Genomic DNA, 72,089 nt, shown 5'->3' on the forward strand with positions numbered 1-72,089 from the left:
ATACCCCACTGATAACACATATAATTAATGCTTCAAAAGGGCTAATTTCACAACGAGGGGGGAAAAGGAGGAAGTAAATTTAGATGGGAAAAGTCAGGTGAAAAAAAATGTGAATGAAAGCAATGGGTTTTTTTATTACCCACCACACATGGTTTGGTCAGAAGTAAACAAATCGCCCGGTGACAGACTAAATGATTCTGCCTGTTCTCTGATTTAGTTTCCCCTTAAAGAGACTGACAATTAGTAGTCCCTTAAATAGTTCCTGTCTCCAGACTGGCCCTTCTCCCCATTCCACTAGACGTTAAAGAAAAAAAACCTTTTTCCCTCTTCTGATTCTTCCTCCCAAGGTGGATTCCTGTTGCACGTGCAGTAAAGCCAAGCTTGCTTGAGCACAAAACCAAGGAGGAAAGCTTTACTGTTCTGCAGCGGCCAGTAGGGCTTACCTTCACAGTATACGTGCCTTGGTGATTTTGTTTATATTTGCTCTGAATTAAGCTGTCCCATCACTTTGCAGCTGCACACCCATTAAAAACTCCTGCCTATTATGTTATTATTTATTACCTGTTTTCAGCACATGGCGCTGCAGTACTCTCGTGTCATTTTGCAGGAGCTGAGGTGACTTTCTGCATTTCTGAAAGTTCGGCCAAAACCTGGTTTTTAGGTCAAGAAGAGATCCCACTCTTTATGCTGTGCTGTAGTCATAGCTGCCTTCTTGTGATACACCATGTCAGTAGAGTCCTACCTCTACTGCAGACTTGCTGAGGAATCATGCATCAGTCGCTTCATCATGCAGTGAATTTCCAAGTTCAAAAGCATCACTAGTGAGAGCAATGTATTACTACTGCAGCACCAAAAACATTGAGTTGTTATTTATGTCTCATCAAGCATCACCAGAAAGTGCTAGTCTGAAAATTGAGTTCTTCTCTTACGGCTACTATCTTTCCTCATCACAAAATTAGCCAAAAAGCAACATTTGTGGAGAGGCTTCAGGAAATTAAAACAACCTATACTTGACATAAATCAAAATATTTGAAGCATTTTGTTTCAGTGTTGACTCCTGTGTATAACCAGAGGCCATACATTAAGAACCAGAAACTCTAGACTTTCTGGAACATTTTGATGTTTTCCCAAACTCTAAGTTTAAAACAAAATTGTCCAAATGTCCACTATATTTTGATTGCATTGAAGTGGCATATTAAGATGGAAAAATGATTACGTGAGCACTTTTTATTCATCATCACCAGTAGGCCAGATTATAATTCTAGTTGTACTGGCAAAATTCCCACTGTCTTCATTGTGCTTGCCAAAATACTAATGTTTTGACTTTGGTAAGACACACTGTTGAAGATGCAGAAAACCACCAGAGCACATATTCCTCTTTCTTTGGTGTTTTTGGCTTTGAGCCAGGACATGGGAATAGAAGTTGATTTCAGTAGTTTAAATCCAATCTGGTTTAAATGTAGCATTTTTAAGAATCAGTTTTCAGAACAGAAAAATACAGACCCTAAGGACCAAAGACTCTCCTATAAGAAGAGCTTGTCCAATTCCAATCCCGAGTACCAGGGCCAGATTGTTCACATCAAGTTTACAGAGAAATTAGAAAGGAAAAAACCAAATCATATTGGATTATATTCAAACAAATATTCAAGTGAACCCTGAATACACTTTATATTCAGATAAAATGCTTGGCACCCTTTTGATAACAAAATGACTTCAGGCTGAAACTCTATATAGAATCATAGAATCATAGAATCATTGAGGTTGGAAAAGACCTCTAAGATCATCAAGTCCAACCGTCGACCCAACACCACCATGCCCACTAAACCATGTCCCTAAGTGCCTCATCTACTCGTCTTTTAAATACCTCCAGGGATGGGGACTCAACCACTTCCCTGGGCAGCCTGTTCCAATGTTTCACCACTCTTTCAGTAAAGAAATTTTTCCTCACGTCCAATCTAAACCTCCCCTGGTGCAACTTGAGGCCATTTCCTCTCGTCCTATCGCTTGTTACTTGGGAGAAGAGACCGACACCCACCTCGCTACAACCTCCTTTCAGGTAGTTGTGGAGAGCGATGAGGTCTCCCCTCAGCCTCCTTTTCTCCAGGCTAAACAACCCCAGTGCCCTCAGCCGCTCCTCATCAGACTTGTTCTCCAGACCCCTCACCAGCCTCGTTGCCCTTCTCTGGACACGCTCCAGCACCTCAACATCCTTCTTGTAGTGAGGGGCCCAAAACTGAACACAGTAGTCGAGGTGCGGCCTCACCAGTGCCGAGTACAGGGGCACGATCACTTCCCTACTCCTGCTGGCCACACTATTTCTGATACAGGCCAGGATGCCATTGGCCTTCTTGGCCGCCTGGGCACACTGCCGGCTCATGTTCAGCCGGCTATCGACCAGCACCCCCAGGTCCTTTTCTGCCAGGCAGCTTTCCAGCCACTCTTCCCCAAGCCTGTAGCGCTGCATGGGGTTGTTGTGGCCGAAGTGCAGGACCCGGCACTTGGCCTTGTTGAATCTCATACAGTTGGCCTCAGCCCATCGATCCAGCCTGTCCAGGTCCCTCTGCAGAGCCTTCCTACCCTCGAGCAGATCAACACTCCCGCCCAACTTGGTGTCGTCTGAAAACTTACTGAGGGTGCACTCCATCCCCTCGTCCAGATCATTGATAAAGGTATTGAACAAGACCAGCCCCAAAACTGAGCCCTGGGGAACACCGCCCGTGACCGGCCGCCAACTGGATGTAACTCCATTCACCACAACTCTCTGGGCCTGGCCGTCCAGCCAGTTTTTTACCCAGCACAGAGTACACCTGTCTAAGCCGTGAGCCGCCAACTTCTCTAGGAGAATGCTGTGGGAGACAGTGTCAAAGGCCTTGCTGAAGTGCAGGTAGACCACATCCACAGCCTTTCCCTCATCCACTAGGTGGGTCACCTGGCCATAGAAGGAGATCAGGTTGGTCAAGCAGGACCTGCCTCTCATGAATCCGTGCTGGCTGGGCCTGATCCCCTGGTTGTCCCACTCATGCCTTGTGAGCGCCCTCAAGATGAACCGCTCCATCATCTTCCCCGGCACCGAGGTCAGGCTGACAGGCCTGTAGTTCCCCGGATCCTCCTTCCGGCCCTTCTTGTGGATGGGCGTCACATTGGCAAGCCTCCAGTCTTCCGGGACCTCCCCCGTTAACCAGGACTGCTGATAAATGATGGAGAGTGGCTTGGTGAGCTCCTCCACCAGCTCCCTCAGCACTCTCGGGTGGATCCCATCTGGCCCCATAGACTTGTGAGCGTCCAGGTGGCGTAGCAGGTCGTTGACTGCTTCCTCTTGGATTATGGGGGGTTCATCCTGCTCGCTGTCCCTGTTTTCCAGCTCAGGGGGCCGAGTACCCTGAGGATAACTGCTCTGCCTGTTAAAGACTGAGGCAAAGAAGGCCTCAGCCTTTTCCTCATCCTTGGTGACAATGTTCCCCCCTGCATCCAATAAAGGATGGAGATTCTCCTTGGCTCTCTTCTTGTCATTAATATATTTGTAAAAACTTTTTTTGTTGTCTTTAACGACAGCGGCCAGATTGCGTTCTAGCTGGGCTTTTGCATTTCTCATTTCCTCTCTGCACGACCTAGCGAGATCCCTGTACTCTTCTTGAGTCGCCTGCCCCTTCTTCCACAAGCGGTAAACTCTCCTTTTTTTCCTGAGTCCCAGCAAAAGCTCCCCGTTCAGCCAGGCCGGTCGTCTTCCCTGCCCATTCTTCTTACGGCGTACGGGGACATCCTGCTCCTGCGCCTTTAAGACTTCCTTCTTGAAGATCGTCCAGCCTTCCTGGACCCCTTTGCCCTTCAGGACCGTCTCCCAAGGGACTCTCTCAACCAGCGTCCTGAACAGGCCAAAGTCCGCTCTCCGGAAGTCCATGGTTGCGGTTTTGCTGCCCCCCCTCCTTACTTCACCAAGAATGGAGAATTCTATCATTTCATGGTCGCTAAGCCCAAGACGGCCTCCGACCACCACATCTCCCACCAGTCCTTCTCTGTTAGTAAACAGCAGGTCAAGCGAGGCACCTCCCCTGGTAGGCTCACTTACCAGCTGTGTCAGGAAGTTGTCTTCCACACACTCCAGGAACCTCCTAGACTGCTTCCTCTCTGCCGTGTTGTATTTCCAGCAGACATCCGGGAAGTTGAAGTCCCCCACGAGAACAAGGGCTAGCCATTGAGAGACTTCTGCCAGCCGCTTGTAGAACGCTTCATCCGCCCCTTCATCCTGGTTGGGTGGTCTATAACAGACTCCCAGCAGGATATCTGCCTCGTTGGCCTTCCCCCTCATCCTTACCCATAAACACTCGACCATATCATCATCACAATCGTTGAGCTCTAGACAATCGAAACACTCCCTAACATACAGGGCCACCCCACCGCCTCTCCTTCCTCGCCTGTCCCTTCTGAAGAGGTTATAGCCATCCATTGCAGCACTCCAATCATGAGAGTCACCCCACCACGTTTCTGTGATGGCGACTAAGTCATATCTCTCCCGCTGCACAATGGCTTCTAGCTCCTCCTGTTTGCCGCCCATGCTGCGTGCATTGGTGTAGATGCACTTGAGCTGGGCTATCGATTTCGCCCCCGGCATCGGCACGCCACCCCTAGGCTCATCTCTAGTGAGCCTGGTTTTATCCCCTTCCCCCTTCCAACCTAGTTTAAAGCCCTCTCAATGAGCCCTGCCAATTCATGAGCCATGATCCTTTTCCCCCTGTGAGACAGCTGGACTCCATCTGCTGCCAGCAGGCCCGGTGCCATGTAAACCTCCCCATGATTAAAAAAACCAAAATTCTTCCAATGGCACCAGCCCCTGAGCCACGTGTTGATCAGGTGTGTTTTCCTGTTCCTTTCAGTATCCTTCCCTGCCACTGTAGGGATAGAGGAAAACTATATATATATATATATATATATATATATATATATATAGTTTGATATAGATATATATATAGAGAGATATATATATAGTGTCAATGAGTTTATTTTACAGGAGTTCCCTTTAACAAATAAGCATAAGTCTTAGGAGTGATTACTCTAAGAAGTAGGACAGCAAGTTCCACCTAACCCTATTTCTACAAGAACTCATATCGTGTCTACCGGGAAGTTGCCTCCCATTAGCAACTCATGCCATATTTTACTCAGTTTCTCCGACAGACATGTGCTATTGCGTTGGCCTTGTATTAGTTTGTGAAAACCACTGAGTTGAATCCCCTTGTTTCCAAGGGGACTTTATCCATGCTGTCAGCTGGCTAGCACAAACTAATGTCATGTAGGTAAACATAAAACAGCCTTAGTGTGGCACACTGCTGAATCTAATAAACTTCACTGAGAAACTGAATTATGTTTAGGCAATTTATAGGGACAGAAGAACAAGGGTGTATTTCATTTCACCCACTAGCATAAGCACATCTTGACAAGAAGTTTTGCGTTATCTATATGACACAAGACAAGAAAAATGGTCCAATTCAGCCTGAGATAAACTCTGTGTACAAGAGAAAGTCAGACCCGCTTTCGTTTCTTCTGAATTTTCATATCTAACCAAAATGCCAAAGTTAGAAAATTAGAGACCTTACATGGGTCTTTCATTAATGAGCAGATAGGCACTTCTAAAGGACAACATAAGGAACTCAGGTGCGTTGAAACACTCATAGGTGTAACTGCTTCTTTCTGGTCGTAACAAAAGAGAGCAAAGACAATCCCCCTCCTAACTGAGGAAACTCAGGGGGGTGATGCCCCAAGAATGCAATGAGATGAACTTGCATCCTTGTGTGAATAGCTCATAGCTCCTGCGATAACTAATACATCATAAAATCCCGTGTAAACAAACTCTTGAAATCATTGCTTCCACTGCTGTGTTATGAACATAGCAATTTTCAAGGAAAAATGTCCTCTAGTCAATGCTTTGAGTACTGTGTCTTCTGTTCCAGGTCTTTTGTCTTTCCCCAGTCCTTAACTGTGTGTTGGATATTCCACCTTTGTCCTGTGCAGGTCCGCATTACAAGTCTGTATGAAACTGGATTTTCTGCTGTGATTTCGAGGCATCTTTTAGTGCTCCTGTTGATTACGGCTGATCCCTACAAAAGGAAAGGAAATATGAGAGAAGCTGAGGGCTTATAAATTTAGTGCTCAGTCAGGAAGCAACTCTTTTGGCCTCTACAAATGTGTCTGAGAAACACTAGTAGGTCACAGACCTGAAAGAAAAATGTGTTTTCCTCAGGTTAATGACGCATGACAGCTTATGGAACTCTCCAAGGCATATTAAAATATATTTAGAGGTTTATTTTGTGTCTGTTTTGTTGGAGTTGGGGGAGAGGGGGAGTCGTGTTTGTTTTTTGTGGGGTGTTCGGGGGTTTTTTTACAGTTCAAAAAATCATTTTAGTAAATTTTAATACTGCATCCTGTTTTGAAAGAAGAGAGTTAATGACAGGTAAGAGAATATTGATCTCTTATCTTTAAGTCAATATTTCAGTACCAACTATTGTGAATGGGGTGGGCTGTGATTAAGTCAACTCAACACGCTGGAAATGGGCTCCAGAACAAACAGGATCTTAAACAACTCCTTCAGGCAGCCAGTTGCTTCACTATGATAATGCTCAATGCACATAAGGAACTGAAGGTTTACTTTTAAGGTGGGTCTAAATCTTCCAGAAACACACCTGCAACTTCTTCTAAGTTTTGTAGTTACAGACGAGACTAAAGATAAAGGAAATCCCATGTTAGCAGAAGTTCTGCAGACCACGTAGGTCTGTATTATTTGGTGCACATCACTGAAACCTTTGTCTTTCACCAATTCAACTCCTCTGTTCTCTACCACTCTCTCACAAGATTTGTCTCCTGCTTACTTTTTCACTGAGGGATACAGTAAGCAAGCCCACACAGTACACACAAAATTAATTAATTATTAATTACATAAAGCTAATAAGGTTTGAACTGCCTGAGAGGGGAGAAGCTGCATGGCTTCCTTTCCCACCTCTCCCTCCATCATTATCGCTGCTGCCTGTTTATGCTGCCCCAACAGAGGGGCAGTATCTGTCTTAGAATACCTGACTAAGCTAGTATTATCATATTCTGTATTCAGAGGCACTGAATACAGAATATGAAAGTATCACTTGGGATCTTAAGCATGTCAGCATCGGCTGTCATAAATCCTGCACAAATGGAGACAAGTGAACATGGCGTGAAGGCTCTAATCGACAGCTGTAACCTGAGCTCTGAAAGGATGAACCTAGCCTGATCTCCAACAAGGATTTTCATGCTCGGACACTGGTACAGAAGATGGTACCAGAGAGTGAGCAGGACAAGGCATGAGCCCGCTTTTTCCCTAAGACCAACAGGTCCCATGAGGAGGCTGAGAAGAGAGATGGTGGACAGTGCAGAGAGTTCACAATGTATAGTCAGACCATCAAAAGCAACAGAGCCACCTGGGCTTGCACATTCCCTGCCCATTAGCTGAACTGTGATAACTGAGCAAGTGAGTGTTTTTAGTTGGCCCAGCTAAAAATTAAAAGACTTAAACCGTTAAGTAAAAGGCTTAAACCAGCTGATTCCACCAAGACTGACAGACAGTTGGAGGACAAATAAGCGGCTATGGTTCAGACAACAAGTGAGAACTGGTTAAATTCTGGCAACTCAGTCAGCTTCAGTTGTGTGACCATCTCCTTGTGTTTAACATCACACACCCCTGAAGACTCAATCAGCTTCACCGTAGCTCTTACAGTGGCACCTGCAAGTCTTGAAATTGAGGCAACGTTATTCAGAAGCAAACTGCTTTGCAAGGAAAGTGTCTAAGGATTCATTATAATGGGAAATTATTATTATTGAAATATGGGGATATAGAAATCCACCTACCTGCTTAAAATCCCAGTGCAAATTCAGGCCTTTATTCACAGCTGTGTCACATTGCTCTAAAACTGGCAGGTCCCCATCCCCAGGGTCTGTTAGGCATCTATCAACTGTATTCCGTCGGGCACGTAAACCTCCTACATACATTTCTCCAGTGCTGTGATATAAGATGTGCTGAAAGGGAAGGTGACACCACTGTCAGTGAACTAAGATACCAGGGAAATCTCATCAGCAAATGATAGCAAACTGTTCCAAAACTGATACTGAGAGGTATCAGCTGTATAGCACCAGCATTCACTGATCTCTCAGTAATTAAACCAGGATGAATTTAACCCTATACCACACCTTTCTGCTTTCCAGTGAAAAAAAGCAAGATGCTTACAATTGAATGGTAACCCTTAGCTTCCCTCCTACTGAGAGGACAGGCAGTGAGGTGTGAGGAAGAGCTCCACCTCTCTCCCATTCTTCCCACTGATCTATTAATCAACAAGGTCAATCAGTATCAACTTGAGGTCTCACAATTTTTTGGCAAGGCTAAACCAAAAGCCTTGGTTTAATGCACTTAGATCTCCACGGGAACCTGCTCTGCTGCCAGTTGCACTGGGGAGCAGAATTTAATGAAATAAAGGTTAATATTCCCCTTTAGATAGCACAGAGATAATAGTTTTGAAGCGCCTATTTCATGGCCCTGTGGAGGCTTGAAAGGAACAGTTAGCAACAGCTCATATGTGAAGATCTGACCAGTTGCTTGCGTTACCTGTGGTGAGTATGCATGACAGGGATACATAATTGGTGTGTTTCCAGGGACAGGGCCTTGATCAATACAGATGTCTTCTTTCAATGTGTTTTTCATCTGCAGAATAAAACAGGAAATTTACTGTGAGGAGCAGCAATCCTGTTTTCAACTCCTCGCCGCTAATTTTAGAAACTGTCCTGAGAGCAAGGCTAGTTTACTCAGAGCTCTGCATTGAATCCTGAAGTGGAAGATACAATATGGGTTTAGAAAAGAAATCTCAGATTACCTTTGTAGAAATGATTCATCACAGCAAAAATCAAAAGCAAATCTAAGGTCCTTCAAAGACTCATCAACATCATGCCATGTAGCACCATGTAAGAAGTCACCAGGCAACTCCAAACAGGTGAGTATCACTGCCCAGTTCTAGCAAGCTATGCAAGCTTGGGTCTAGAAAATGCCTACCTATATTAAGAAGCCACTGCAGCCTGGATGATTAGTTTTCTCTTTCGCAAACAGTGGCCTGACTTCCAATGCATTACATGCTATCTTGATTCATGTCTGCATGCTTTCCAAATTATCCTGCTAATCTCTGCAGAAAAAATCCATATAGTCCATTGAAAAATTCAGGCCCTTACAAGAAGACACTGATCCGTTCTTGTTGATCAATAGATGAGTTTTGCATGCAGTAAAAAAATGCATGTTAAGCACTTTCCCAAACTACTGTTGTGCTGCCATCAGTACATACACAATAACCACAGTTTAGAAATTCTAGATTGATGACTAGTATGAAAAAGCCTTTAGAAAGCTTCAGTGTCTAGAAAGACATGTAAAAGTCTTTTTAAAGTTTCTAGGAAAACATATCATAATCAGCAAAACAGTGTTCACAACAATTCTTCATAACAGTAGAGCTAATTAGTTGTTCCATATTTCAAATAAACAGACTCAATACTTACTGTTCCATAGCCAACAATGTTGGGAAGAACTATTAAATTGGGGTAAATGTTTTTTATGTACCAGTCAAAGCCTTTACAGTTCAGTTTTTTCCTTAGCTCTTTTCTGGAAGAAACATCTCCAAAGTCTATTCCAGGATTCTGCAAGAACAACATATTTCAGAACATTATGGTGGTCTGAGAAACTAGGGAAAATACAGACTTATTTCTCCATATTGTCTATTCATAACATAAAAAATACCTTTAAAAGTTCATTAAAAAAAAAAAACCTCTGTATTTTTTAAACTTCAGAATTTCAGAACATGTTTGCCTAGAGGCACCAATGAATTACTGAAAAACTAACTTTATGTTATGACTTCATAAATATAAAGAATATCAAAGTTACATATGGCTAGGGAGTAGTTTTCATACTGACAAACAAAATCTAGCTCAAAGTGAAAAATAGGACAGAACTTGTTAACAACCTTAGCTTGATCAATGATCTGTTGACTGTGACACTCATCTCATATGGGAGCAATCAAGATTCAAACTATTGTTTCCAAGACTATGTAACTTCTTATGCAAAGTGGAACGGCTCCAGCAGGAAAGTTTGACGGGAATCAGTCCAACAGGAGCTTACACCCTGTCTTTAAGCAGTTCTGTAAAATGTAGTCTGTGACCTGAATAAGTTAGGTTAGGAATTTCAAATAGGCTTGTACATCCCAGAGAAAAGGGGTCTTTAAAGGTGAAGAAGTTTTATGCAAGTTTCGTTCATTGCTAAAACTGATACTTGCGTTCCTACCAATGGATTAGTTTTTGATGAGTAGCATTTTCAGATGAAAAATTCCAAATATTTACAGTAAAAGTTAATTAATGGGGAAGGAAAGAGGATTCTTCTGAAGTTTTAATTCATGTTATATCACTATATATTTTAATTTGTTTCCTTAATATCTATTCAAGAAAACACAAGGAGGTGGGAGGCTATTCTTTCTTTGTTAAAGATTCATAAATCCACTCAAGTGCAGGCTGGAAAAATTCATACAGGTTTTTTTTTATTAACTGAAATTATCAATACTCAAAAGACCTGGTCTTGACACTTCCAGTATCTTCAACAGTTTCTGCTGGAGAAAAGTTAAAACCATATTCAGAAGTCCTGAAGTCAATCAAAAGGGAATAAAAACCCTGTAATTTAAAGGATTTAGATTATTATTATCAAAGTTCTTAATTTTCTGGTATTACCATTTTTCATCCTTCCAAGGATGCTATAAGTCTTTCCCCTTTTTCTTCCAGGAAAACAAAAGCAGAACTTTGGGCTACAGAGGGGAGAGCTCACTTAATAAAAGTTGTTGCGTATGTGATGAAGAGCAATTGAATTCTCTATTTAAAGTTCAATTTTGCTCATTTAAAAGATATTCAGGGACACCCAGATCACTAGACACATGCTCTTTCATGCAAAACTATGAATATTCCAGGTAAAATATGCCCTACTTTCCCTAAAAAAGTTAAAATACATGTTAAACAATTTCATTTTATATTCTTTAAGCTAGGCATCAGCTCTTGGTCTAAGCCTAAGAGAAACATATCTATGATCATGGCTCTTGGATGCCATCCATATCAATAATTATTAACATATCAATATTATTTTTTTTTTTCACAGTGATTCTTATAACCACACTATGCCTCTTTTTGTGTGACCACATGCTCTTATTTGACCACTTTTAGACTTTGGATTCCAATTTGAAACACAGAGAAACACTGCCACCTCAATTGGAAGATTCCATGCAAAGTAGACCATGTACTTGTATTCATCCATCCACACTTCAGCTACCCGCAAGGCATTGCGTTTCACCATGATGCTCAAGTCTGGCAAGTAAGGCTTGTGAGGTCTTTCCAAATGAGCAATTCTTGAACAGGGCAGCACTTCTACTTTACCTCCACACTGCCAGGCCTAGGTCAAGAAGAAAGAATTTGAGGTGAAGTTGCCTATTTATTCAAACTCTGCACTTTTTGTTAAAGTGCTCCCATTTCTGCTCCCCCCCACTCCTTCACCAGATGAACTGGCAGGCCTTCAACATTCAAAGCTCTATTTCCTGGCTTGAGTGAATGAAAGGAATTTTTCAATACCTTTCATTTCTACTGTGTGTAGCCCTATCACAGATTCAGGAGAGTAAAGGCATGTTCTTTCTTCTTTTTCTTTGCCATCACCATTAACAAAACTACTCACCAGTTTCCTGTGACAAGGCACTCAGATCAATTGGCATAGATGCTCTAAGACAAACTGGTACATACCTCCAACTGATCTCCCTAGGAGCTAGACTGCTAAATACTGTGGTGGTTATGGGCCTGAATCGTTCAGAAGCAGTGACATTGCCCGGGACGTGCCAAGAGCAAAACTGGTCCTGCAAAATCCTACACACTAGGGAGAATTCAAGAGAAAGAAAAAATCCAGTGGATTCCTGGAAAATATCTACATGGAATTCAGAGGGATACCTAAGCAGGCCACAACCAATGCTTCAAAAGTACCGAAGGTCCAGGACAAACACACCCATCCTGACTACACATAAACCAATATAAGTGTGGAAGCTTTTCAAAAGGCAAGCAGCTATGCAGAACTGAACTCAAGCTGGCAAGTCCACATGGCACTGCACAATGCAGATTTATTGTGCTAGTTTAGGTATCACCACACAATGCTCCACTGAAGGAAGTGCTATAGACTTCCTTCACATCTTCACATTACATTTTCCAGGGCTGGCAGCTGGCTAAGGAAAAATGTAAGAGACTGCTTGCTTGCTAACCAAGCATATTTAACACAAGAAACTCTCAGGGTGCAAATAAACAGAGATCTTTAATACTATTTTTACAGTCAATTTTCAGAGCAGCTTTGTGTCTTAACTGAACTGATTCTCCATTGTTTTCACCTCCAGCATTTGTGTAAATGACTACAGGCATACATTGCCTCCACTGTGAATGGTGCAGGGCAATAAAGTGTAAATGTATTTTCAAGCAACAGAACTGAAATATTAATTCACTGAAATTAATACACAACCTGCCTCATATGACGTGAGGTGATGACATGTGACATTTCAATCTCACAGACAGAATCTGAAGCATGGGGTCTTTGGCCATGTCCACCACGAGTAATGGAGAAATGTGTTGACATCTCCAATATAGTATCAACCCAAGTTAGTACATCCACGTGACTCAGTGTGGTGCCTCACACACAGGGGCTTTGTTTAACATAGGATTTAGCATGTTTGGAAGACTGTTGCTATATTTCCTCTTGATGGTCTCTTCTACAAATCAAAAAAACTCATTTAGGCCTATCTCTGCTATAATGTCACACATTGCAGGAACTCTGTTTGTTCTCTTTCCTTTCCTTCAGAGTCTTCAATTGCTCCACATCTTTCCTCATGTATGGTCCCAGAACTCAAAACACAACTCCAGAAGAGAACTTAGCAGTAGAAGAGAAGGATCATCAATGCCATCCTTTCCCATCCAGATGCATGGCCATGTTGATCTATACAAAGTCTGTTACTCCCAGTTCTTTTCTAGCTGGATGTTCCCCAACCTGCACCTCTGTTTCTCCTTCCTCATGTTTCTCCTAATTACTGCTGTTTTTCTTCTTTGCACAAAGCATGCTACCCTGTTATAGAAAAAAAAAAACTAGACTTGTTTGACATGGTTTGTTCAGGCAAATGTATATTGTCTGTATTATCTTTTATGTGGTTAGTAATAGATACCAGAATAAAAAAGAAAAAGTTGTAAGAACATGAGAAAATGCCCATGCTGGACCAACAGTCCATCTAGCCTAATATTCTGTATCCCGCAGTGACTGCAAACTTATTCCTGGGGAAGATTAAGAACAAGACAAGTACATATGTTACCTCTCACAGCCCCCAATTATTTTCAGGTCAGGGGACTTTCTGCATATTCCCGTGATTCACTTTTGTTTATTAACTCTGAGTAGGTTTTTCTTACATAACTGTTCAGTCTCCCCATGAATGGCTGCAAGTTTTTAAGACCCACAATGCTCTTTGGAAGGAGCTCTGCTCCTGGTCTGTTGGTCTGGTCTGCTACTGGAAGAATGCAGTACCTCCTCCTCATGTTTATTTTGAAACGCGTTACTAACTTCTTTCAAAGTCCCCTAGTTTTCATATTTACAGAGAAAGAGAATAATCAAACCCTTTTTTCCTAGACATTTAAGTCTTGCTAACAGGTTTATAATTCTCACGTCCTACCATCTTTTCTCTTCTTTATAGAGATAAGCGCTGTATTCATTTTTTTTCTTCTCAGGTCTTCTTGAATATCTCCAACTACCATTACTTTTAAAAAATACTCATCAATAGAATTTTTAGTGTTTTCACATGTTCCCTAATAACTGAGGACACTCCAGATAAAACTATTCTGGAAAAAAAAAAAAGCCTCCATTCTTGATTTGAAGACATCCAAAGTTGAAGAACACATTACTTTCTAGGGCAGACAGCCCTGTTTCTGGTTTTGTTTTGTTTTGTTTTGTTTCCTAATACATAACTTCATTTAACTTGATCTTATCTTATTCTTCTGCCGAGCCAAGAGACGTATACCTTAAATTTGTGCAGAGAACCACATCTTGCGAGATTCAGTATTTCCTCACTGAACTAGGATTTTGTGTCAGGAGTCAAAATCCTTAAGAAATATCAACAAAAGCCTCCTGATGAGCCTGAAACACTTTTGGAAATCTATCACTTCCCTTTGGTACCCCAAATAAAACAGAATTGTTCTGAAATATTAACCCATGCTTTGGACAACAACCAGTGGCCTGAGTGCTTTCAAAAAAATCACATACTAATTTTCACTGTCTTTCAGAAAAATATGAAAAAATAGGCTTACCCTCAGGCCAAGTTCCACATTTTCTCCTCCATATATGTGCATTCCACCATCCAGTACACCAATCTCACCCAGAAATTTCCTATCTGCAGCAAGAATCCCCATTATAGATGGGCTCCTGGAGAACCAAACAAGCAAAATTAGAAAGAAGCAACAACGATGGAAATAAAGTAAAGTCAATTAGCCATCAATCACCTCTTGAACTTCCAGTTATATTCAAGAGAGAGTAACAGATTTAATTCAGAACAACACATGGATCAACATTAAAGAATCCAGAATACAGCAAATAAACTTGATCAATGGTCTAAAAAGTATGTTCTAATATTTTTTAAAGAATTATATCTATTTTGAGAGGAGATGTAACAATAATTTTCACATATTTAAAACCAGAAGAAAGAAATCAGATTAAACTGCAGCAAGGAAGAATTAGGTTGGACATTATGAAATATTACCTAACATTAAGGAAACTTAAACACTAAAGCCTGTTGCCAAGGGGGATTGTGGAATCACTGTCAGTTGAGGTTTTGAAAGAGAGATGAGATGATTGCCTGGCAGGACCAATTCCACTGTAGATGAATCCATCCTAGAGGCAGGGGAAAGGGGACTGAAAGAGGATTTGGTGCTGTGCTGAGTTTGGCTGGGGTAGAGTTAATTTTCTTCATAGTAGCTCGTATGGGGCTATGTTTTGGATTTGCGCTGGAAACAGTGTTGATAACACAGGGATGTTTGCGTTACTGCTGAGCAGTGCTTACACACAGTCAAGGCCTTTTCTGCTTCTCACCCCACCCCACCAGCGAGTAGGCTGGGGGTGCACAAGAAGCTGGGAGGGGACACAGCCAGGAGAGCTGACCCAAATTGACCAAAGGAATGTTCCATACCATATGACGTCATGCTCAGCATATAAAGCTGGGGGAAGAAGAAAGAAGAGGCGGACATTCGGAGTGATGGCGTTTGTCTTCGCAAGTAACCGTTACGCGTGATGGAGCCCTGCTTTCCTGGAGATGGCTGAACACCTGCCTGCCGATGGGAAGCAGTGAATGAATTCTTTGTTTTGCTTTGCTTGCGTGCACGGCTTTTGCTTTCCCTATTAAACTGTCTTTATCTCAACCCACGAGTTTTCTCACTTTTACCCTTCTGATTCTCTCCCCCATTCCACTGCGGGGGGAGTGAGCGAGCGGCTGTGTGGTGCTTAGTTGCCAGCTGATGTTAAACCACAACAGGTGCTCTTTTGATATCCCCATTCTCTATGATCAAACCCGCTTCTATTTTCTCTGGTCTAAGAATTGTGGACACCCCCCCTGAAATATTCTTTAAGCTACATTTGGCTTGCTTTCATTCCATTCTCCTGCTTGAACTTTTAATGCTCACTGTATAATGTTTTTAATACATACAGGTGCCAGTTTCACCCATAGTTCCTTATCTAGGTATCTGTGCAGCCTTATCTCCAATGCTTGGCTACCAGCTGTAGTAGTATACGAATGAAGAAATCTGCCATCTCATCTGACAAACACAGTACATTATTTTCAAATATTTTCACGGTGCCTTTCCTCCTCAAGGTCTACATAGTAAATTTTAAAGCCCTTTATATAAATAACTATAGTGGATTAACCTTGGCTGGCTGCCACCAGGTGCCCATGAAGCCACTCTCTCATTCCCCTTCTGAGCAACACAGAGGAAGATGAAAAAGCTCATGGGTCAAGATAAGGATAGGGACGTCATTCACCAGTTACCATCACCAGCAAAATAGACTCAACTTGGGGAAAACTAATTTAATTTATTGCCAATTTAAAATAAAGGAGGATAGTGAGAGAGACAAAACCAAAACTAAACCACCTTCCCTCCATCCCCCCTTCTTTCCAGGTTCAACTTCGCTCCTGACTCTTCTACCTCCTCCCCCTACCCTGAGCAGGGCATGGGGATGGAAAATGGGGGTTCTAGTCAGTTCATAACACTTCATCTCTGCCACTCTTTCTTCCTCACACTTTTCCGCTGCTCCAGCGTGGGGTCCTCCCATGGGATACAGTCCTTCATGATCTGCTCCAACATGGGTCCTTCCCATGGGCTACAGTTCTTCAAGAACTGCTCCAGAATGGGTCCTTTTCCACGGAGTACAGTTCTTCAGAAGAAGACTGCTCCAGCATGGGTCCCACACAGGCTGCAGTTCTTGCCAGTAAACATGCTCCTGCCTGAGCATTTCTCCACGAGCTACGGCTCCTGCCAGGAGCCTGCTCCAGCGTGGGCTCTCCACAGGTTGTATCTTCCTTCAGGGCATATCCACCTCCTCTGGTGTGGGGTCCTCCATGGGCTGTCATGCGGATATCTGCTCCAGCATGGTCTTCCATGGGCTGCTGTGTGTATATCTGCTCTGGCATGGTCCTCCACAGGCTGCTGTGTGGATATCTGGCCAGCATGGTCCTCCACACACTGCAGGGGGGCAACCTGCTTCACCATGGTCTTCTCCATGGGCTGCAGGGGAATCTCTGCTCCGGTGCCTGGAGCACCTCCTCCACCTCCTTCTTCACCATGGTCTTCTCCATGGGCTGCAGGGGAATCTCTGCTCCGGTGCCTGGAGCACCTCCTCCACCTCCTTCTTCACTGAACTCAGTGTCTGTAGGGCTGTTTCTCTTAGATTTCTTCCTCATTCCTCTCACTCACAGCTGCTGCGCAGCATTTTTTACCCTATCTTAAAGAGATTATTGCTGAGGTATCACCAGCGTTGCTGATTGGCTCAGCTTTAGCCAGCACCATGTCCATTTTGGAGCCAGCTGGAACTGGCTGTGTCCAACATGGGGGCAGCCCCTCACCTCTTCTCACAGAAGACATCCCTGCAGCCTCCCCCACTACCAAAACCTTGCCATGTAAACCCAATAAAATAAGATAGGACTAGAAAAAACTGATTACTATATCTTATCTCTTGTTAGGTTTTTTTTGTTTGATAGAGCGTTATTAATTGCTAAGGACAGGCAACAACATCTGACATCCTTGTAGAACAAGGAAACAAATGGGTTTATATATTCAGCATGAGATGGCTGCTGGTATCATAGTACCAGCAACCATCTTGTGTTGAATATATAAACTAATCCGAGCAGTTAAAGAAGGCATCAGGAACAGAAGCAAATATATTGGATCCTAAGCCTAGCAGTAAGGGGTCACTTTAGGTATAACAGCTGTGTGTATCATGTTCATGTCTTTTTCTTGCTTTTGTGTGATACACAAGTGATAAGGGCTGAAAAAGGCTGCCCAAGATTACTGTAATCATATGTCACTTTGACATCTCCAAAGAAAGAACTGCACAACTTGAATCCATGTGAGTCCTCACAGCTCAGACATGCAATTGTCCAGCAAAGTTGTGAGATTCACTCCATATTGTTGGGCAAGCATGGAGAGGGGCCACAATTCACGTTGTACAGTCAATAAATATTGCTACCACACTCCTAGCTAAGGAACACAAGACAGAAAAATCAATGACTCGGGGGTCGCCTGAAAATCTGACAGCAGGATCAGCACAGGGCAGATTCTGTAATACAACCCTGCAACTGGTGTACTGAGATTTTCAGGGCTGCTAAAGAACCCACACTTCCAAACCAACTATCTAGATACAATGTGCTTCATAGATATCTCTCCCACCACCTATGAAACATCTTCTTCCCTCTGCTAGCTCTATGTTGGATATCATGTATCTTGGTTCACTCTCAAATGCTATTCATACTTACCGGACTGGAGCTGTTTCATCTTTCAGAGCATACCATTCAGCTGGTAAAGGTTCATAAAGGCACCAGAGTGCCCAGTCAAATCCATCTGCAGCCACTGAATACTGAAGAAGCTCCAAGTCATCAAAACGAATATTGTCAAATACCGGTGATATTATAACAGTGCGATCTTCTTTTAGTCGAGACAAAATAGGTTCAGCCCTACCAAAATCAACAAACAGAGTCTATTCAGCTTGAAAAAGTGGAAATCTAGTGAACAGTACTGAACTTTACCACCTGTTTCTAAAACTGGGTTAGCTACTTTATGTAAATCATTGACTTTGGCCTCTACAAAAAGTTACATGCCAGTCTTGGAGTGCTAGTAACACAAATTGCTAATGCCATGGCACAATTCTCCCTTCCACTAGGCTGCTTCTGCATTTTGACTCTCACTAATCAAACTAATTGTAAGTTCCACGCTTAACTTGCTGGGTTTATTGCTACCTGGGTCTGCTTCCTACAGGCTCTAGAGAGTCTTCACTATCTGCATAAAGTGACAAGAAGGGAAAAGGAAAGGAAGGAAGCCCTGAGGGGTGCTGTAAGCCCTGAGGTCGATCATTCACCATCTTTCCTCTGTGCCTTGATGGCATGGCTCCTGTATGAGGGAAAGGGTGTGACTGATCAACGACCCCTATGATGAAAGAAGGCTCAGAGAAGATAGGCAAGGATGATGCCTTACTTCTTGGTGAAGTAAGGAGGGGGGGCAGCAAAACCGCAACCATGGACTTCCGGAGAGCGGACTTTGGCCTGTTCAGGACGCTGGTTGAGAGAGTCCCGTGGGAGACGGTCCTGAAGGGCAAAGGGGTCCAGGAAGGCTGGACGATCTTCAAGAAGGAAGTCTTAAAGGTGCAGGAGCAGGATGTCCCCGTACGCCGTAAGAAGAACGGGTGGGGAAGACGACCGGCCTGGCTGAACGGGGAGCTCTTGCTGGGACTCAGGAAAAAAAGGAGAGTTCACCACTTGTGGAAGAAGGGGCAGGCAACTCAAGAAGAGTACAGGGATCTCGTTAGGTCGTGCAGAGAGGAAATGAGAAAGGCAAAAGCCCAGCTAGAACGCAATCTGGCCGCTGTCGTTAAAGACAACAAAAAAAGTTTTTACAAATATATTAATGACAAGAAGAGAGCCAAGGAGAATCTCCATCCTTTATTGGATGCGGGGGGCAACATTGTCACCGAGGATGAGGAAAAGGCTGAGGTACTCAATGCCTTCTTTGCCTCAGTCTTTAACAGGCAGACCAGTTATCCTCAGGGTACTCGGCCCCCCGAGCTGGAAGACGGGGACGGCGAGCAGGATGAACCCCCCATAATCCAAGAGGAAGCAGTCAACAACCTGCTACGCCACCTGGACGCTCACAAGTCTATGGGGCCGGATGGGATCCACCCGAGAGTGCTGAGGGAGCTGGCGGAGGAGCTCACCAAGCCACTCTCCATCATTTATCAGCAGTCCTGGTTAACGGGGGAGGTCCCGGACGACTGGAGGCTTGCCAATGTGACGCCCATCTACAAGAAGGGCCGGAAGGAGGATCCGGGGAACTACAGGCCTGTCAGCCTGACCTCGGTGCCGGGGAAGATGATGGAGCAGTTCATCTTGAGGGCGCTCACAAGGCATGAGTGGGACAACCAGGGGATCAGGCCCAGCCAGCACGGGTTCATGAGAGGCAGGTCCTGCTTGACCAACCTGATCTCCTTCTATGGCCAGGTGACCCGCCTAGTGGATGAGGGAAAGGCTGTGGATGTGGTCTACCTGCACTTCAGTAAGGCCTTTGACACTGTCTCCCACAGCATTCTCCTCGAGAAGCTGGCGGCTCACGGCTTAGACAGGTGTACTCTGTGCTGGGTAAAAAACTCGCTGGACGGCCGGGCCCAGAGAGTTGTGGTGAATGGAGTTACATCCAGTTGGCGGCCGGTCACGAGCGGTGTTCCCCAGGGATCAGTTTTGGGGCCGGTCTTGTTCAATACCTTTATCAATGATCTGGATGAGGGGATGGAGTGCACCCTCAGTAAGTTTGCAGATGACACCAAGTTGGGCGGGAGTGTTGATCTGCTCGAGGGTAGGAAGGCTCTGCAGAGGGACCTGGACAGGCTGGATCGATGGGCCAAGGCCAACTGTATGAGGTTCAACAAGGCCAAGTGCCGGGTCCTGCACTTCGGCCACAACAACCCCATGCAGCGGTACAGGCTTGGGGAAGAGTGGCTGGAAAGCTGCCTGGCAGAAAAGGACCTGGGGGTGCTGGTCGACAGCCGGCTGAACATGAGCCGGCAGTGTGCCCAGGTGGCCAAGAAGGCCAATGGCATCCTGGCCTGTATCAGAAATAGTGTGGCCAGCAGGAGTAGGGAAGTGATCGTGCCCCTGTACTCGGCACTGGTGAGGCCGCACCTCGACTACTGCGTTCAGTTTTGGGCCCCTCACTACAAGAAGGACATTGAGGTGCTGGAGTGTGTCCAGAGAAGGGCAACGAGGCTGGTGAGGGGTCTGGAGAACAAGTCTGATGAGGAGCGGCTGAGGGCACTGGGGTTGTTTAGCCTGGAGAAAAGGAGGCTGAGGGGAGACCTCATCGCTCTCTACAACTACCTGAAAGGAGGTTGTAGCGAGGTGGGTGTCGGTCTCTTCTCCCAAGTAACTAGCAATAGGACGAGAGGAAACGGCCTCAAGTTGCGCCAGGGGAGGTTTAGATTGGCCGTGAGGAAAAATTTCTTTACTGAAAGAGTGGTTAAACATTGGAACAGGCTGCCCAGGGAGGTGGTTGAGTCCCCATCCCTGGAGGTATTTAAAAGACGTGTAGATGAGGTGCTTAGGGACATGGTTTAGTGGGCATGGTGGTGTTGGGTTGACGGTTGGACTCAATGATCTTAGAGGTCTCTTCCAACCTTAATGATTCTATGATTCTATGATGCGCTCATAAAGCTCAGAGAAGAACGTAGGGAGTGACCACAGCTATCGTAAAGGAAGCTGAACTTATTCCAACACCAAGGGGACCGGAGAGTGGCCTTTGTTGCAGATAAACAGCAGTATCAGTTGAGTGGGTCAACTGGTTATGTACATGGCCTTCCTAAAATAAGGAATAGAAAGTATTATCTACCTGAGCCAGCCAGACCAACATGGGGGAAGTGTATATGTGGCTCAGCCCAACATAGAGTATAAAAATTGAACACCCAGAAAAATGAACTTCGAAGAGAGCAACATGCTTGAGTTGGCTTCAACCCATGTATTCCTTCCCAGCAACTAGGGATGCCCAGCATCTTGACGGTAAGCATACAGAGAGCAGTAATGTGAATCCAGTTTGTATTGTGATTCAACTGTATATTGCAATTGCTATATTGTGCTTGTGCTGTGATTTCAGTATAATGCTGTATCACTTTTCTAAACCAAAATCCCATGTATCTTCAAATAAGTAAATTTAGTATTAAAACATTAAACCCTCCTCATATGGAATAGCTAAAAGAACCTGGTCAGAGAGTACTGGACTCTGACAGAGGGAGTCTTTTTGCTAGACCCCAATTGTTGTTAGGCCTAAGACAACTGACCTTATCTCTCCCTACATACCCTTGACAGCCCAACCTATCCCAATGAGTCCTGAAAGCCATGACTAAAGGACTTCAGCATTACCTTTAAGACTGTAACAGCTAGGGAGTGTCAGTTACTGTGTTATTGAGAGAGAAAGAGAGATCTGGACCACACAGAGCCATTTTGGCCTGAGAGGGACTGGGAGAAGAACCTTGCTCCCAGAATGTGAGACAACATGGACAATAGTCAGCCAGCGAATCCAACAACCCAGAGGGGAGAGAATGTAAAGAGATTTCACACAAAACAGTACCATAGACAACACTACCTAACAGAATGTAAACATCCACCATCAGCCACTTGGTTTGTCTCTCTTTGCAAAAAGAGTCCTACAGAACTAGGATGCACTGTTAAACTAACAGGCAACAGCAAATAAACATTAGCCAAAGTTGGAATAAGAATCAAATCAGTTTAAAGTCATTGGGTATTATGGCTGTCTAATATACTTATAAAGGGCCAAAGTTGCTGGCAGTGGAACTAAATAATCTGCATCATTCTTACGTTATTTCACTGCATGATTTTTTTTTTTCCTAGAAATACAATAAATATACAGAGAAGGTACGGATTTCTCTCTTCCTCTTCACTAAATAGCTTACTCTGTTACCTGTCTGCTTTGCTATTTATTTCAAAAAATTGTATCCCTTTTCCTCTCAGAAATAAATGACTTGGTGGCTGTTAATTAACATGTGGCGGGCTAGAAAAGACAACCATATATGGGATGCCTGTCCCAGCTACACAGTTATACTCCTTGTCCACCTCTCTCCCCCCACTTCAGAAACCCTGCAGTCTTCATAGTCTTACCATGCCATGTTCACTTCAATATGGGCATCCAAAATTGCAACAACATCTGCAGTTGATGCCTCCCAGCCAGAAATCCGGGCTTGTGTTAGGCCTTGTCTTTTCTGATGTCTGATGATCTTCATCATTCCAGGTTGCTTTACATTGTAATTTTTGATGTGTGTTTCCAAAGGTCCTTTCAGATCATCTAAAACCAGCCCCCACATTTTAATGATTTAAAAAAAAAAAAAAAAAAAAAGAGTTAATCAATATTAAGAAATGGAAAAGATTATGTAGGTAATGGCTTTCTAGCTTCTCCCAGTTCCAGACTGAAACCTGATTTGCTCTTTGCAATAGAACAGGTAGAATTATTCAGGTATTCATGAATTCAAGAGGCTTATTTTTAAAACCAGCTTCCATTCCAGGAGTTCAGTTAAGTACCTAAATTTCATTTACATATAGTGCTATTGTATGGCTTCTAAATTGTACACAAATACATCAGTATGTAGAAACTTTAGACGTGTGCCATAACGGCAACCAATTAGTGGTCTTAGTGCAGTAATTTCTGTGTGTATCTTCTACCATGTGGAAAGGAAAAGAGAAGATAAACAAGCCCTGAAAATGTGAAATGCTCCTATAAGAGCTGTAGGCATGCCAACTCCCTCACCAAAGAAAAAAATAGTGTCAGAGAGAAGGAATAGAAAGTTGGGACCCCTTAGCATCGCTTTGGAAATTCACTTGAACTCTTGCTCCACCCAAACTGACATGTTTTTCTAGCAGCTACAAAGCCTTAGAAAAATGAGAAATCAAACACATCTCATCAGGCAAGGGGAAAAAAAAAGAGCACCCTTAAGATCAGGGGCATGACTGTTTCTTAGAGATGATTTTACAATGCTTTGTTCAGCTCAATTTTAAGAGCAATGATGCACCCACTGCTTCCCCTAGGAGTATTTTCCACAACCCAAGACACCACTCTCCAAGGAGTTATTTCAGATACCTACAGAGGTAGTTTTCTTAGCATACTCTTACTTTGGTACTGTGCCTGATGAGCCAGTGATAATAAATACTCTCCCACTTCAATTTTTAACCTTTTCAAATACTTGCAGAGCATCATCCTGTTACTTATTAACTGCCTTTTTCAGGCTATTAAGGTGTTTGGGCTTTTTTTCCTGTACTCAATTTACTTCTTAATTTTGAGCAGTCTTTTCTGTGTGCACCCAAAAAGCCACCAACATTCATATAACACAATAGCGGCATAGATTAGCAAGACTCCTGCCTTCCCTGGGTCACTTACCATTTGAACTGTAATCATCTACCAGGATGATTTCTTTCAATAAATGAGAAGGTGTTCGGTTAAGTATACTAGTAATTGCACGTAAGATGACTGACAGTGCTTCATTCATAAATATAAGTACAACACTGAGTGTTGGAAGGTCTTTCGGATATGTTTTCATTTTACAGCTGTAATAGAAGAAGAATAACTTTAGCACAGTTTCTAAAGAACACCAGAGAGCAAGGCAGCTGCAAGAAGGCAGAATTAGGATGTTTGGCTTAAAACTTATAGTGAAAATCAGCATAAGAGCAAAAAAAAGGAATTCCCAAATCCAAGTTTCATTATTTATTTGAGTTGCGTTATGTATGTATATAAATCATTTGGGTAAAGTTAAAATTTCTGTTAAAACAATAAGAAAGAACAATTACTGTTTCTCAATCCAAAATACTTATAAAATATTGAAACTAAAGAATACAGTTGACTCAGCTAGGGATGATTAGCTTACATGAACATGTAGTGAACATGTGAGTGAAATTTGGCTTTTTGCATTTACAGAAGGTGATGACAATAGCCAAACCTGACAGCAGACAAAAGCAAATTAGACAATGATCCCTTTGTATGTGCAATGAAGAAGAACAAGGTAGGTCTAGCTATACTTAACTGACATGGGAGAAGGATTCCCTTGGACAAGGGATGTCTTTAGAAATTCTTGAAAGAGCTTCAAAAATCCTTCTTGTGGAGTAAACCAGGCCTTGTGGAACTCCATGCTACCCCAGAATTAATTGTTTCCAGTACTGAAACAAACTTGTTTTGTGCTAGCTTGAATACTTCTGGACTTCCTGCTTACTGTCAAAAGATTTTTTTATTTATTTTTAAGTATATATTTGGGATATTTGTCAGCTCTGCTAATTAACGTCCTGGCCACTGGGCAGATGGTGAGGACTGGGTCTTCTTCATAGTGCTAAGCACTAACTCCCTCTAGAGCAGACAGGAGCGCGTAGCTGGATTCTCAGGCTGATCATTCCCTCCCCTTAGAAACATGCTCATGAAAGCAATACTCAGACTGCATGAGTTGTGTGGCTACGTAATGCAGCTCTCTGAGACCCAGGCTCATGCTCCAAGTAGACCTCTACAGTGGCAATTGTGCACAAATGGATTGCATTTTTGTTGGAATTTCTCCATTACCCGTTAGTGCAAGAGCCTGAGTGGATATCTCCAAAAGGCGGTCTCTGCAAATACATCTTCATAGCAAAGCAGAAGAGCACCAGGCACTGCAGCCATTCTTCAGGACCACACAGACTAATCATGCACTTGCTCCAGCCACCTCTGTGGTGGCTACTCCAGACAGTTCTCCCCAAAATGATCCCTCAGCAGGGTGGGCATCGTTCGGCTCAGGGCTGCCTCAGGAGGATCTGTGGCCGGCTCACCACTTTGTGCCCTCACACAACTCCACGTCCTCTGCCTGAGCACCCCAAGACACGCTACACAGAAAGCCCCCTCAAACTCACTCTGGAAGCTCCTACACAGCCCTCACACTTCTTCAGACACCATGAACTGAGAAACGCATGCAAACTCTCATTATGTGCCAGAGTTACGGCTTGATCCAAGACCCAGAGGACACCCGCAGTCAAGGGCAACGTATTACTGTGTGCACTAGATGGAACCAGCTCCATCCAAGCAGTATGATGAGGACTCAGTTGCATAACCTGCTCTTTACATCTTCCAGAGGGCTGCCAGTAAGACAACTCCCCTTTTCCCAAATGCGACACTGTTAATTCACGCCCAGTTTGCAATCCACTCTACCCCCCACCCCCTTTTCTGAAACGCTCAGTCAGATTTAGTACAAGCGACCATAGGTACAAAGGTGTGGGCTCGCAGTGTATCTGTGACATTCTGCCATGTTTACACCAGTTAGTTCCTGTAAAGCTTACACAATTTATTGCAAAAGATAATAGTATCTTAACATACTATACAGAAAAAAATGTGCTTGCTTTTTTAACAGATACTTGTTCCTAATGAGGATTTTAATGGTTACTTATGCCAGCTCCCATAGTACGACTGGTCTGCTTAAAAAATATTATCTATTGGCTTCAAGAACCAACTAATTCCTGGAAAAATCCCTTAAGCTTCCTCTTATGAAGTGGACTACTTATCTACGTCTTAATCCTTTAGCTGTTTATCCCACAATATTTTCCATGTAATTAGTCCTCAGACTATTTGATAACTTGAGAGGGAAACAGAGAGAGAAAATAAGGCTATTAGGAAACTCACAAGGTCACCGGTCCATTATGGCTATGCCTACAACACTAAAGATAATATAAGGATTCAGCTCAAGTGCTGAATCTTCCCTCACCCTTCATGAGACTCACAGGCCAATAATTAGTTCCAGTCACCTCTCCTGTTTGATTTCTAATCATCTTTTAATAAGCAGTATAGGTATTCCCCACTTATGGTCTGCAACATAGCTAAGAAAAACAAGCATTTTGTTAAAAAGGACAGAATTTTACAATGTAGGGGGTTACTTGTACATTGATTATATTTTGGGGGTTTCCCAAGGGGGGTGGGTGGGTTAAAAAACACCACTTTGGATATTCTTAGCATATAAGAGGCTTACATAAGACAACGTAAGAGACAAGAGAAAGCTTGCTTCAGATGTCCTGAGCTTTGGGGCTTAAATAGAATGTAAACAGACCAGAAGGTCTCATATCTTCTGAATACTAGGGCTAGTTTTTCCCCTTTTTACTGACAGTTAGAAGTCCTATATCAAATATAATGTTAGCATTATATTCTTTTTCCTAAGTGCCTTCTTTGCACCATGACTTCTTTTCACAGTCTTTGGAGTATTACAAGTCTGAGCAAGATTTGGAAGAAAATGATAGAAAAAAACCCTAAAGAAACAGAGCACAAATTGAGATCTGTTAGTAGATTATTTTAACTTAGTCCAAAGCAATGCGGATCCCTTTCCCTTTAATTTCATGTCTCCTTGTGAATGTAGAGGGGGCTTATACTACACCTGGGAGATCTGGTGTCTCTGATAGGTCGATCCAGAGGTAGATGATCACTGAGGTAAACATTATACCCATAACTTAAGAACAGATTCTGTGCAACAGTTTGCTCCTCTTCCCTTAATCTGCACCCCAGCATTTGAACAAAACTGAGTCTGGGTACAGCAAACGGTGTGCAATGTTCTTTTCCTCCTTTGTGTTATCAGCTTTGCGCACTTGGACTCCAGTCTTGAAGTTATTTTGCAGCTTCAGAACATGTTCTATTTGTTTTATATCTTCATGGAATGCTTCCACTGATTTTGCTGATTGAAAATAAAAAAGGATTGATTATAACAGCAATTGAGAACACTCTCCATCATCATAACTGAGCCAAATTCTCCTTATAACACTGCAGGTCAAGAGATCCGTGAAGTTACAGCTAAACTGATATTTACATGAGAGTAGCATCAGACACTCTCTCCTACATGAGAACAGTTTTTAAACATCACATTTCATAATACCCTGCATCAGATTCTGCTCTCAATTGCACAAGCGCAGAGCAAGGGACACTGCACTGGCATCAGTGGAGAAATCTGGGAGTAAAGACAACACAAAAATTGTTAAATTGGGCTCAAATAATTTCCCTGATGTTATGCTTGAGTTACATTAACGTATTAAGGATCTATAACAGGATTCCCATCTAAGTCAGGTTGTTGATACCATATTGATCTTGAAGGTAAATACAGTAAATGAGCACTTTGTCATCTCCTTTAATAAGCTTACTGGAATCTTTTGACTTCCACTTAGAAGGATTTGAACTGGGTGAACTCTAATCTTTCAAGGTTTTGTTAGGTACACAATATTGTTCCATAAAGAAATGGCACAGATAGCCTGTGTGAGGTGGTTTAGGACATATTGTTCTTGAAGGTAAATACAATAAATGAGCCCTCATCAAGTCTCTGTATGATACCAAACTGTGAGGAGTGGCTGATACACCAGAGTCCTGCTGCCATTCAGAGGGACCTGAAGAGGCTGGAGAAATAGGCCAGCAGGGACCTCATGAAGTTCAACACAGGTAGGTGCAAAGTACTGCACCTGTGGAGGAACAACCCCATGGACCAGCACCAGCTGAAAAGCAGTTTTGCAGAAAAGGACCTGGGGGTCCTGCTAGACACCCAGTTGAACACGAGCCAACAGTGCACCCTTGTGGCAAAGAAGGCCAACGGTACCCTGGGCTGCATTAGGAAGAGCGTTGCTGGCAGGTCGAGGGAGATGATCCTTCCCCTCTACTCAGCACTGGTGAGGCCACATCTGGAGTACTGTGTCCAGTTCTGGCCTCCTTAGTACGAGAGAGACATGGACATACTGGAGCAAATCCTACGAAGAGCCACTAAGATGATTATGGGACTGGAGCATCTGTTATAAAAGGAGAGGCTGAGAGAGCCTGAGAAGGCTTGGGGTGAGGGGGGACAGACTTGTTGATGCATATAAATATTTTATGAGAGGGACTAACAAAGACAGAGGAAGAGTCTTCTCCTGGTGTCCAGTGAAAGGACAAGAGGCAGTGGGCACAAACTGAAATACAGGGAATTCCATTTAAACATAAGATTTTTTTTTTTCTTTCTTTTTAACTGCTGGAGTGACCGAAAAATGGAATAGATATACCAGATAGGTTGTTAAGTCTCCATCCTTGGAGATATTCAAACCCGAACTGGACAATGTCCTGGGCAACCTGCTCTAGCTGATGATGCTAAAATTAGAATAGACCATCTCCAGAGGTGCCTTCCAACCTCAACTACTATGTGATTCCACAACTAAGCGTTGAAGAATTCAGCTTTCTTTCAAATAGCTCTAAAATAATCGACAAAAACTATGCTCAACTATTGATGTCCATGAGAATAGGTGCCAGTGAAGACACTGTCAGCAGTAACAGTGACATTATGGGATAGGGGATATTAAATGTGACCAAGCTGTACAGGGAAAATTCCTCATCAAGTTCAAGGGTGCCCCAAGTGGCATTTCAAACAGCTAGTTTCAGGCTTGGATGATCGAGACAGATTCTAAGTTTCTTCTTCTGTTCTACCTACCACACATCTAGCTCTAATGTGAGGACATGTGGACAACTTGACAGTCAAAGCAATGCCAGCCAGCAGAGTTCTGGCTGCTTTAGCCCTCCTACCACTGCCATGAGGTGATGAGATTCAAACATCATGAAAGAAGTGGAAAATTAAGGAGTCCAAAGGAAATGGAGGTAGATTCTTCAGCCCTTATTCAGATGGCTCTGTTGTGCCCACTTCCAACAGTCCAACCTACAACAGATACCTGAAAACAAGGTCAAAATCCACAAAGCCTGCTGTGAGAAAGAAAAGACCCTTTCTAAATTAATATTGCTCATAAACAAGCACATCTGCTGGGATGTTGTTGGCCTTTCACTGTCATGGGATGAGAGAGAAACAGTCCTAGCAGCAGATTTCAGCTAATGCTGCTTGGGAACACGGTCCAGTTGAGCAGGTGATGCAGAGTTCATCAATGCCTTTTCCCCACAGCAACTCCATTGTGTCTATGCTCAAGGTACACAAAGGAAAAAGACTCTGTGAGTCACAGTTCCCCTTGTTGCTCACCCACACAGCAGAGACAGAGGCTGAGGAAATGGGGCATTTCCAGTTTCTCTCAAAAATAGGTTTTTATGGCAAACAAAATAATGACAGGAATAATAGCCACCTGAGATGAGTATGCTGGTACAACCACCACCTTAAAGACTTCTAAAAGAGTTCAGAGTCAGGAACTGTCTAATATACAAAATATACAAAAAAACAGCATGATGACTGCGAAAGACTTTATTGTTTTGTGTGTAAGTAGACAAGCTATCAAATCTTTTTCAAGATTACAAGAAAAAAAACCCAAAACACAAAAACAATACAATCAAAAGCGTCCAGGAAAACCCAAACATTCTCGCTGCTATCTATTATTCTGTCCTTCAGGAAATCTCAATACCTAATCCTCAAAAAATTAAGCAGCGTGGCATTTTACTTACAGAGGTTATGAATGGTCCAGTCCAAATGGTCCAGTCTCTGAAGGATGTTATTTTCTTTGTTCAGAGATTGAGGATTAACATCCAAGGAATCAAGTCTTCCCTTTCTTTGATCTTGCTGTAAGTGCATCAGGTAACACACAAAACCTACGTTCATGAGTAATAGTGCAACTTTATGCCGTCTCTTCCAGGGTGCCATTGTAAGCTTAAAGAAACTCAGCCTTTTGCTGCTGGTTGGAGTTTGTCCGTGGTTCTGGGTCTGCACTGAGTCCTCTTTCCAAATGCACTGTTTCAAACTGCCTCTACTTGACTGAGAGCTAGGACTGCTCAGATGAAGTAATTAACAGAGTCTAATGAGTCATAGAACTGATAAGGTACAGCTTTACAGGTGTTTTCACTTGCTACAAGTTATCAATGTCAGAGAAAGCGTGTAGCTCTCACTGGCTTGTGTAACCTGACTGGCTTCAGTCACCTGAACTGAGAGAGCACCTGGGGTGATGCTGTAGAAGTGCAGGGCTGCTGGGTAGATGTCAGAAAGCCTGTCATACAACAAAGCACATGTACACACAAAGACAGTGGGAATAAACTGCAAGCCAATTCTGTTTCCTGGTCATTAGCAGCTGGGGAATTGTGAATCTAATTAAAAAATATGAAAACACAAAAAATGGGTTTTACATCAGTTTTTGAGCTGGCTGGAAGCAATTGTGACTGGTATAGGGCACTTCACAGCCCTCTCCCGCACAGGTCATGCCTGCAGCTCACCACTACCAAAACCCTGCCAAGTCATGCCTAGTGCACATATTATTGTGAGCGCTACTTCAAATTGATATAACTAGCATATGGAGCTTTCCTTTCCATAAAAATACCAAGCTTCTTCACGCTTCCCAGCATTGCTGTCCCAATGTGGGTCATTGGCTGGCCACAGTCCCTCAGGGCTGTCTCTGCCCCGGCGTGTCCCCCCCATGGGCCACAGTCCCTTCAGAAGTGTCTCCCTCCAAGAGTGCGTCTGCAGCCCCTCAGCAGTCCCCTCTGGGTGTCTCCTGCCTTAAGGGCTAACGCTCTTTCTTATGTATATCAGTTCATGGCCTCTTCCACCACAGGGCAGCCCTACAGCCCCTGCTACAGAAACCCTAACAGTTAGAGCAGTATGTACCTGGCATAAACATTACTTCAAATTCACGTCACTAGTGTATAATCCTTCCCCCCCACACCCTGTAAAAAACATCAAACTTTAGCCTGATTCATGTGAAAAGTGAAGAACCAAGACTACTGAAAAGATCTCATTCATTTATTACAAAAATTTTGATGCTACACCTTTGTAAGCTTTTTCAAGAGAGAATGGTGTTTAGGGTGAGTGAGTCCCAGGCTATAACTAGTCATTAAAAGGATAGAAAGAAGCCATAGCAGCACACTGTCACTCTATTCTCAGCTCTGCCACCAGCTTTCCTTTGCCATTTCATCAGTGTCCTTCAGCTTCTGCCTCCATACCTCAAAGAGGCTGCAGTAACACTATCCTGAATTACTCAGGAGTTCTTACACCACTTTGAATTCCTTTAAATACAGCAGTCCTCTGATCTCCTCATTTCATATAATGCGTATCCATGCGCACCACTTAGGGCAAGGGGAAAGGAAAAACAGGAAACAGCACGGAGAGAGAGAGAACTACGGAATAATTACTGCCAGTGTGAATGCTCTTCTCAATCATTAACCATCTGCCCTCTAAGCAACTGAAGAAAGTTTTAAGGCTTCCCAAGTAAGTCCAGAAAGAAAAATTAAGAAGTAAGAATAAAGCAGCAGACAGGAAGACTTAATTCTATGCAAGTCACCTGTTCCAACTTGGAGCGATACACTATGAACAGTGTAATTTAAGAGTTATCATATTTTCAGCATAAATATGCACATAATTAGCAGTTAAGTCCAAACCAGAGTCGCAACTGCTTAGGATACATACAGTCTTCGAAGAAACGTAAGATCCAAATCCTTCCCTCCACTCTTAGATGCAGATACTATTCCCATCCACACAAGCTGTTCCTAAAATGCAAGTATCCTCCAGTCCTACTTGCAAGGGGATCTCAAAAAGCAAAGTGGGTTAAGTTTTCTGCTTTTGCTATCTCCTTCTCCTTCCCCCATACCTACCTCCTGTCATACTGAAAAATTACACTAGCGGTTACCTTCCTAATAAAGGATAAAGGCTATCAATATTTCCCACACAAACTCAAAATATAGAGGTGCTCTAATTTACATGAGGACGACCGCTACCATTAGAACAATCTCTCACGATACTCTCCTACTCCTTACACTTTCTCTTCACGTCAGCCAAGATATACTGGTGCCCCAAGGCAGCACATGAACCAAGTTAACTACATTGAGCAGAAGTGTCGCTTTTTCCTTTCAGGCTAGCCGAGTGCCAAAAGTGAGAAGTGATGTTTTAGTGACACCTATGCACTGTTTCCTTTTTTCTTCTCAGTCCTAGGGAAATGCATACGCTTTCCATCAGACTGTCCAAGGTTGGGTGGGGTGTGTATACATATGTATCTATGTACATGCACACACGCACATATATATACACATACATATATCTAACATGACTGCCAGTATGATTGCCTTCACCAACTCTTCAGCCCTTATTGGTCCTTAACCATCTGTCTCCTAAGTGCACACACACAGAGGCATGCAAATAATTCATCTGGTCCATAAACAGATGCTGCCAAGGGTCTACTTTCTCACAAGACCCTCTAGAGCAGGCTGAAGGTGGGCTATAGATTAGAATATTAGACTATGTGCTGGGAAAGGACCAAAACAGGTTTCCTTTCAGCCAGAGATGGTACCAGTGCCACTGCACCTAAACTTGTCGATGCACAGTTTTGGGCCTGACCTGAAAACCCCTTTCTGGACAGCCTTCTGGCTGCGTGCAGGCAAGGAACAGAGATGAGAAATAGCAAAGCCTAAATAGGAGACAGGCTGCAAAAAGTAGAGGAACCCAGCGCGCTTCAAGATCATTGTGACTTTCTGCTCTACCAGTGACCTCTTGTGGGGAGGGCAGAAAACAACAGCCCCCTCTTTCCCTCCGTGCCGTTTTGAGCAACACCCCGCACAAAGGCGTTAAGTGCAAGCCTCGAGTTGACACGTTTAAAGGACCTTCAGTACTTTGCAAATTGCAGATTGGCTTAAAAACTCTTGCAAGTTGAGAAACTAGGGATAGGATAAGAAGGAAGATCTTCTCATTGATTAACGAGTAGGGATAAAAATCACTGACGAAACTGAATTATAGTAATTTTGTACTCTGGACTGTATTACAAAATAAGTGAGGTGTTTCTTGGGTTTTTTTTGTTGTTGGTTGGTTTGTTTTGTTTTTTTTTTTTTAACATTCAAGACCCCTAAAGAAATTGCTTTGAAATGATAAATAATGAGAAATCACACTGTAGTTTCCACAAGGTAGGAAGCAGAAGTGCTATGTAAGGCAAAGTATTGTGGAAAACAAAACTTGCAGCAGCAGCAGAGCACTAATGTGATACTCCACTTTACCAGTATTCCTATCTGATGTGGAGCAGGCTGCTTAAAGCAAACTTTTCATGGGTATTCATCACCTGCATGTTCTCCATCTAATGGTTGTCTGAATTAAGATCCTGTAGGAGTAGCCTGTGGTGCAACTGAAGCCACTGGAAAAGCTGTGCTTTGGTTCCCCCCCCGCTTCAAAAACCACTGCATTATGGTAAGCATTCCCAGAATTGGCACCTAACATTACAGCATTACCTTTGACAGGTTTTTTTTTGCCTCAGTTTACCATCTGAAAATGGAAACTGCTTGTTAGCCGTGCAGGACTATCATGATAATTGCATATCTCTGTACTCTATGTGCACTTGTGAAACAGTTCAGAAATACTACTGTTTTCACAGCAGGATGTGAATAACATCCAATAAATCAAGATTAGGGCCACACATATTAAATAAGTACTAATGAGGCTACTTATTTAAAGTTAGGATCTTATGGAAAAAAGCTTGCAGTCAGAAAAATAATAAGAGTTAAGGATCAAATTATTAACAATATGCACTTCACTTCCAGTTTGTCCTAGCTTTTGAATGTTTGAATTGGCAGATTTATTTTAAAACAACTGAACTTCTGTTATCAAAAGAAAAATAAACAATTAATGAGAGCCAAACTGAATACGTAGTAGGCAGGATCAAAAAATTCATATTACCACAAGAGCCTACCTCTTCCTAACAGAGTAAACATTAGCAGCAGTAGGTTTTATGTGGAAGAGCAAAATGTGGAAGCTGTTGAAATGTAAGAAACACTTTGCCCAGGAGTTTCACAGTAGTTTGGCAACAATACAGCAACAGTGAGATTCTAATCTTTGGCTCCAGCAATCAGTGTGATTTAATCAAGACTTCTTTGCTTTCCCTAACCTTGACCTTTTTGTTCTTTTCAATCTCTCTGTTCTCTCTTTCCTACTCTCCTTTTTCATCACCTATTCCATCCCATTCTCCACCTCAGATTTCCCCTCCATTAGGCTTCTACCTTTGATAACCATTTGTCCAACTTGTCCCAGTTCCTTCCTTCTGATTTCACTTCCAACAAAGTCAAGTAGGAGGAAGCTTGGAGGTGAAAACACAAAATGGTCTGTTGCTCATTTTATCCCCTCAGCCCCAGTTTAAAACCAGTTTCCCCACCAATCTCAACTCATCCTAGTTAATGTGATTTGTCCTACTCCCAGAAGTATCAGCTTACTCCTCGATTCAAGAAATGTCTTCTTTCACATCTTGAAGCCATCAGAACACTGCACATAGAATAGATCTCTGCTCTCAGTTCTGTGTACAGACTTACTCAGCTCTAACCTGCACCCTAGCAAACAATGTCTCTGCCAAAATTTAACCAAAAGCCTCCAGCAACCCTTTGGATATGGAAACAGAAAGCACAGTTCTTGATCAAATTCAGGCAGGGATCTGTCTTTGATCTTAAAATGACTGAAAATATTTAATCCTGAAGCAAAGCTGATCTCTCTTACCAAGAGAAAGATGATGTCCCAGTGCATAAAATCTTTGAGCATCTAAAAATAATTAGACTTTCGCATTTAAAAATGGAAGAAATGACATGTTTCCTCATGTCTATGAGCCACAGCACACAAGTTATCACAAGAGATCAGATGACACGTAGTAACTTGTTTATGACGCTCCTTGACCTTAGAAACAGCTTGTGCCATTTTGGTTGGCATTTTCTGTAATAGTTGTGCTCAGGGCAGAAAACAAAGCTCAGAAGAGTCAAGAACTTAAGAACGGGGCTTTATCTGAATAATCTGAATAGGTGGCAGTACCAGCAATCCCTATTGGAAAGGACATGTTCTAGGCCACATATTCCTGAACTGCAGTGCTCTTCAAATTACTTGAGCACTTGCTAAATTAGCTCAGTGATACGCTTGCTTTGAGAGCCAAGGGCGAAACTGACTAGTGTTAAGACACATTCCCTCCAGTCCCAACCTTCAAAATATTTTAATGCTTACCAGCTAAGCAACAATATGTAACTTGCTTCTGTGACCTTTTAAAGAGAAAAATCACATTCAATGACAGTCTTCCATAACTGAAAAGACAACACTGGTGAAATATAGTTTACATGATTAATGTATTTTACTCAGTATGTACACAGTTCTCCAAACAAATTGGGTCATACAAAGGCAGTTTAAGAAGCGTTAAGTAACCTTATCAACTGTTACATGGGATATGTCTTAGCTGGTTTTGCTTCCTCCAGCTCAGCATCCAACCAGCGGTATCTGCGGTGACGGCGCAGAACTTCAATTGCTTTTTGTTCTAGAGATGTTGGTTGAATACCCAGGTCTTCCAAACCAGGAAGGTCAGGAAACGTCATGTCTGTTGTGTGAAACTTTAAAAAGAAGGGCGGGGGAGGGGAAACAAAAAGGGAATTAACTTGATAGAATAAACAGCATTACACCCAATGCAGTCATTCACATACTAAAAAAAGTATTGTGTACTTACACCTGAGGCCACCTTTTTTCTTTTATGGAAACAAACAAGCATAAATCCATAGTACTAGAAACATTTTAATACATCTCAAAACAATTTTCTACAAATGGCTGCTCTTGGGAAATTCTACTACAATTTCAAGGCTGCTGACGTAAGACTGTTTCCCCCATGAAAGAACCTCGCAATACAATACACTGCTGCATCTCAGCCAACTGTGTGTTGATCCCAGTTCCTTGACTGATTTTGGCTCAGTGTTTTTCCTTGGGAGGAAGAAAAGATTCAATGTGGCCCTACAGAACTACAGCATAATTATACAAGGTATTGAGTACCCAGTGTACTTCGACAGGAGATACAGATGTTCTGCATCTGGCAAAAAGTCCTTCAGGCTTCAGATTTAGATTCAGGAATAAAAATAACAGTGAGACCTGCAGAAAGTGTCTTCATTTTCTCTCCATCAGGTATACATTATTGGGAAGATCACTGCATTGTAACAGCAAAATTAGGCCAAACTTGTAAGGGCATCTTTGAATTGCAATTATATACATTCTGCTTTGTCAAGAAAATGTACGTTAAATTATCACCTTTGGTAGGTTGGTTTTTTTTCTGTTCATGGTTTAGAACAGGATCCTGTACAGGACAAATATTTAATTCTATTACCATATTTGCAACACATATGACCTGTATCTTAGCAAATGGGGATTTCTCTTATGCTATTATTCCTTGAAAAGGTCTTTAAGTCAACCACATCTAATTTTGTGTGGATTTGTTAAGGATGAAAAGCTGGGAAAGAGGAACAATCAGACACAGAAGTGACATGGAGAAACTCACCTCTTACACTACCCATGATATAGCTGAATTGCAGTAGTTTTAGTGATTTGGTGCAGGCTTATTTTATGAAATGTAACTCTATAAACTACGAAGACAGCTAGAAGTAAGGTTTTCAGGAGGTTACATCTACATCCTGGGTCAGTACAGCCAACAGAACTACAATGCCAACTCTCTCTAGTATGGGGGATGAGTCAGTGGTTTGGGGCGGGGGGGGGGGGGGGGGGGGGAAGTTTTGCACTACACTGTGAATAAGCTTACCTCCTCTATTACACACACTGTCCACAGTTTTTCAGTTATTTCCAAACAGAATAGGAAACCGGTTTATTTCACAGATGAAAAAATGTAAACACAGAAATTAATTGCTTACAGCTATTCAGTAAGCAGCTCTAAGTATAGGATCCGGTTCTCCCAGATTCACAGTAGTACCCTACCTCAAATTAATTTGGGGACAATTAGGTCAAAATAGGCTATTGATACTGCGTCATAACAAAAGGCATTAAAACTCCAACTCTGCAAAATAGTTGGGAGAGTACCCACAGCCTTCAGAGAGCAGCAAGCTTAGAGACTGTCAGAGTACATGACTATCTTTGCTAACCTACTACACATATGCCAACAGTTTTGACATTAATACTTGCTAAATCCTACTTTTTTCTCACTTGCAGTTGGTTTTTTGCAAGTTACTTCTCCACCCCCACTTAGACACTCTGAGAAGTTAGGAATAAACATGAAGTTGCAACATGTTCACGAGAAATGCACTCTAATGTTAAGCAAGAATTTGGGCTGTATCCAGCGCCGTCAGTTCAACTTGAGTTGTTAAAAACACCATTATCTGGATGGTATAAGTGATTTTAATGCATCTAGAGGTACATAAACTCACTAGTTAACCTAAAAGTGGGGAGCACCCTCCCCATCACTTAGCTGCACATTGCACATCCATTCTCTACTTTGGTTTTGCTATTTTCAATAGCATGTGTTTTGGGGGAGGGGGGCGGGGGCACAGCGAAGCATGCCACCTTGACCACTTTTAACACTTAAGAAGGTTGGGCCCTTTCCCCACCCCCATCATGTTACTTCTTGCTACATAACCCTCTCACCAATTGTTTCAACCGCTTTCTTAAACATATTTAGAGAAGTACGTTAACTATTCTTCCTCCACCAATGCTAGTGGAAAAACTACATCATCATTATGCCTTTTAAAAAAGATTTCTGTTAGTCCCTCCCTCTTACTAAGTCTTTGTAAGACTACACCAGAGGAAATCTCCAGACTGCTTTGACAGCGTATCCCCTTGTCACTGTAACAGGTCTGGACAAATAAGCTAAGAGCGAGATTGCAGAACAAGTAGCTGCAGCAATTGTATGGCAGGAACCGTAACCATTTTTGAGGAAGGTCATATACAGACACCTTTAAAAATTTAAATTTTTGTATTATCCAAACAGTCTGAAAGCAATTCTGTATAATCAAATTCTAGCCATTGAACTGACTGAAATACTACACCACATGATGTACACACACTTCAGCACTCCTTGAATGCAAAACTACAAGTTACAAATACACAATGAAACATTTCCCAGGAAGAATTTGTGGATTGTCCTACACTTACCCGGTCCACTTTGTCTCGTGTTAACCATGGTTCAAATGGATTAATCTCAAAGAATCTTGCAACTAAACTGTAATCAGAAAGAGTATTGCAAAAGTATAGTCATTATCCAGATGCACAGAAGAAAACAAGAACTGGTAAAAATATTTCACACTTAATAGACAGTGAGCAAGAGCTTATTCTGTAGCTGTTCTTGCAAGCTATGAATTCATTAAAGCAGTGAACATGCCAGCCAGCAAGTTCTTAGTTGTATTTCTGGTAACTTTAACTGTTTGCTACCGAATTATTAGATCTCCTATTCTTTTAGTTTGGAAGGGAATGGAGGAGCAGATATCTAGAAGTAAAAATGAGCATTAGTGGGTGGGGAAAGTAAACCTCCACGTCCAATTCACCACACCCCAGAGGGTTCAGTCTTGCCCCTGCCTCTCCTCCAAACTCTGTTCCCTAGTAGTGTAGGCAGTAATCCAACTAGTCACAAAGTTTGATTCAATGCCTTCATGAGAAAACATGCTTGCTGACAACTAAATGAGTTAACAGCCGTACAAACAAGATGATGGAATCTGGAGCAATCTGCATCTATAAAAAGGATAAGGATTAGTACATTTGCAGTTTCCAGAAATGAAGTTTCCCTTGAAAGAAAGAAAATCTGGCAGAGAAAAGAAAATAACACTACAGCTCTTGCTCAGCATCTCAGGACCAACAGTATTCAAGGTAGAATCTCTTACTGAAGTGCTCACCTGGCAGAGTAGGGTGTTACTAAGTTACTGCACATAAACAGAACTAGGCTTATCTGCCTTTTAGATGCCCTCTTTTCTCAAAAATATGAAATATCACTTAGTTTAGCTCATAAAGAAAAAAGCATAACATGGACTGCAGCAAATGTGAATAAAACTAATAAGCACCCACATAGCTACTTTTTAACAAGCCACTCTGTGTCAGCTGAGCCACGTTAACCCGATGCCTCTACAGCCAATTCAGAAACAGCCACAACAGTTGAAGATGTTGTTCTAGCATTATTCATCATCAGTTACATGAATCTAATGTCCAATCCTATTAGCAGATTGGTAGGAGGGTTCTAACATTGGTGACTTTTTTAGCTTATTAGTTTGCATTGTACTAAAATTGAGGAGGACCAGCACCCCAAACGTTAACACATCTCAACCATGCCCAGGCTCAGATTTATACTGCACTTTTTCATGCACTATTACTCAGTAGCTGCAATTCAGCTTCTATCCTCAGTGCCCCGAGGCCAAAATGTACAGCTGCAGAAGCAGCTCAGTGCATCAAGAGCCTTCGCAGTCCATCCACTAGTCAACTGAAGTGATGCTACATCTTTCCCTTCTTATCTCCCAATTTATTACCATCTTCTAAAGATGTTACTGCCCTCATATCGCAGACAAAGAAATGCTTGCTCACAACTGCACTGCTCAAATTCCCAGGCCAAAACCTCAGTACAAACTTACCTCCAACACTGTCTCAAATCAGTTCAAAGGACTGAACTAGAAAGTCAATCAATACCCATACCTACCCTTACCCCAACTCTGCTTCCAGGGTGGCCATGCTCACCAGACTGGAAGGACAGCTGACGGTAGCAATATCTTAAGCTGCTGAAGAAAAATCTGTCCGGGCCTACGGTCAGCAACGTACACACAGATTTGCCCTGTGGTACTATTAAAAGTTCGTTTAGTTTGCTACTGATTGTCTCTACTTAGGACCTTTGCTACTTCTTGACTCAGCAAAGCCATTCAATGACTCTGGAATAAATAGTTATGTTAAGTTTATTACAAGTACACCCTTCATACCCTAGCTCATCAAATGCAGGCCTGTGCCTGAGCAGAAGACTCAAAGCTAGCTAACAAGTACCTAGGGAAAGCCAGTTTCTACAATCCTACCATGTTAAATAACAACTGGCAATATTAAATAACCAATGCAACAGTTATCTATGCTTCTGTGCCACCTGGTGGATCCCAAGTCCTTAGTGAAGGAAGGGTCCCACTTACTGGTAGAGAGGACGTGGAAGCGGATAGGGAAGAAAGGTTCGAAAGCAAACTGCGTAGATGTATTCTACCATGTCGTAAAGGAGGTATCGGTTAGGTCTGAAAGAAAAAGCAAGAAACATTACAGGTAAGTTCGGTATACTTAATATTTGCAGCAAGAGACAAAAATTTTAAAGCCGTCCACCCCCAAGCCTACCAAGGGCCTGTTTTCTTCAATCTAAATGATTTACCACATTTGTCATTTTCCTCACAAGAGGGGAACAAATTTTGGCTCTCCAGATTCTGTACTGTTTGAAATAAAGAGAGATTAAATTAGAAAAGCATATCATCTGACATCAGTGATGGTAACAGTGTAAGTCACAAATTGCAAAATTGTTTTGTCACTGTGTTGGGTGCCAGTGCCCAGGCACTGGCAGGGGTGGCTGCAGGGGCAGCCTATGTGGAAAGGTCGGGGCTGCCTTGTGCCAAGCACAGCTAGCTCCAACGGACCCACCGCAGGGCGCACCTGAGCCCCTCAGACAAGATGGTGGCACCTCTGGGAAAACACATTTAAGGAAGGGCAAAAATGCAACACAGGCAGAGAGGAGTGAGGAAAAAAAGCGTGAGAAACAGCCCTGCAGACACCAAGGTGAGAGCAGGAGGTGGTGTTCCAGGCACCCAAGCGCAGATTCCCCTGTGGCTCATGGAAAGCCCACGGTGGAGCAGGTTTATCCTGAAGGACTGCAGCCCGTGGAATGGCCCATGCTGGAGCTGGGGAAAAGTGTGAAGAGGAAGGAGCGGCAGAGAAGAGCGGTTATGGACTGACCCCATAACCCAATGATCCCCATCCCCCTGCGCTGCTTGGGGAGAAGGGGTAGAGGAGTTGGGAGTGAAGGACTGAAGTTGAGCCTGAGAAAAGGGTGGAGGGGTAAAGGTGATGTTTTATTTTTTTTGTCTTTATTTCACACTATTCAAATCTATTTTAATTGACAGTAAATTAAATTAATTTTTCCTCAAGTCGAGTCTGCCTGGCCCGTGACAATAACTGGTAAGCAATCTTCCTGTCTTTATCTCAACCCATCAGCTTTTCATACTATTTTCTCCTGCTGTCCTGTTGAGGAAGGGGAGTGAGCAGCTGGGTGGGCACCTGGCTGCTGGCCAAGGCTAACCCACCACAATCATACTGAATAAAGTGTATTTTGTGTACTTTTAAAGCACATCTTTAATGTGCCTCCTCCATGCTGACTCAAATTCTGAATACAAGATTTTCAGCGCTGGGACAGGACTGAATTCGTACAAGCCCACTTGGCAGTTTGTAATAGAAGGAAGCCAGAAAGCAAATGGTAAAATTAAGAAAGGTTTGATAACAAGACATCCCATCTTTGGTAGCAAATGGCTGCAAGGAAATTGATTCACTTGCCTTTGCTCAACTAAGAACGTACTGTTCTCTTCAAAAGCAAGAGGAAGAAACTAAGATAAATTTCCCCCAAAAGAATGCATTCCCCCTCTCAAGATGGAGGGAAGGAAGCAGTCGGTCTCCTGCACACCTGCAGTAGTTTAAGAGAAACATATACCATTAGGAGTTCCCATTCCTTTTTTGTTCAGACTTTGCCTTAGCATTTTAATACTCTATAGATGGCTCAGACTGAAACACATATCACCCTTGGCTTTCAAGGCAACTTGCCGGTATTCCAAAACATTCTGAAAACCTTCACAACAACACATGAGCACACTGCTGAACTCTGGTGTGTCACTTGGTGTTTCAACCTTCAAAATTACATCCTGCTGATCATGATCAAAGCAGCAATGAACACACCAAAAGTGTGTGTCTCCTAACAATTTGCTATACTTTTCAGCTAAGGCAGAGACCTCAGTGACATGACAATCATCTTGAGACTTATTACTTCCCAGGTAGGAGCCTCCTAAAAATAAGACACTCTAGTTTTTTTTCATCTTCAGTCTCCTTTTTTTTTTAAAAAAAAAAATAGGAGACACTGAATTACTGTTGGAATCTAAACCCCCACAAAGATGAAACCATGCTAGAGTAAGACTAAGTATGCAAAACTTCACACAGTCCAAAAATTCAAGACTATGATACAAAGAACATGAATTTCAGTTTGATAAACCCAAGATCTCAAAGATATCAAGGTCTGAGGTTGCATGCATGAAAACTGAGCCTTCAATTGACATGTTCTTCAGAAAGAACAGCAATGCTAATAACCACAAACAAAATGTGTTGATAAATGCTGGAAAAAAGACAGAACCGCAAATCACTACTACTTTAGTTTGTAAAAGCAAATTAGGGCAAAACATTCTAATAGATATACTTAAAGGTAGTATATTTGGGAGAATCCAAAAGAATTCAACACTCGACACTCCTTATCAACTTCATCCAGGTGGCTGGATTATAGAACCTGAGAGAGATCTGCATTTATGAAGTTACACTAAAGAACTACCATTAAAACAACATGTTAAGTTTTCCTCTATTAATAGAACTTGTAAGAGAAACACAGCAGAAAGTGGTAAATGTCAAATTTACTTACTCAGCTGAAAAAAAAAAAACAACAAAACTCCCTTCGTTTTCATTAGTTATTAGCAGGTTGTTTTTACCAAACTTTTTGCCCTTACACTTTAACATCCTCATGCCTGTCCAAAGGTAGTATAAGCCAATTTCACTTTTATCCTGATATGTAAGAGCCATGTAAGGATGTGTAGTATAGCCAAACTTAAAAATGTAAAAATAAAGATAAATACTCCTTGTTCCTTTATGAATTACCAACAATACAACTTCACCAAGAATAGAATCACATTGAAGTGTCATTACATTAACCACAATACTAGCAGACAGCAAGCTCTAGAGAGCACTAGCATTCAGGACAGAAGATTTAACGAGTGGATGAAGCAAAAGCAGTGCCATGGGGGAAAGAGGGGAACAGGTAAAAAACCATATCAAATCTTCAGTCATTCAGAAATAGCAATGATACCACTAGCTGTCATAGTTAAAACTCTATTCCACCATATAGTAGGAAAGAACAACAAAAACAAAACAAAACAAAAAACCCACACCAAAAAAACAAACAAAAAAACCACCACCAAAACCACAGAAATAGAATGCTCTTTTACAAAATTAGTATTTTAAACTCAAACTGGTAACTCCTTTTAAAAAAATAAAAAAGCGTCTCATACAGCTTCAGTCAAGGGTTATACTGCAGAGTTTCTTTGGTTTTCCAACACTGATTTAGATCTTCAGTTTAGACCATCATTTATTCAAAGTCTTTTCAGTCATTGTTATGTGCCTGAAAGTGTATTCCCTGCAGTGAGAGCCTGGCATACTTGCTTGAATTCCTGCCTCTGAAACCTGGGCACTGAACTCCTGGCCTTCTGTAAATTGCCAAAAAAAAAATGAGGCTTTGAAACTGTAAGAATACATTCAAAGTTCAGCCAGTTGCCCCTCCATTTGGCTGCAGTGTTCTATTTAGTGTGCAATTCTCCATTTATCCTGCTGTTGGAGCAGTTGCTTCTGCTGAGACAGCAATGAACCTAAAAACAGGTGCCTCTCCTTCCTTTTGTGGCAGGTGGCTTTGGGTACATATTGATCCATCTTCAAGTTTGCCCCCAAGAGATAAGATAGTCACTCAAAGGGTTAATTTCATCACATTTTGTGGTTTTGCATTAGCTGTGTCCATCTGACACCTACATGTCTATTCTCTTTGATAAAAAAGTGGTTTTGAATGGCTGTCTAGCATTTGTTTCCACTTGTTCTTTAGCGTGACACTTCATATCATCCCAGTGATTTGAAAGCAATTTCAAGTTACTTAATAACCTTATCGCTGCTGTTAGTAGTCCTTTCAGACCATTGTTAGCTTCTTTCTCTTATTTTGCTAGTTTTTGAGCAGAAGTTCCTCAGCATGATCCAAAACAAGTTGAAGACCTACTTGCTGCCTTTTCCAGAACACCAGCATACAGCACACCTAGCCTAGCTGGCAGGATAACATCTTCCTCAACAGCTCAGTTACAGCACTGAAGAAAGTGAACACGAGTGAAAAACATGAGTAAAAGACGAACCAGCAATGATCTCTGCACTACGGGAATAAAGAGCTGTCACTGCAACAGCATCGCAAAACGAACACGGAAAAAACTATGTAATCTCATATAAGCCTTTTGCAAAATCCAGGTACTATGCACGTTTTCAGTGTATAAGGGGGGGAAGAGAGAGATATGCATGCAATAGAAAAAAAGAGAGCTGTTCAGCATCATTTGTATCTTGACTAATTAGCAACTGTTTATCAATGAATCTAATGTTCCTTTTACCACATATATGAATGAAGACCAGTTCCAGTGCTACGTTACAGTATCAAAACATGGACCCATTACCTTGGCATTTGCCACGTTATTTATTCTTAATGCTCATGAACTATTCTGACTTCGAGCTTCTATACACAAAATATTCCAGAAGATTCACTGTCTCTATCCGTTCTAATTCCAGGTGGTTTCCACACAGCTTTAGCAGAATTTTCTCCAAATCTATGTTGTCTAGCATGTTTCCCAAGACTGCCTATTTCTTTGTGTGCACATACATAACATTAAATGCAAAGGGGCCCAAACTAGGATTTTCAGAGTACTCACAATAACAGCTTGAGTCATTTTTCCTCCCAAAAAGGAGGTGGAATTTATTGCAGCTCAAACTGTGTGCATGGATGGAGAAATTAAATGTACTGTGCAGCATGCCAAAAAATGACACCAAAAAGAAGTACTTCAGTTAATTAGAATCAGAAAAGTAACCTACCCAGCCAAGGCGTATGTTTTTCCTTTAGCATCAGGATCCTTCACTGCATTAATAATTGCCTTTGCTACATCAACCACCTGTGAGAAACAAATTCAGACAATTACCAATAGAAAACAGTAATGCATGCACACACTCCTCTTTAAGAATTGATTTCCAGGGGGAAAGAAAAAAGCCCAACACACACACCCCCACAGAGGATTTGGGATTGTCTTGTTTTATTGAAAACTTACATATACCGGTTGCTTCACTGTTTTTTTGCCAAGAGAAATAAGAGGCACACCACCGAACCAGCGCATGTCTGATAGAAAGACACATACATAACTTGAGAATAAAATCTGTGAATCCTTTCAGTAAGAAAATAACCAATATATTTTGCACTACACTGAGTGTGGATCTCTTCTGAAAACTGACAACTTTAAAAAAAAAAAAAAATAGAATTGGGAAGAATTACCATCCAATTCCAGTAGCGCTGTTTTCAACGCACATTTAGTTTTCTTATTAACGATGATGGGAAGGCTGTATTTACTGTTTACTTAGAGTGGTTCAGAGATATCTCAACTTTGCAAGACAGAAACAGATTCCACTCTACCCTGTCTAGCAATTTTGTTGGTGATACATCAGAGGCATTACTGTTGCTTCTCAGCCCAGAACAACTCAGGTCAATTTTTACATTTGAGCATTATCAACTTGAAAAACTACTTTCAGGGTAAACTACTTTGAGGGTTAGGATGACCAGACCTCAACCCAGAACAATCTAAATAAAAAAATAGTACAGATCCCCTCCCCCCCCCCCCCAAAAAAAAAAAAAAAAAAAAAATCAAACAGCAAAGTCTAACTAGATTCAGAAAGAATTCAGTCATGAGATGAAAATTTATTATGCTTCCCATAACACACCTCCAGCTAACAAAATACAGTACATTTCTGATAAAAACATACCTCTCTGCTTTTCAAAAGCAAATCACATTTTCCCCTCTGTTCTCTACAGACACGTATACAAATCATACATGGTTTTATTATTTCAAGAATACCTACTTGCGTAATGATTGAGAAATCGGTCCTCTCTCCCAAACATCTCAGAGGGCTTCAAAATTATAGCATCTGGAAATTCTTCCCTCACTGCTTTCTCTCCAACAGCCTATCATTCAATTAAAATGAACACATTCATTAGATCCATTCTGAACAGACCAGAAGAGGATGCCTTTTCAGAGCTTAATGTATCCTGACTACAGCACTGAAAGAAATGACACCATGAGTAGCGCAAAAATTATTTATATCTGAGCCATTTGATCTTCGAGATGCTATGCTAAGATAAAGGTCTCACAGAACATCCCAAAAGTCCCATAAACATGTAGGTCACGTCTTCTATTTGAGATACAATACAGTCTCACTAGTGAAGTTCAAAAAGAAAGAAGTCTAACCTAAGTACTTCTCTTGCTTATGTCAGACCAGAGCTTGGAAGAAAACAGAAGGTTTACATTATCAGAACACTCCAAGAACTGCTTAAGTACAGTTAGAAATTTCGGTGGCAGCTATCCACTTTCCACATGGGACTGGCCAATACAGGAAGGCCTAACTATCCTATAGAGTTGTTACACACTGAAAGCTACCAAATTTTAGTATAAAAATTTTTTAAAACCAGGGTTAAAGACAAGGCAGAGTACAGCGAGCTCAAACAAAACAAAAATACCTGAAACTGGGACAATAGCTATATTAAAAAGAGAAAATCAGTAATAGAAAATTATACCTCCTAATAAGGAAAAAAATAATAGGATACCAAAACCAGATTTTTTTTTTTTTTTTTTTTTTTTTTTGTACAAGACCAGGTAACAATCCCAATCCAAGGGCCGGTAAGTGATACTCATCTGTCTTTGAAGCATTCATTTTGGCATCAACTACTTACTTTGTTAGGTCATTCCAGCCTTAGATATTAGGCCTGATATCTGATCCCAAACCATCAAACTAGCTCCTCTTTCTTAATGACAGTAATTTTAGATGTGAAGATATTCAAGGATAGAAGAAAGGACGAGTTTTTAGGAATACAAGATCTATTTCCCTTCAAAGCACATGAAGTACTAAGGAGGATTTCTAGCTCCAATAAGCACAGTAACTCAAAAATTCCTCAGCTGCAGAAAACATTCCATAGTAAATTCATACACTTATTTCCTTCAAACAGACCCAGTTGGGAAAAAAAACAACAACAACAAAAAAGTAGGCTCTCAAAAAATATATTCAAAAGGATTCCAGACTTACTTTACTCCTGAGGTATTTGGAAGGACTCTTCATGCTAGCATTCAGGTGAGAGATATGAATGAGTGTTTCCACACCAGCTTCCCTAGTTATCTGTGCAATACTTGTGGGAATATTTACAAATTCATCTTCAAAACTGAAGTTTCTAAAATAAGGCAAAAAAGAAATTTTACTTTAAGAGCAATCAACAGCGGCTGCCTACCAACCAGATAGCAATCATTACGTATTACTTGAATATATTTCAAAAACCTATCTTGACACTCTTTGTTAGAAACAAAGTTTCCTTTTATGAGGGACTCTTCATATAATAAAAACTAGAGGCAAGTGAAATGCAACAGTAAGCTTCAATCACAGCTTTAGTACTTTTTAGTGCTTTTTCACCTGTTAAGATTAAACCAGTATGAGAAATTCTCTTGCCCACTTGTGTGTGACAAATAGAAAACTCTTCCCAAGTGAAAACAGATTTTTTTTTTTCTTTTTTTAAATGCTGCATCTTGAAATCTGAGCAAAGCTGTCTTTTTACAACACCTGTTCAAAATTTGACTTGATTTGATGCACTCAATTACACTACAAAGGAGCTCAAAAATTCTGAGCAGCCTGAGCTAGGGTCCCCAATGCTAGGCATTGGGGAAGTGGACAAAAACAGACCAAAGAACACACAGATGTTTATGCAAATGGAAAAGTTTACATTGACAGAACAGTTAGAACAATTTCATAGCAGCTGTAAGGGACTTCAAGGAGAAGCATGCAGAAAGAACAACTCCACTCACTTTATGGCATTCAAGGGGCCTAAATTAGGGGGTTCGACTGTAATCTAGTTTGGCATCTGATCAAGAACAATACGGAAGCTCTGTCTCCAAGCAGAACTGACACTATAGGCTGGCAACAATCCCAAAATTCTTTCCAACTATCCCAAGACTACAAGAAAGAGAATTGGCTTCTCATGTCTTTATATTGTCCTTGTAAGCACCCCGCTCCATCTTTTCCATTTGCTTTGGGTAACAAACATCTTGTCCAAATGCCTCTCTCTCTGTCCTTATCTACTCCCACAGCTCTTCAGATCCCACTGGAGTCTAAAGAAAGCCTTAAAAATAAAAAGTTATTTTTGACCCTTCAATAACTAATCTGATCCTGGGAACCATCACTCCTGTTCTACTCACAAAAATAGATTTTAGAAACACACAAGAACAAACAACATCCCTCCTGTAACTATGGAGTTTTCAAACAACATAGTGTACACAGATGAGACTGTACACTAATACTAGGCAAGGAGGAAAGTATTTAATGGCAGGCTTTACTTTTTTTGACTGATCTCTACTTCTAATCTTACTTTTTTTTTTTCCCCCTGCTTAAGTTTTTCATAGACTTTGGGATGATTACAATGGTTAGTCTGACCTCGTATTTAACAGACCATAGAATTTTATCTCAGGATTCCAGCACCGCCATTGATACAAACATGTATAAAATACATAATAAGAACATTTGTGCAACACAGGGGTAAGTACTGGAACGTCCAATAGTCTTTAACATGTACCAAGACTCCTCTGCTTTTGAATCTGTTGAAACTGACCAAAGTGACAAGGTTTGGGCATTTTTAACTAGAATGAAACTTTTTGTCGTCCTCACACTCCCTTTCAATAACAAAGAAACCCTCCCTTATATAAATCATACTTTTTACACGAGTCCAGAAATTTTAAAGGGGGAAGTACACATGAAATACATATCTGAAAGACAAAGAGATTACATTGTCCTTGGGCCAACTGTACAGACTTTCTTTTCTTCCCTCACTCCCACATTACAAAGAAATTTCTTCTGTTTTGACAGCAATAAGCATTTGAACTCTTATATTCATAATTTAGTAACAGTACAAAACAATCTTGACTGGTTGGTTTGTACATTTTTACCTATATCCCGAAGTCTGAAGAAGATATAAAAAGAACCAAAAAACCTTGTCAGATGCACAAGACTGAAGTTACTTTAGGTTTGGTGGGCTCCTCCCCACATAAATTATGTTATAGACTCCAACAGTAGGACAAGGACCTAAGTGACTATCAGAAAAAGAAAGTACCTCTATGAATTTGAATGCAAAATCAAAGTGTCTCCCAGAAGTTATGTACAATACTTGACTAGACAAGAAACAGCTGAAATAGTATGTCTGCTGGCAAGCACCTATTTTAGGAAAAATAATTGTATAATTTGAGACTACTAATTCTATTCTATTAATACAATTTGACTACTAATTCTACAATTTGAACACCAAATGGCTGTTCACAAAAAAAGAGCAACAAAGGCATTAGGCTTGTAAACACAGATGAAACTGATATCTACATTTGTTTCTGTCTACTACGATAGCAAAATTATGTACTGTATAAAGGCAAACCACACAACTAATCAGTTTTTGCCTGGCAGCTCTGCACAAAGCTTTAATTAAAGTGGACATAACTGCGCACACACACACACACGAAAAAAAAAAGAGGATATTACAGGTACTTTTAACCTAAAATAAATATGGGATTTTTTTAAAACAGATTTCAAAAAGGAACTATTTTTAAAAAACATTACAAAAAAATGCTTATGTAGCTAATAGTGTCTGTGCCAAAATTCTATCGAGGAATGATGTTATTAATCATAACCTTAGGGACTCTCCATTAGCTATTCCTGTTTATTAACATTTACCAGAGAATAGGAAAAGCTTGATCATAGCTTATTCTAGCAGGCTACAATTCATCACTATGCCAAAGCGACAGGACAAAAGCCCACTTCTGTAATAATGTAAATACGAGCTCACAGAAACTGGTGAGCCTCTGTCAGCTATAGGAAGGCACCCATGAAACATCTGTAAGGTGTATGAAAGCAGCACAGTGAACTCTGACAGAACAAAAGCTGTACACTAGAAAATTATAGAAAGAATGCACTTTTCAAGAGCAGATCATAACCAGGACTCTAGTTAACCATTTAAAGAAATGGAAGAACTTTTATATGCAAAATTTCAGTTTTGCCTTTTCATAGAAGCCAAGAATAATGTCAGTGTCACTGCATACTGTACACACGCTGTAAAACGTGGCTACAATGTCCAATACCTGGGACAAATCTATCTATATAGGGGCGGGGGGGAAAAAAAAAGGAAAATTACTTTGTTTCCCATTCCTTTCCAACCAGATTAATGACCACATTGCTGTGTTCCACGGCTCTTCGGATAGAGTCTTTGTCCTTACAGTCCCACTCCTGTAACCAGAGCATCAAATGGGAAAAAGATGAGATAATGTGTAAATAGGCATAATCAAAGAAAGCTCTTTCACACCATTTCCATTTAGAGGCTAAACAATAGCTGGAGTTCTGACTTTGAGAATGATTAACAGACTTCCTTGTATAGCAATGGTATTGTATTTGATCTAAAGCCAAAGCAAAAGACTTACTAAGAAGAGAAGTTGCCCCAGGTCACCCATCGGCCGCAGATACATAAGGTCATACTGATCACAGCGATAGGGTATGACTACTTGAGATCCAATGCGACCTAAGAGTTAAAAAAAAAGTTTCATTTATCTCAAACTACTACATAACTTTAAGTACATGAACTTCTGAATATACAACACTTCCTTTTTTCCCTAGCATTAAAGCACAACAAATACACATAGATATCTTGAATAGTTATCTGCAAAGCTAAAAGTAGAATAGAAGTAAGTTTTTGAACCTACATCATTGGAATTCTTAAGCAGGGACATATTTGAGTATTTGGGCTTGTGAGACAAAATATAGAAGCTTGCAAGAAGCTTGTTAACAAACAACAAAAAAAATCACAGCGTGTGCTATAAACATGGTATAGTACCTAAAATGTCACATCTAAGGATATTTGCTTTTTTTAAGTTGCATGGAAAGCAGAAGGAAAAAAAAGCAAGAGTTATTTTCTAAAACTTAAATTCAAACGGGCAATTTTAAAGAATTCCAATCAAATTCCTGCAAACATTTCAGTAAAATGTCCTAATAAGGCCAAAACCAGAATAATCAAATACGTGCTGTACCTTTCCTCAGATCTGCATTTTACAGACTGAAAAACAGTACTTGAAGGAGACTTATTTTAATGACTTTAACAATCTTCAAAAGCTTCTAAATTTCCTAGATTAAACCAGTTTTCACCGTCACATCTTGGCACTTTAGCAGGCCAAACACTATGAAAGTCTCACACAAAACACGTTTAAGATCCAAAATGCCAGAGACTTCTAAATTATCCTGCAACCTGAAGAAAAACTACAGTTTTGTTAAACACTTAATTTTTTTTAATTAGTGCTGCTGTGGAACATTACCTAAACGGTTGACAACATATCGTCCTAGGAAACCTGTAGCCCCAAAGACAGTGGCCACGATGCCACTAACAGAGGATCGTCCACTTCTTCCATGAGGGATCACCGCATGATGAACTTGGCGGTGCTGCTGCAACACAGATGGTGCTGCAGCTAACACAGAAATGCCAGGGCCTACAACAGAAAACGGGAGAGAGCATGTGATATAAGCTAAAAGTTAGCAGTCTCAAACCATAGTTAATGGGTTTTTTTTCTCATTACAGATCCATTTTCTCTAATCTCCCTCAGCAAAATGTCCCATGTCAAGACTCCTGACAGGCTATTTCAGAGACATCTGGACAGGTCAGAGAACAGCAGGCTTGAGGGAGCTGTTGATAAAAGTCAAAGACCAAACTAAGACACGAAAGAAGCAGACTAAGGTTATCGGTTCCTAAACAGCAAGTAAACTCTAACTGGCTAGCATTAGTACTTGATGTATAAGGTGAAGCACAGAGGTTAAGCAAATAAAGAATACTTGCTACAGGCAGGTCCCACCTGAGTACATCCACATCCTGCTCCCAGATCTGGGGACTGCAGGACAAAGACCTCAGAATCACTCTAGATGCAGTTAACCAGACTCTTTACATCAGTCTAAATATAGCAGACCCAAATGCTGGAAGAGGCAGCAATCCTCCTATATCATAGCTCTGGAGTGAAGGGAAATGAAGAAATGCAAAGAGCCAGATCCACAATGCACAGAATATTGCCTCAAAGCTGTTCCTTTTCTCAAGGAGCTATGAAAACTTGAAAGTCACGGAAATAGGACATCACTAGGATATTGACATAAATTGACAAGGTAGCTCCAATAGGGGAGTTTGAAAAGAAGAAACATATGTCCTCTCCAACCAAGTTAGCCAGAAGCAAGAAAAAAAACGGTCGTAAGAGATTTTTGAAATTAGAAGTGTTTAGTGCTACTACATGTCCATGCTCATGAAAAGAAAGGAACAGATGAAATACAGAGTGCACGAACACACTACAGACATCTGGCTGTTGACAAGAGCAGACCATAAGAGCTGTCATTGGAAAACTAGCTTGAGGATATAACAGAAATCCAGTAACTGACCTTCCAACTTTTAGTAAGTCATGGCCATAAGCATTTTCTGAATAAGAATAAGCAAGTTTAATCTTCCCCATATAAATCTAAGTAGCACGAATCATAATGAAAACAAGATTAGTATTTGATATCAGAATGACAGATGCATTAGGAAACAACAAAAAAAAAAAATCCCACTTGTACACTGAAGGAGTACATTTTATCCAGATATGATTAGGTATTACCACTTACACAGCGGCACTGACATTGTAGCCATGTTGTTAAGAAGATCAAAAGGACAGGGTATGTTTGGACATAAATTATATTTTGTTAAATCAGCTGACAGAATTCAAACCAGAAAATCCAGCAAGATTTCAGTGCCTGAAGGAGGCATTTCTCTACCCAAAAGTTTGTCTATCCCTCCTCTCTCCATACCCCACAAATTGGAATAATAAAAGATACCACATCTCCAATTTTGTCCTGAAAGGTAGCTTGACACCCACTTAACTAAATAAAGCAATCATACATATACACTTGTACTTATCAAATTAATACACTATGCCTAGAAACTATACTCCAATTGGTTGATAGAAACAGGACAAAATAAGATATTACCTACACAAACTTCAAGTAGGTATAAGACTTCCTAAAAAGCAACTCTCCTACAGAATAGGTCCAAGCTCAGGAACAGTTAAACTGGGCACAGTATCTTGTCTTAAAGTGGCAGATATGCAGGGCCTCTCCATTACTGAAGCAGAGACCTTGAGACTAACTATTAGAAAGAAGGAAAATACATGCTATGATAAGCACCCATTAAAAAAAAAAAAAAACAACACAAAAACCCCAAACAAAAACACACACGCAAAAAAAAAAAAAAAAAAAAAAATCACACTGTTTGCCAAAGATCTGCTGGAGTTTAATAGAAGTACACACTCCTGTGGCATCCAATTAATGTCTAAAGACCCGACATGCAGTTTTAAAAGTGACACAATAGGTTCATATTAAACTTTATAATACCTCAAACTGAAATTTTAAGGAACGTGCCAACTCATCATTGCCTTATTCACCACTTAACTTCACTCTCTGCTTTTTCTATCATCCAGTTAATTCAACATTGCCCTCTAAAATCTTTGTGTATACTTCTGCAGAATTACAGTGAAGGTGAAGACAACCATTTCAATGGATTTCCAATACAGCACATCTTACAACACATTACCACGCTATCCTTACAATGTTATCTGACACAGACTACACAAACATACAGCCCATACCCTAGGTTTTTACGTTCAAAACTCTTGGAGAGGGGGGTTGGGTTTTTTTCTTTATTCTTTTAAACGACAACAACGGAACAAACTTGCAAATGAAATCAGTAGTGTATGCTGAATATTCTGTATAGAATAAAGCCTGTAGCTATGTAATCGGTAGCTGGAAAGTGGAGGTTAACCAAGCTCATTACAAATTTAAGCGTAAAGGATAACACTGAGGGAGACAGTTGGATGATCTTCTTACCTTCAGTCTTGTAGTGTTCTAATAACTAGGGTTTTGTTATTTAATTTATTTTTTAGGAAAAGCAGACTCACAGAAAAATGACTGGGCTCTTTATAACCAACAGGATTCCTTCAAGTATGCAAAAAAGCTACATGGTATGCTGAGATGGTGAAAGAGAAAGCTTGATGGCCCATATTCCTCAGTGCTTTGTTTACATACACTTCTCTTTCTAAAGGTTTGTAAAAAAAAAAAATTACACAATATTCATATTTATAGAATTAACACTATCTGTCACTTTTAGATAGGAACACATTTCAGTCCTTACAATATAAAACCTAAAAGCAACAAGATTTCAGTCCACTGTGAGCACCTGTTGAAAAAAGTATTATTAAACAGATCAACCCATGTAAGAATGACAAGAAAATTAATCTGAAAAAAAATTATACACGTCTCTCAACTACTTTGTGGTTTTTTTGCTGTTATTTCTGCAAAAATTATTGGTGACAAGCTCTTCATGATGCTATCACTGTCACACTAACAAAGAACATCCAATTACTGTTTTGTATTCTCCCATCTTTGTGTGTACACCTGTTGTTGCTTGCCTTACACTGTAAGGTCTTTAGTGGTGTGCATCTTTTCTTGTCCCACAGCTGTACAAGATGTGTCACAAATTATCACCATCTATGGTTATATGCCCAATTACTACTACATTATAAAAAAAAGTTGAGACTTAAGTGTATCCATGAGACTCAAAGAAAGCAGGCTAAAGATCCTCACACTGATTCACAACCAATAAAGGGCCTTCCACATGGTGTGGAGCCCTCTCAAAATGCAACATTTAGTAACTCAGGACAACGTAACTTAATAGAGCCATACAGCTTTCACAGCCCACGTTAACATCTCCAGACTGAGCAGCACTGCTTAAAGCTCTGTGCTCCTGTATAACACAGGCATGCACAGGGATTCTTTCCCAGAAGAGCAGAATTTCATCTTTTTCACTAACCAGAATCCATTTGTGACTGGAAGTTTACTTTCACAATTCATATTTGAAGCAGTTTATGAACACAGGTTTGAATTAAATCTCAAATATTCACAGTAAACCAGAACTATCTTTTTCTTGAAAAGACACATCGCTCCAATTAAAAGTATGTTAAATTCCTTCCTGGCCTTTACCAACCAACAAAACCTGTTTGCCATCTTCCACTTTACTCAACAGAGGAGCATGTGCAGAATCAATTTGATTAAAAATCAGTTCTGTTTTGGCGGCAAAGGCCCAAATAAAAGCTTTAAATATAATTTTGGTACTCGAGCATGCTTATAGACCACGGCCAAAATACCAAGGTCACCTAAGAAATCGTAAAAGGAACCCAAACTTTTAGCCTACAGGGCAGCATTTCATTTGCTGAGATTCTGACAGTCCCAGCGAGACAACCTACTGTACAGCTACACCGGTAGGCCGATCCAATCCCATGCAGCCCTTTGGGCTAAAAACCCCAGTTCCCTAAAGAGAAGGAAGGCAGAAACCCGACCGTTTCTGCCGCGAACAGTTATTTCAGCTGCTTTTCAGACGCTGCCCTGTGAGCTCCCTCACCCAGCTCTACTCCGAGGGCGCCGCGGTGAAAGAAGGCAGGCCCGCGGGCAGGCGGCTGGCATAGCACCGTACAGGCTCGGGCAGAGAGCGCAAGGGCAGCCGGGCTCCCCGCGGCGAGAGGCGGCGCCCCGGCACCAGCTCCTCGGCGGCGGTGACACTCACCTGCCCTTGGCAACAAGAGGCCGCGGGGAGCCCGACAGCAGCGAGCCACGGCCGCCATCTTGCTTTACCCACCAACCCTCGCGCCGGACGGCATGCGGACAGGGTCAAACCTCTCCCCGGTGCGCGCGCAAGAGCAACCCACTGGGCGGGGGGGGGGGGGAGAGTGGGGGAGTGCGCCTGCGCAGGCCCGTCTTCCGCGGCGCGCATGCGTGTAGCGGGGGGCACGCTGCGTTTCCCCTCTCCCGCGGGGCGGGGCGGGGGGCGGAGCCGAGGCACGTGCGGCCCGCGGCCGACGGCTGGGCCCCGCCCAACCTCCGGCTGACGGGAGGCGGGGCGGGGCTGGGCCTCCCCTCAGCCGGCGTCGGGCCGCGGTCCTGCTGGAGCTCCTGCCGGCCCCGCCGAGCCCCCACCCCCACCCCCCCCCCCCGCTCCGGCCCCTGAGCAGGCAGTCGTAGCCCCTCGCAGCGGAGCAGCTCCCGAGCTGGTGTGCCGGAGCCGAGCCGGCCCGTGGGGGACGGGGAGGCCGGGCGGTGAGCTCCGTGGCGGGGTGTGGTGGACAGTCTGGGCCCGACTGGGGAAGGACGGTTGAGGTCGTAGTCTCTCGGCTATGGAGGGTGGGACGGAAGTTTAGGAGCACCCAAGAGAGGAATTTCGGAGGGAGGATGACCCCCAACGCTTGCAGGTGCATTTGAAAACCCCAAGCTTAAATATTTATTAATCTCTCTGGGGGAACTGCTGTTTCACAGGTCCCAGCGCCTGCTTCCAAGTGCCTGTCTAGTGGGAAACGAGCCAAGTCCGACAATTAAATGACAGTAACTTTGGCCACCACTGAGCTGGATTGATTGAAAACATTTTCAGTAACTCATTACTTACGCCTTGAATTACCTGGCCTCATTAAATTAGCCTTAAATGGGGATTAAACAATTTTACGATTGCAGACATGCAACCACTCTCAAATTCCGAACTCCCTCTGTCATCCTAGGTCTTCCAACATTTCACTGAGACTCTTTCCCCTAAGCAAGTGCTGCTGTGAATGTTGCATCACAATCACACAGAGGGCACTCTAAATCTGCCACTCGCACTATTATAGCTTCGTTTTTCCCATGGGTTCCCATTGCTTTTTGGTCTGCATTGAATACAAATGGCCATTCTTTTGTAACCTGGCTTACACCACTGTAGCTGGTGCTCATATTCACCAAAAAGGTTTTAAAACATCAGCACAGTAAAAGGCAGAACAGCCAGGGAATATTTCTGGCAATTTGGACTGATTCCAAAATACTGGATTTTAACTCAACTTCTGTTCTGACACAAGTCCAAATGGCGGTTCTGCCAGAGCTGTGGCACAGCAGGTGATTTGGGGTTTGGGGCAAAAATCTGGATGCTCTGTGAACTCTGGCTGTCTCCGGTTCTCAGCCACAACACACTTTTTTTCTTTGATGTGTAAGCCAGGTGCACACCGAACTAAACGTGCTCATCTCTTTTTGCTGGTAGCCAGGAACCACAGCAGCAGGGCCCCTCCACCTCCCACCCCCAAGCTATCTACCCACCACTGGTCTTTCCAACTTCATCACGCCTGACTGAGTCACCACAGCTTTTCTGAGCAGCCCAGCCTGCCTCAACGCCTTCCGGAAATCCAGTTTGTATGGTTGTGCTTAGATACGGCACAAAAAAGCCGATGCTCACAATCTATAAATGTAATGGGTGCTCATGGAAAGCGGTGCAAAGTTACCAAGCAGAACTGGGTACCTAGCCTCTTCAGAAATGGCACACAGCTACGTGAAAGTGTCTGTCCAATTCCTGCATGTCACACGCACATCTTGTTCTTGATCCAAGTCAGAGCCTCCTGCTGTGGGGACTTGACCCTTACTTGTTCTGTACAGTGACACAAATGTCCATGGGAAGTGATTTTATAACAAATTCTAAGCTTGGACTATAAGGAGAAGGATGAATTGAGGCTAAGGCAAAGGACTATAAATCAGGAATGTGTCTTCTGCTCTGGGCTTGCCACCCCCTGATTTTAGGAGAGATGAACCAGAGCTCTCTGGTTTCCACTCTCCATTTTTAAAAGAATATTTTCCTATTTCAGCAGTGCTATTGTAGGGATAAGGTGTGCTAGTTGACCAGAGATGCTTATGTCTTATGGTGATGTAATCATAAAAAAAAGCAGTAAGATAATGGACACATCCAACTTGTTACAGCTCCAATTACAAGTTAACTAGGTTAAATGTGCAATTTACAGGGAGCTGAATTTGATTTTAGAAACAATTTGGAACATCATATTGCTGATTAAGGACTATCTCACTGTATTTGAATCGCAGGGAAGTTAGAGCCAAACATCTAAAAGCAGCCTCAGGGCTACTGATCACCTAAAATGTGTGAGGATTTATTAAGAGTCCCGTGCTGAGTGTTTCTGGCATCTCTCAGCTCTCCCACATCGGGGAACAGCAGGCTAGTTGCAAATGCCGACTTTAAGGGCTGGCAGGTATAAATGGCATGCCTCAGTTTCCACACTCCCCTGCACCCTTGGTCTCCTTGTGGCCTTACTGTTGTTATGGAAATACTGATGTCACTCTGCTTTCTGGCTGGAGCAAGATAAGCAGGAGACCAAAGAGCCTGTCTGGTGAGAACGACCAAACAGCTGAGTTATAAAACCATCCTTTGAAAGCTCCCTGGGCCCGGCAAACACACCGGAGCTGCTGAGGTAGGAAAGTCCAGTCGATTCTTTGGATTATTTGGTGCATGTAAGGGATAAATAAGAACATGAGTTAATGCCTGGAGACCCCATTAGCTTTCTGATTTCACCATCCTTTGAATTCATCTGGATGTTTCAGCCGTTTAAGAAACCTCTCTAGACTGTTTGTTTCTGAGACTTCCCCTCGCCGTTAGTCTCCCTTGTCCCTAATGTGGCTTTTTTGAGAGGTGTGTGAAGAACAGCCGGCAGATATTCTCCTTCCTCTGAAAACTCCTTCTTCCTTTTCTGCTGGGTTTCCCTGCTGAGGTGTTTGGGTGGCTTAGGCCAGCAGTCAGGAGGGGTGCAGGGTGGAAGGCAGGAAGTACCCCTGCTCTGTACATGCTATGTTGCATCTACTTCATCGTATCTTGCATCTGTTCCATTTGCTAACTCGCTGAGCAGTGTTTGATTTGTAAGATGTTCTGTAATTTCCCCAAGGTGTTAACTTCTCATGCTGCAACTGAAGCACCCCATGAATCAGAATGAAAGCCATTTCTGAGTGCAAGAAAACAGGCATATGCTGCAGAGATCTTTGCGTGATAGCTTGTTTCCTGTGATGCTGCTTATGAATTTGACTTTGACGAAGCTGGACTATATACTGTAGATGGCAGAAGGGGATCATGGCATTGCCAGTGGATCAAGCACAGTGTTAGCACTCAGGAGACCATGAGTGTGTTCCCAGTTTTGCTGCTGGTCTACTCCATGACATATAGAAGTCATGGCACATTGTCACATCTCAGCTTCCCCATCCATAAAGTGGAATAATGATGCCTGCTTTGTGAAACACTTAGAAATATACTAATGAAAAGCACTATATTAGAATAAAGTATTGATGTTATTGGTTAACTTTATTTCCTATAGGTACCATATTTTTAGGTTAATATCCCAATCCTTCGGCTTCCTCTGTTTATATAGAATTATAACTTTTATAATACCTGTTTTGGTTTTTTTTGAATTGTTTCTTAGTAGTGCAATACCATTATTGTTTTCTTTATCCTTGTAAGAGTGGTATCCTAAGTTATCCCAGCCTCCCCACAAATTGTCTTTCTCATATATATACACACATATATGTGTACAACAATAAATAACATTGAGAAAAACAGATGTGACCATCTCACGTTAAGACCTACATAAACAAAATATTTTAGTGCTGACAATAAAAGCTTGTCCTTAGAAAAACTAAAAACTACAGCGGGTTAAATTCAGCCTTGGTCGAAATTGATGTTATACCTACATGTGGGGCCTCTGGGACAGAAGTGTCGTAGGCAGAGGAAGGTGAGGGCACACAGCAACCACATCTCCTGGAACTGAGAGCAAGGTGCAGAGGGAACAGGGGTGCCCACAGCATTGTTATGCCATCGATGTGAATTTGTGGCTACTTTGGTCCAGTGGTAACCCCAGGGAAAACAGTGAGCACCTACATCCATTGTCTTTCCAGTAAATCTTGGATGTAAGCTAGGGGGTAGTTGATACTTGAGCTGCCCTGGATCCCACTCGGCACATCTGACCCAGTGTCAGACTCCAATACTCTCTAATTAGGTGCTTTTAGATATTCCACACTTGGGGGGGTTTAATGTTTAGTACCAGTTTTACTTACCTGAAATTATTTGATGTTACATGGGATTTTGATATAGCAGAATGGCATTTAGCAGAATTTAGCAATGTGTTTAAATCACAATACAAATAAAAATTACACTTAGCAGACTATAGCAATTGCAGTGGACAGCTGACTCACAATACAAACGTGTTTCTCATCATGGGTCTCTATAATATGCTCACCATCATCATGGCGGGCATTCTCTGCTGCTGGGAAGTAATACATGGCTTGAAGCCAGCTCAGGCGCAGGGCAAGGAAGACTGTTGTGAGAGGTCTCAGAAGTGAATAGTCTAGAACTATTTCAAAGAGTTTTCTCACGTATACACTCCTCATCCTGGTCTGGCTAACGCAGGAAGACGTTTGCGCTCTTTTGTTTAAGTCAGGGATGAGCAGTTCTACAGCTGGTTGATTCGCGCAGCTGATGTAGCCATTTATCTAGAAGAGAGGCCACCCTCCGGTCCCCTTTGTGTCAAGGGAAGTTCAGGTTTCTGTGCAACAGCTGTGGTCAGTAGCTCCATGCATTCTTCCCTGAGCTTCACGAGCACGCTGCCCTTGCCTGTCTATTCAGAGGCACCCAGGGTCTGTGTAAAACATCATCGCTTCAAACAATTATCAGAATGCCTCTATTTATGTTGTCTGTAATCCATAAATCTGAATTTCCAGCAACTCTTCCTCAGCGAGCACTAATTGCCTTATCTGGTAAGAGATTCACTTTCTGGGTAGGTCGGGGTGAATTAATCTTCCTTTACAGTTAGGTTCCATGACAGCAAGACATCCCTGAGGCTTCCCGTTCCCATTTATCCTCTTGCTGAATTGCATTGACAGAACTGTTTTTCTTGGTCCCCTTTGCTCTCCAGCAAGGTAGGCTTCATGCCACCATAAACGGGTGGATTGAATTGAGCTGGGGTTTTTTTTTCTGATTTAAAGGGACACAGTCAACTTGAAAATTAGTCATTTCCAAAGTAAAATGAGTAAAAATAATTACAGGTACCATATCTGTTCTTGAGATTTCCTTATCGGGATTTTGTAATCCAAGTTGTAAGCATTTTGTCCCACCTCTAGCAACATGGAACACTCAAATAAAGTAGGAAATTAGATGAGAAGATGATATGATTGAAAAAGCATTCAAAATGCATGTCAAATGCACAAAATACTTAATAGATAATTCAAATTCCCCTCATGGCTACTGTTAGTAATATTAGGTGGTTTTTATAACATTAAATAAATGAAAAACATCCATGGAAAAGAGAACAACTATGCAGTTGACAACCTTCCTCTATTTCCCTGTATCAATAACCAAGCCTTTGCAGCAAAATTAATCCAAATTCTGCAGCAGTAGTGCTGCAGACTAGAATTTCTGTGGCATTTTGTGATATTTTTAAAAAATGAGATTTCCTAAGTGCAGTAGGATAAGACAGTATGTGTTATGTGAATGCTATAGCATTCTCTTTCAAATGTGAACATTTGCCAAAGTACCCTTCATGGACAGGCTTACTGAAATAAAGAGAAAATCTTCAAAATTGTAAAATTAACCATCTGCATAAGACTTTGAAGGATCTGGAGCATTTAAAACTTTGGAGCCCAACTTGTTCTCAACACTATTGAATAATACTAGTGATATAATGTCTGCTCAGTTAATTATATTTTGGTTTATACTTTGCCATAATTGCAATTGTTACAGGGTAGTTTATGTAGAAAATGGAAAAAAAAAAACCAAAACCAGAAAATTCCTTTGGAGAAAGATGAACACAGGTTATTGGGGCAAAAGTATTTTATATAGCATGAAAGGCAGGTGGCATTTGAATTATGCATGCTACATAAAAAAAGAGACTATCATAATATTTAACAAAGTGGGTGCTCTCTCTGCAAAAAATTGTTTTAAAACAACACGTATCAGAGCTACTGCTTATGCACCTGGGAAGGTAGACAGATACCTCAGTGTGCACAAGGTTAGACCTCTGGAGTACATTGCTTCAGCAAAATCATGCCCATGGACTAAATGAAAGCCTGACTAAAGACAGCAGATTATCCACATCTAAGCCACCACTTTTTACCAAATGAGAACAAGAGAGAATTTGGTAGGTTCTTGTTTTGCTGCCTTTCTCTTTTTCACACTCCTCAGTTACTATTTCAGCATCCAATGAGATTTTCCAAATGCTAATAATATTGCTGCACTGGATTTATGTTGTTCTCAAAGGCATTGTGAGACCCCTAGTAAAGATAAAAATTAGCAAAAGTAGAGTGCTGGTGTTGCCATTCACAAAGATATCTTAACAACAATTTTTGTCCATTTTAGACTCTAATTATACATAACTGCCTACAGGAGTTTTTCTTGGAAATGCTGAGGAAAATCACAATCTTTCAGCCTGTTGCAGGAACAAAAAAGTAAGTTATTTCAAAAACTTAATTTAAATACAGCTCATCTCCAGAAGAGGCAAGAGGCCTTTTCTTGAGTTGAGGCTTAAATTACAACTCTCTACTCCTTCAGAAATCTGTGTGTAATACACTCGCTTGCATGAATTTAAAAAATTGTAAGCTCAGCCTACAAAAGCTTCTTTTATTTTTGATATTTGTGTTTTCATTCAGACAGAGATTTTTGGAAGACCTTCGTTTTCTCTGAAAAGTCCCAGTTTCAGTGTGTGAGTCTGTCCATAAATGCAAATAAAGTATTAAGGTACCAAATTAAATTCTGACTTTGGTGAAAAATTTAAAACCTCATATTTCCATAATTCACTACATACTGTAAACACTTCTTTGCTTTTCATATCCATGCCTTTCTTGGATTTTTATTTTTTTACTCATTGATATCTGATAATATTGACTGGCTGCAGAGCCAGAGCGCTCTGTAAAGTGGATCATTATATTCTTGGAGGCAAGACAGAACAGAATTGGACAGTAAAAAATGTGTTTTTTTAAATTATTTTGTATATGTATCTGCAGGTAGAAAAAGCACCCAGGAAAGCAAGAAAGAGGATTGTGTCTCATTAAATATTTTTAAGAAAGTTACACCTTTTCCTTGTTAAATTTGCTAATAAAAAGAACACTCTCTGTTACCAAATACCAAATGTTTGTACATGTGCAACACAACTTTGGATTATTCTCGCTGCTTAATTCTAGGACTGCCACCCCTTGAACATAGGAATGTCGCTGTTGCTTACATACAGTAGTTACTGCTGCTTTGCAGTAAGGAATTTGTTGTCTAAATAAGGGAAAGCAAAATTCTTCAGTTTCTTGTACTGTAAATTGGGTAAGTACATGCAGAGAATTGAGACTTAGAATTCCTTATCTGTTATATACATGTTTTCTTATCAGCCAAAGTAAACCATTGCATACTTTTTCAGATCACGTTCCTCAGTGCTTAATAACGTTATCCTTGGCACAAGCCAGGAGTATTTGAATTAAGATTTAGTGTGTTAATCCAAACCAAGTAATTTTGAGTTGAAGCTAGACCTGGGTAAGTCTAGACTAGCTCTTTCAGACTATTCAGCAAAGCTGCTCTGGTTTCTTAGAGGAGCTATAAAGGTTCATTTCCTATATATGAGGACTTGGATGTCAAGGGGGAGTATTTCTAGAAGCATGTATGGTTCAGTCTGCAGTCTCTGTTGTCATGGTTTAACCTCAGTCGGCAACTGAGCACCACGCAGCCGCTCGCTCACTCCCCCCCCCCCCCCCCCCCCCCCGGTGGGATGGGGGAGAGAATTGGAAGAGTAAAAGTGAGAAAACTCGTGGGTTGAGATAAAAACAGTTTAATAATTGAAATAAAATAAAATACTAATAATAATAATAATAATAATAAGAATAAGAATAAGAATATACAAAGCAAGTGATGCACAATGCAATTGCTCACCACCCGCCGACCGATGCCCAGCCAGTCCCCGAGCAGCAGCTCCCCCAGCCAGCTTTCCCCAGTTTATGTACTGAGCATGACGTCACATGGTATGGAATGTCCCTTTGGCCAGTTTGGGTCAGCTGTCCTGGCTGTGCCCCCTCCCAGCTTCTCGCTGGCAGGACATGGGAAGCTGAAAAGTCCTGGACTGGTGTAAGCACTACTTAGCAACAACTAAAACATCGGTGTGTTATCAACATTATTCCATCCTAAATCCAAAACACAGCGCTGTACCAACTACCAGGGAGAAAATTAACTCTATCCCAGCCGAAACCAGGACATCTGTGTAGCGATCACATATTCAAAATTTTGACTGAACATTCTTTGACACAGTACTAATTTTCTACCTCTTCACATTCATGCAGACGCATACCCTGAGTTTAACAGAATGTTTACACAAAACTCTGTGTTGTGGATTGTCTGCAATGGCTTTAGAGACAAGCGAAATACTGGAAAATCCCATTTCTAAATAGAAATTAAAGACGAAAGAACAGGTGAGAGGAAAAAGAGGTAGAAAGAAGAAGAAGAGGCCATGGACAAATAATGTTTTTGCCACTGAATCTTTATGATAATCTCTGGTATTTCAGCTTGCAATATATATACACCTTTCACAAACGACAGGAAAGGTGGTGGAGTTTGGAAGGAGCTAGTCTGAGGAAGGTAGGAGAAAGGAGACCGCTCTATTCAAAGGAGTCACTAAAAGAGGAGAGATGAGAACATAAAATAGAACATAGTGAAGGATTGCAATTCTTTATCCTATGTCCACTGGTGCATGCCAGGGTAAATAAAAAATCTACAACGTTCAAACAGCCAGGTAGGCATATAAATCCATACTCTGTGACAGAAACATAAGGAGGAAGGTAATAATTTGTGGCACAGCCCCAGCATGGAAGGTATCTAGCTGAGAAGACGCAGCTGTGTCCACTGAAGTGGATGCCAAACACATTGACTGTTACAGCTAGCGGAAATAGGCCTTCAAGTGCAGTCAGAGAGACCCAAGTATTGTTTAATGTCAGTCTGAAAAAACTGAAGCTTTCAGACAATGAGTGGCACAGCTGTAAGCTGCCTCGTATTTCTACTGTGGCTGTGGAAATACTGTCTGGATGAGTGTGCCACTGGTAAAATGGCTTATCCTGAATTCTAGCAGGCTAAATCAAGTCCCTGCCATTCTGTTGTTACCTAACTGAGCTACAAATACATAAATAAGGACTATCTTGATGAGCATACCTGTAGCTATGCCTACAATTTTGAAGTCTACCACAAACTTATGCTTGCGTCAGTACTAAGTGTAGAAGATATTCTCCAGATGCAAACCCTTCTTATACCAAAGCCATTTTTAGGCATTCAGAGGGGATGAGCCTAGGAAATTCTGCCTCTAGAATTAGTGCTGCCTGCTGAAATGACATACCCACACGCTGTGTCCCCACATTTTTCCCAGTATTCACTGCACTGTTTATACTGACACGTACACAATTTTTCATGCAGTCTTGCTGCAGATGCTGACTTGGGAGCAATGCTAGGCAAAAGGACTAGTTGTTTCAAGTCCCCAGACAGATTCAGAAAACACAAAATATTCCGAGATACCTGTCCATAAATCCCCTCACTGTTCTGGGCTTCTCCTGTCACTCTTTCCTTTTTAAATATGCGTCTCCTTCATTCTGTGGAAAGATACACAGTTGGAGTAGCTGGCTGACCGTACACTGATTGTAAGAAACAAAACCACAGAGGACTAGTGATTTAGAGTCTATGGTTTTAATCTAACCTGAAATTAGAAGTGTCCTCAGTAGTGAAGCTGCAATAGAGGCTATCAGATAGCAGTAATCATCACTTATGGAGCAACAGTAGCCCTCAACAGAAAACATAAAACAAGCTTTAGTGGCAAGATGGCAAAACCAGCTAACCTTTATTCATATTAGTATTCACATAGTTTATGCCACTGGTAGAGCTAGTTGCTACCATTGACAACATACCACTGAGATCAGCGTATATACTGATTATTCTGTAGTCACCAAGACCAATCAGAATTTCACCTGGTACTCACACACGACTCCTTGACATGGAAAGAGCCTTTGTGCCAAGGGACAAAGGTGTGGATAACAAATCATTGTAAGTTTCCATTTTGTTTTATTCCTGAGACTGATTCAGGAGTCTGATCCACTCAAAATCTTGAGCTGGTTTCAAAAAGACCCTGAAAGGTGTGCACTCAGCATTGAAAAGCATGAAAGTGATGGAAATTGAAGACAACCATCTGCTGAGGGGCAGAGCTTCAAACAGTGCAGTGTATCACCAGGAGGATTCAGTGTCTATGGTGAACGTGTTAGTCTGGTTTTCATATCCAGCACTGGACCACCAGATTTTCACTTGAAGATGAAAACCACTCCAAATCCAAAGGAGCCAAAGGGTTCAGAGGATGAGGCCACTACTTGAAGGCAAGTGAGAGTTAGAAGAGGTTTCCTTTTATGCTGACAGACTCTCTAACCCTGTCATTGCAATGGCACATAAAGAGATTAATGAAAAGTCAGATGGCCCTGACCCATGTTTTGCTGTTCTTGGAAAGCCTAGTCATAAATGTGTTGGACTGGGTACAAATAAAAAAAAAAATAATCCATCAGCAAATGTTACTTATGTCAATATGAAAGAAACTAAATATGAAGAGAGTCCACCTTCCAAGAAGACATTTTTTATAAAGAAATAAACCAGTCTTCCAATAGAAATGAGCTTTTCCAGAAGAGAAGGGTAGGACAACAAGAGAAGGGAAAATGCCATCACAAAAACGTCTTGGCCAAGATGAATTTGCAAATAATTTAAGCAAAGAGATACTAATTTGTGCAAATAATGTGGTTTCAGTCATGGTGGTCTCAGTTATGAAGACCATGGAAGGTCAGGCAAATGACTCAAATATAGCTTGTATTGTGCTGAAAACATGTTACTGAAACACTCTAAGGCCATGGTTTCAGATTCAATAGACTCCTGTATGAAAAACTTACATGACCTAGCAGGCAAACTCTTGACTAATTCAGATTTTGCTTCTTCAGTGAAGCTGACTCTGTTCACCCTAGGCAGTCGTAAAGGCTGCAAAAATTGTACAAGCAATGTTGAATCATTTGCATTCTACCTTGATAGTGCAAAAACCTGGAGGAGATAACATCTAGCATATGCCTCTGTGGAGACAGGTTCATGAACAGAGGCAAAGGCTCAGAGCTGAGGTTTGCAGCAACAAGGACTGAAACATTGCTGAAAGAAAAATAAATTTTAGCCTGGAGAAAAGGAGGCTGAGGGGAGACCTCATCGCTCTCTACAACTACCTGAAAGGAGGTTGTAGCGAGGTGGGTGTCGGTCTCTTCTCCCAAGTAACAAGCGATAGGACGAGAGGAAATGGCCTCAAGTTGCGCCAGGGGAGGTTTAGATTGGATGTAAGGAAAAATTTCTTTACTGAAAGAGTGGTGAAACATTGGAACAGGCTGCCCAGGGAAGTGGTGGAGTCCCCATCCCTGGAGGTATTTAAAAGACGTGTAGATGAAGCGCTTAGGGACATGGTTTAGTGGGCATGGTGGTGTTGGGTTGACTCGATGATCTTAGAGGTCTCCTCCAACCTTAATGATTCTATGATTCTATGGTTCTATGATTCTATGACCTGTGCAGGCGCAGTGGGTAACCACATTATTAAGCAAGGGTTTACCCTCTGGCATGAAAACCAAAACCAATGCAGCCAATGCTCAAAATCACAACCAGGAAGGGAAGCTGAAACAAGATCACCAAGGAACATGCCCTGGCGTTCAGAAATTTGGGATGTAGCCAAAATGTTACCAGATTCATGAGCTTGATTGTGATTGCATTATTGCCCACAGATTGTCATCTAATCTAGCAGAACAATGCCAACAAGAAAGGTAGCAATGTTAGCAAAGCAGGTCCCACTGCCTTCAGGTTGCTATTACAGGAGTCCCATGGTCCCATCTTCCAAACATTTTCAGAAAGATGTCAGGATCCATCAAAAGAAGCTGAAGAATCAGATTCACAGAAGTGAGACACTGAAAGACAGAAGCCTGAAAGTGACATATCCAGTGCTACATTAATGCTAATCCAGAAGTTAATAAACAAAAATAGAAGAGATTTTTTTGTTTTCAAAGTAGAAGGGCAGCCTGGAAATCCAATTGTTGATGAAACAAACCAAAATACTGGCAAAACCACTAAGGGACATATCGGTCTTTCAGACACTGAGCAATCCTGTGAAGAGGCCGTATCTGGACTGACCTAAAATGCTTACTGATCAACTCAATCTGAGCAGAGAAGACAGCAGCAGCGCACAATTTATTGGCAGTCTGGTGGATACAGTGCTAAAGCTGTGTCTTATGATAGTTAAATACAGCAACCCTGAGTCACTTCTGGCAGAGCCAGGGAGCAGTGACGATGGCACAGGTTCAGTAGGCTGTAAGGGCATGGGAACTGCTAACTCCGTGGCTGGATCCAGTAAAGGTACTGTAGCAGGACACAAGGTGGTAGTGGTGAATCAAAATCCTTCTGAAAATGACCGCTCTGAGGCCTTTTGCAGTGGGTGATTGCCTCTCAGGCAGACATGCCTGTGCTTTGCTTCTTGGATGGCGATGAGGAGTTCATGAGTAAGGTGAGCAAGGCAGAAATTAGAACCTGGTTGTACTTAGTTGGTTGGTTGGTTCCCCCAGTCTTACTGCTGTACGGGGAACAAAGATTTTCTTAAAATCTTTTCTAGACATTTCTTTTTTTAAGCTAGTGCCCAGAGTACAATGTGGTAATATTAAATCTATTGTCTTGTTACAAAATAGTAAACTAATAGGAATTAAAGACGTAAAGAAAAGTATGTACCTTGAGCTCAGCACAAAGGTGCTGCAAAATTATCTTATATGCTGTATTTCCCACAAATTCAGTGGGTCTAATTTTAAAGGTAACAAATACATTTGCTTTCAACATTTATTACGTAAATTAAGATGCTTGCATTCAGAAATGCTCTAACGGCAGTGCCATTTAATAAAGAAATATTTACATCACAAACATTATGAGTTGTTTACAAACATTTTTACCCATGTTACTGAATTGCTATGGATTCTGAGTATCCAAATAATTCAGAATCCCAAGTTACTTTTCACTCTGTATTCATTATATTTCTTTCAACTTGGACAATGAAGAGCAGTCTGAATTGTGTTTGGAGTCTTCTCCCCTTTACTAATGACCTAGCAGACAGCAGCTCTTCACCTCTTGTAATCATTCAATTTGGCAGCCTCTTGCAGAATCCAGCCATGGAGAATGTAAGCCTCCACCAGCAGGATGGAAGTAGAGGACTGAGATGCATCTGCTACATCATGCTCACTCACACACACAGACACATGCGTGTGCACAGTCTCTTCGGTTCCCCTTTAAAATAATTGACCTTGTCAGTACATCTGGTATATCACACCTGTATATCGCTTCTGGTGTATAACACACTTCTGTTGTGTTTCTGGTTTTCCACAGCTTCAGAAACTGTCATCAGTAGCTGTGGAGAAGGGATACAAAGTAGGAGACGTTTTACAAGCAATGCTGAAATACAAGAAGGAAAGGCACTCCAGTGAGGCTGTAGGCAACTCTGTTCAGTTGCCAGTCTTGAACTGGCTGCTTAATAACTCGTGAGCAGGGCCATTGCCTGTCATGTCCTCACCAGTAACATGATGCTGGGCCAGCAAAGCACTTAGCTTTTAGTCCATCATCTCAGACTCATTTATACACCAACAATTTGTAGGAGCTGATATTAGTGGTACTACTTCTGCTTGGCAAACATATAAATTAAAAAAGCATGCAAAATAGCTGGGAAAATCTGTCTGAAAAAATGTCGGTCACAAAACCTACTGTTTACCTGCCTCCTTGAAGAAAATTTTGTGTGCTGTTCTTGGCTGCCTCCTGTCCTTCCTGAGTATCTTTCTTCAGGCAGAGTATGGCCCGGTGCAGAGGGACCTAAGCTCTTTACCTCGAGTTTTCACTGTGCTTGGAGTCAAGCCCAGGAGATACTAAGTCGTTAGCAGGTTTGTTTCTCCTCTGTGCACACTGAATGCAATACAGCTTGATTCTCCCTCCGTTTGTTAGGTAACAGCCCATGAATGGAATGAGAAAGTGGGAGCATCCAAGGAAAGGCAAGCTCCTTGCTCTCCGGAGTGACTCGGGGTTTGCAGCAAACCAGCCTGTCACTCATGCACTCCAGCCAGTCCTTGTCACCCAGCAAGTGCTATGGTTTTAGCATTCCTCAAACCTCGCTCTTTATCCACTTGAAAGCATTTGCGAGTTTGAGACTGGTGTCTAAACAACCAAGTTTTTTGTTCTGTAATGCGTAGTCCGTTCTTTAGAAATCTGCATAGTGACATGAGCAAAATCACAGAGATCCAGGGAGAGCGTGTTGTGACACAAATTTGGGGACTGGAGGTTAAGAGTGATTTTATATAATGTGGAAAATAGAGAAAATAGTATATTATTAAAATTTCTAGATAATGCCAATAAGAAAAAGACAAAAATTACCACTGAGGGCACAGAATATGACCCAGAAAAAAATTAAATTTATAACATAAGGAGAGATTGCATACAGTATCAGGAGAGACAGGCTAATATAATATTTATAATATAATTTATAATAACAGGAAAGAGAATTTAGAAAAATGCAAGGCAGCTGTAAAAAAAAAAAACTGAAATACAAATACACAGTGGAAAGTAGAAGCCAGGAAAAGAGCACCAAAAGAGACCAAGGAGTGACAGTGAAGATCAAGTGAGATGTCTTTTCAATACACTATTATACAGATGCAGAGGGACTATAAGGAAATATGTTAAGGCCTGACTTAACAAAGTACAAGGGTACCATAGTCCTCAGTTGTACACCCCCGTAAGATTGCTCCTTGAACAGTAAATCTAGTCCAAGAAACTACTTTAACAGAAAAATACTGAAATAATGCAGCAAATTTAGAAGACAGAAAATCAATAATGGGCTACAAGATGTGATTTTTTGAATAATTAAATATATCTATAAGGGTTACAAGATTTCATGTGAATGGACATATAACATGATATCTGCTTGTGCAAGAGATCTTTAAATATTAAAGCAAGACAGGAATTTATTTAGCAATGTAGTAGAAGGCATAACTAAAATAACAGAAGTAAAGTTAATACCAGGAAGTAATCATTACCCTTCATCAGGATTTATAACTGTGTACTTCGTAACTGATCCTGGCCAGTCATTTGTGTCACTTTATGAACACTTACATAGCCACTAAATATATATTAAGGTTACAAAGAAGGTCAGTGAATTGACAACTCGCACGTTTCTGTTCCTTACAGCTTATTGAATGCATTTTTGCTCAAGTTTGATCCTGTTTGCACTAGCGTTAAATCTGGAATGACTCCGCTGAGTTCAGTAAACAAACTGACCCTCTGCACCCTAAAGGGCTTCTGCGACAGAACTAGGACCATAGTGGGGAGACAGCGTGAGTCTTGGGTGACCTGGGCTGTATCTTTCCAGACGGCTCAGCTCCCTGCATGGACAGATTTTGCCAATCCAGTATTTCTCAGCAGGAAACTGGCATGGCTTGTGCCAGTAGTCATGCTGTATTTTCCACCACTGAAGGCCCTCAGAGAGGATCCTGCACAATGAACTCAGTAAATTATTTTGTCCAATACAGCTTCTCTGTGCGTAATCTGGTGAAGCCCAACATCAGACCCTTTGCATGTGTTCATAAGATACAGTGATAGAAAGAAAAAATATCAGATAACAAAATTCCTTTCACAGTGAACAGGAAAAGTTTCATGGAGAAAAGCACTCTGCACAGCTGGAGGAACACACACAGATCAACCTCATTTGCCAGAGTATAGCAATGATCTCATTTCAGTGCATGATGTAGTTAAAACAGGGAGGTCTAATTAAAGCTTGCTTTGGATGGAGAAATAGTATCAAGAGCAGGGAGAAGTGGAAGGGTTGGTTTACTCTGTGGTTATCGTCTTAACAGAGCTAGGAGACAGACTTCTCAGATTGTAGGTTAGTTCCTTTGGAAACATTACCTTCTGTTTCCTTCCAAATGGACAAGTAAGAGCTGTCAAGAGCCCATG

General features: G+C 41.7%; 2 protein-coding genes across 2 annotated transcripts; both read right to left on the reverse strand.

The window, feature by feature from the left end:
• Positions 1-5,887: 5,887 nt before the first annotated feature.
• Positions 5,888-35,257, reverse strand: GALNT8 (polypeptide N-acetylgalactosaminyltransferase 8). Its single transcript, XM_076345237.1, is given in 12 exon segments — positions 5,888-6,089; positions 7,864-8,031; positions 8,615-8,710; positions 9,547-9,684; positions 11,285-11,470; positions 14,392-14,506; positions 18,102-18,299; positions 22,500-22,683; positions 23,770-23,936; positions 26,762-26,882; positions 26,885-27,055; positions 29,767-35,257. Coding segments are annotated over 12 exon segments (1,920 nt in total). The 5' UTR covers positions 29,963-35,257; the 3' UTR covers positions 5,888-5,909.
• A 103-nt stretch (positions 35,258-35,360) lies between these two features.
• Positions 35,361-55,899, reverse strand: NDUFA9 (NADH:ubiquinone oxidoreductase subunit A9). The gene is made up of 11 exons (XM_076345248.1): positions 55,785-55,899; positions 51,475-51,645; positions 50,590-50,687; positions 50,307-50,398; positions 47,177-47,318; positions 45,959-46,061; positions 45,157-45,224; positions 44,927-45,003; positions 40,165-40,260; positions 38,168-38,234; positions 35,361-35,637 (listed from the first exon to the last, which is right to left on the reverse strand). Exons 1-11 carry the CDS (start codon positions 55,840-55,842, stop codon positions 35,467-35,469), a joined length of 1,143 nt encoding a protein of 380 aa, XP_076201363.1. The 5' UTR covers positions 55,843-55,899; the 3' UTR covers positions 35,361-35,466.
• Positions 55,900-72,089: the final 16,190 nt, after the last annotated feature.

The sequence above is a fragment of the Aptenodytes patagonicus genome, chromosome 1 (assembly GCF_965638725.1).
Source record: "Aptenodytes patagonicus chromosome 1, bAptPat1.pri.cur, whole genome shotgun sequence".
Lineage (NCBI taxonomy): Eukaryota > Metazoa > Chordata > Aves > Sphenisciformes > Spheniscidae > Aptenodytes > Aptenodytes patagonicus.

Coding starts and splice junctions, on each gene's coding strand:
- NDUFA9 (XM_076345248.1), bottom strand. CDS start 55,842: ATGGCGGCCGTGGCTCGCTGCTGTCGGGCTCCCCGCGGCCTCTTGTTG. Junction 51,646..55,784: donor CCTCTTGTTGCCAAGGGCAG/GTGAGTGTCACC, acceptor TTTCTGTTGTAG/GCCCTGGCATTTCTGTGTTA. Junction 38,235..40,164: donor CTTCCACGTCCTCTCTACCA/GTAAGTGGGACC, acceptor TTCTGATTACAG/TTTAGTTGCAAGATTCTTTG.